This window comes from Triticum aestivum, chromosome 4D (assembly GCF_018294505.1).
Source record: "Triticum aestivum cultivar Chinese Spring chromosome 4D, IWGSC CS RefSeq v2.1, whole genome shotgun sequence".
Taxonomy (NCBI): Eukaryota; Viridiplantae; Streptophyta; class Magnoliopsida; order Poales; family Poaceae; genus Triticum; species Triticum aestivum.
The window spans coordinates 89,158,616-89,230,704 of NC_057805.1; positions in this window are offsets into that span (position 1 = coordinate 89,158,616).

Here is a 72,089-nt window from a genome sequence, read left to right on the forward strand (position 1 = left end):
ACAAGGGGAAAGGACCTCAAAGCAAGGACGACGGTGACTCCCGCCCTCCGAACACAGGGGGACAAAAGAAGTTTCCCCCCGAGGTGAAAATAGTGAACATGATATATATTACACATATCCCAAAGAGGGAGCGCAAGCGCAGACTGAGGGACGTCTACGCCATAGAGCCTGTCGCCCCAAAATTCAACCCATGGTCGGCTTGTTCGGTCACCTTTGATCGCAGGGACCACCCAACCAGTATCCGACATGGAGGTTCGGCGGCCCTGGTACTCGATCCCATCATTGAGGGATACCATCTTACCAGAGTCCTTATGGACGGCGGCAGCAGTCTCAACCTGATTTACCAAGACACTGTCCGTAAGATGGGTATCGTCCGTCAAGAATCAAACCAAGCAACACTACCTTTAAAGGAGTGATACCCGGCGAGGATGCCTGTTATACGGGCTCCTTAACATTGGAAGTAGTCTTCGGTTCTTCGGACAACTTACGAAGCGAAGAATTGAACTTTGATATCGTCCCTTTTCGCAGTGGTTATCATGCACTGCTCGAACGAACTGCTTTCGCCCGCTTTAATGCAGTCCCATATTATGCTTATTTAAAGCTCAAAATGCCCAGACTATGCGGCGTCATCACAGCCAATGGAAATATGGAGCCCTCCCTCCGTACTGAGGAGCACACCACGGCCCTTGCAACATAGTTACATCACGACCTCATCAAGCCGAATAACTCACCAGTCATTAAGACCCATGACACTGCCAAGCGAGTCCGACCCACATTACAGCATGACAACTCGGCGGATCTGGAGCGTGAATAGCAGTTCAGCCTCCGCCGATCGCCCCATAAGGCTGCGACATACGTACCTCGTGTGCATAATTACGCACTTAAAATACCTTGGGCAGCGTCGGAGGCATACTGCGGAAAAGGTCTATAGTGCGGTTTGACCCTATTTGGACCTTAACTTTCTTTCTCCTTTTCCTTTCTTTTTTATTCATTACAGGTTCATTAAAACCTATCTACTTTACGGTTGTATAGGGGCTCCCTTCCGAGCTCCCACTTCTTATAGATGACCACCAAATTCCCCTTTCAAGGGATTTCTCACCAAGGAGAAACGGCGCGGACGTGCAGCAGGGCATCATTAGGATCTTTCAAGCCACCTTTTTTCACACATCCCTGTGTAAAACTTTCCCTTGTGTAAACTCTCTGCATGTAAAATAGCCTTAATATTCATGGCATTATTTGTAATAGCACGTCTTGACGTATTATACAGGATATAAAGGAAACAATTGATCACCACTTTTGTTTGGTACTAATTTCTTTTATCATCTGCATTCCCTCCTTACTTCAAATTGCCATGCGTGCTTTAGTCCGGTCTTAACACCGGCGGCTGTATGCGACTCTGCATGTTTTCCAGTCCGAACACCTATAGGGTACTCTTCGACATCCCGAATATTGCACTATATGCATCAGCTCCGAATCATGTCTTTGGTCTATAGCTGGGTTGCCCGGCTCCTGTGCTTACCACCTTATGGTCCGCCTGTTCGGCTAAGGTGGTAAAGGGAGAACTACTGTGATTGTATTTCTGGTTCGTCCGGTCAAATACCTCAGTAGAGAAAGCCGAAAACTGACTGTCATGATAAAGCGAGAACTGGTTGGCAATTCGGTGACTTACTAAAAAAATCATTAGTGATTTACTCCGTGTTATACGAGGGGCTGGTCCTCATCCAGCCACGTGGGAAAGGCACCCTAGTTCGGATTGCCGCACACGCATAAGGGGCTAGTACTTAGCCCCACCGTCAAACTCCTATTGCTAAGTGAAAGTAATAAATCCGCATAGTCTGATTACCTGGTTCACCTCGCGGACACCTCCTTCACGGACCAAGTCGTTGGATAAAGTGTGGTAACGCGCTATGCCGAACACCCCCGTAGTATCCATGTGGGGGCTGAAGCCGACGACAGGCAAACTTTCAGAATTAAACGGCCGCACAGGGCATGAATATATTACAAGCCTGGGTTCACAAACACAGTTTTTACAACCCAAATACATCTACTCAAATATAACGTCCTTTGAGCATTGGCCCTCTACTATTCGGGCACCCGCCAGGACGTTTTCAAAGTACCTCTCCGGCTTGCGGTGGTCCTTGCCTTCGGGTGGGCCTGCAGTCGCCACGTCGGTGGCCTTCATCTTTGGCCAATGCATCTTGCCATGGGCGAAGGCCATCCGAGCACCCTCTATGCACGCCGAGCGCTTCACAGCTTCAACTCGAGGCAGGCATCGACGAGTCGCCTCACCAAACCGAAGTAGCTGCTAGGAATTGGTTCGGCTGGCCAAAGCCGAACTGTTAGATCCTTCATGGCCAAACCGGCCATCCTATGCAGCTCCATCAACTGCTTCATCTGGTCGTTCAGAGACGTCGGATGCTCTGGCGCAAGAAACTGCGACCATAACAGCTTCTCAGTCGAGTTCCCCTCCTGGGCTCGGAAGAACTGTGCGGCATCAGCGGCACTCCTCGGAAGATCCGCAAACACATCTGGAGAACTCCACAGCCGTGTGAGTAACGCATAACGCTGTCCTCCAAAAATACTCTGCAAAAGAAAGGCCTTACCAACCACTATTCGCTTCGCCTGGTGGATCTCCTCGCGAGCACTTCGGGACTCAACCCGTGCCGCCTCAGCATCTTGGAGAGCTTTGGCAAGTTCAGACGATTGAGCCGAAGCCTTCTCCTGCAAACCCTCGCACTTGAGGATGGCGTCCTTCAGCTCCTGCTTGACCTTGGCCACCTGAGCTTCGTGTTGTCGGCGGGCGGCCTGTTCGGTCTTCAGTTCTGCAGCCGCTTTGTCAGCGGCTGCCTTGTTTGCCTTCGCCTCTTTTTGGGCTTGGGCAAGGGCGCCTTTGAGGGTCTCGACCTCGGCTGCACCAACTATGCCCATAAACAAAATCATTACATAAGTTCATCTCTGAATGTACCTATCGCTTATGATATACAACCAAACTTTTAAACACACATACCTTGCGTTTCATGAAACCACTTGTTAACGCGGTTGATTTCTTCATCGGCCAACTTCAGTTACATTCAGCTCGGAAACTATGGCGGCCTGGGCGGTTACCACCAACAAGGAAGCCTGTTACAAAATAGACAAGTATGTTAGCTCTTCGAATACTATGTGGATCCTCTGTCCGGCTTTTCTCAAAACCAAGCAGAGTCTCAGGGGCTACTATCTATGAACAGGTATATTCCTTTATATGAAAAAGCGTCTAGAGCATTACGTCGCATACCACGAAGCTTGTCAGTAGGCTGGTAAAAGTCGTTCAGTCCGCTCTTGGCGGACTGAACCTTCTCTACTACCGCACCCATCAGGGTACGATGCTCCTCCACAATGGAAGCATGTTGCAGTGCTTCCACTAGAGTGTTCAGCGCCTCCGGATTAGTGGAAGTCGCCGATGGAGCTGATGCTCCCCCTCCTTCGAAGGGGGCTGCTTGCCCGACCCCGGAGCCACATTGGTCTCCAGGAGTGTGTCTGGCTGGGGAACGGATTGCTAATGGTCCCCACTGTCGGTTGTCATAGGGGTGGCTTCCCCTATGTCTTCGGCGACCGAGGTATTACCCTCGGGCACTTTCTCGACGGCCTCGCCCGCCCCTCCGTGGCCAGGAGAGGTCCTTCGGGACAACACCTCAGTGCCATCCGCGGTGATAAGCAAAGGGGCTCGTGCGGCATCTCGCTCTCTGCCATCTCAGGTGGCAGAGAACTCCCCTCCGATAGCGAAGTATTCGGGAGATCACGGGGAGGGCCGAAAGGCATATGGCATAATAACTTACATACTGAAAATAGGAAAACCAAAGATAAAATAGTAAGTGTCTAGATAATTACGTTTCGGCCAGCGGCTTCGCCCTGGGAGGTTTTTTGGAGACCAGTTCGGCATCTGAGCCCGAACTGTCCTGGAGGATCATCTTCTCCCGCTTGGGCGCCTCTCCCTTCAGGTCTTCGGAGGCCGCCCTCTTCTTCTTCCTCCCCTTGCGGGGGGACTCGCTTTCCACCTCCTCCTCCTCTTCTTCTTCCTCGTCTCCCTCATGGGAGGAGGGGGCTTCGGTCTCTCCGGACATAGCGTCCGAAGGACCCTTGTGGCGGGGGCCGCTCTTGATCTCCTTGCCCTTCTTCTTCTTGGCCTTCTTCTCTGACGCCTGATACGGCTCCGGGACAAGCATCTCCGTCAGCTGGGGCGTGGCTGGGTCTTCAGGCAGCGGTGCCGGACAGTCGATCCGCTTCGCCTTCGCCGTCCAGCTCTGCATGAAAGATGTGCAATATGACTTAGGTTATGTTCAAAATACTGACCGAATACATCTTCAGAAAGGATATACTTACCTCTGAGGCTGGATTCTCGATGTCGAGTCTGATGTCCTCGGTCTTCTCCATCCATGTTTTTTGGGCCATGAAAAGCTGCTTCCAGATGTCTTCGTGCGTGGTGCCGAAGAAGCGCTTCAAGGTCCGTGGCCCCTCCAGATTGAACTCCCACATGTGAGAGGCCCGGAGTTCGCAAGGGAGAGTGCGGTGGAAAAGCATCACCTGAATCACGTCTGTGAGACCGGTGTTCTTGCCTATCATGTTGGTGATGCATTTTTGCAGCATCTGCACCTCCGATGTGGATCCCCAGTCTAGGCCCTTAGCGGTCCATGAGGTAAGCCTCGTAGGGGGTCCGGATCTGAACTCAGGAGTGGCCGCCCACTTGGCGTCGCGGGGTTCGGTAATGTAGAACGACCCCTGCTGCCACACCTTGACAGTCTCCCTAAAGGCCCCCTTAGGCCAGACGGTGTTGGGGAGCTTGCTCACCATGGCGCCGCCGCAGTCCGCATGCTGCCCATCGACCACCTTCGGCTTCAGATTGAAGACCTTGAGCCAGAGGCCGAAGTGTGGGGGGATGCGGAGTAGCGCCTTGCACACGACGATAAATGCTGATATGTGGAGGAAAGAATTTGGGGCTAGATCGTGGAAATCTAGCCCATAGTAGAACATGAGGCCCCGGACGAAGGGATGGAGGGGAAACCCTAGTCCTCGGAGGAAGTGAGGAATGAATACGACCCTTTCGTCAGGCTCCGGAGTGGGGATGACTTGATCCTTGGCAGGGAGCCTATGCGCGATATCCGTGGGCAGATACCCCGCCCCTCGGAGCTCCTTGATGTCCTTCTCGGTGAAGGAGGAGGCCTCCCACTTGCCCTTAGAACCGGATCCAGACATGGCTGGAGAGGCTGGTGGCGGTGGGAAAGGTCGAGATTTTGGGCGTCGGAGCTCAAGAAGAAGGGAAGACTGGAGAAGGAAGAAGGCGTGGGGAAAAAGGATGAATCTTTACCCTCTTATATAGGCGGTGAATACCAAACGCCCCCCTCTCAAGCCTTAAAACTCGCCTGTTCCCAAGGGGATCATGCGAATGGCACAGTTGGATTACCTAAACCCGTATTGATCCCGCGATGGGCAGGCACGATCTCTGTTTTGACAAAACATGCCAACGGAGGTTGTGCCTCGAAACGTGAAGTGGGAGGCGTGAAAACGGTTTGAAATGTTAAAGGGCCAGACATGACGTTTCGCCGAAAAGTTGTCAGTAAAAAGACACTGTTTTATTTGGATATCTTGCCTTCGTGGCTAAGGGTAGTGTCAATTATACAGAGCCGGATATAGTCCCTTTGTTCAGGGAATTGTTTTAAAGTGTTCAAGAGAAGGAACCCGCCTTGCAATGCCGAAGACAATCCACATGCCGAACACATCGTCATCGTAGACTAGTTCAGGGGCTACTGAGGGATTCCTGGATTAGGCGGTCCTCAGGTGTCTGGGCTATTTGATATGGGTCGGACTGATGGGCCGTAAAGATACAAGCAGAAGACTTTCTCCCTCTGTCCGGGTAGGACTCCCCTATGCGTGGATGTCAAGATTGGTGTCTGGATATGTTATTTCCTTCCCCCACAAACCGACTCTATAAAACCCTAGGTCCCTCCAGTGTGTATATAAACCGGAGGGTTTAGTCCGTAGAGGCTATCAGAATTCTCATAGGCTAGACAGCTAGGGTTTAGCCATTATGATCTCGAGGTAGATCAACTCTTGTAACCCCTATACTCATCAAATACAATGAAGCAGGACGTAGGGTTTTACCTCCATTAAGAGGACCCAAACCAGGGTAAACATTGTGTCCCACTTGTCCCTTGTTACCCTCGATCCTCAGATGCATAGTTCAGGAACCCCAACCCGAGATCGGCCGGTTTTGACACTGACACCCAGGTTTTCCGCCAAGATTATCACTAACCATGTCGACAATAACTCTTAAAAATTATATTAACTCATATCAATGACATAATCAACTAGCAAGCAATAATAATATATCTCAAACAACAACTCTTTATCAAAACAACCATGATATAATATGACAATAGTGGTATCTCGCTGGCCCTTTCTGAGATCGCAAAACATAAATGCAGAGTGATACGTCTCCAACGTATCTATAACTTTTCATTGTTCCATGCTGTTATAACATCAATCTTGGATGTTCTATAATCATTTTATAGTCATTTTATAACATTTTTTGGTACTAACCTATTGATATAGTGCCAAGTGCCAGTTGTTGTTTTCTGCATGTTTTTTACATCGCAGGAAATCAATACCAAACGGAGTCCAAATGCAACGAAACTTTATGGAGATTTTTTATGGACCAGAAGACACCCAATGGGCCAAGGCAGCACCTGGGGGTGCTCCGAGGGGAGCACAACCTACCAGGGCGCGCCAGGAGGCCCAGGCACGCCCTGGTGGGTTGTACCCACCTCGGGTGCCCCCCGGACTGCCCCTTTGCTCTATAAATACCCCAATATTCTAGAAACCCTAGGAGAGTCGACGAAAATCAATTCCAGCCGCCGCAGAGTCCAGAACCACCAGATCCAATCTAGACACCATCACGAAGGGTTCACCACTTCCATTGGTGCCTCTCTGATGATGCATGAGTAGTTCTTTGTAGACCTTCGAGTCCGTAGTTAGTAGCTAGATGGCTTCCTCCCTCTCATTTGATTCTCAACACAATGGTCTCTTGGAGATCCATATGATGTAACTGTTTTCGGGTCCGTAGTTAGTAGCTAGATGGTTTCATATTTGGGCCGTCTCGATCGGAGGTCATATGGAGGCTCTACGGCCCGCGCAAGGAGGAAGACAGAAGTTGGGCCAGATTCAGATTGAATCCGAGTTGAAATAGAACTAGGACTCTAGGACGTGAAATGATGTAATTTTTTGTAAAGAAAGCGTAGATGAATCCTTTACTTGTACGGGAAGTCCATCCGCCTCTTATATATGTTGGGGTGACGGCCGATTGAACAACACCAATCGAACAAATCAATATACTACTTTTTTGTGTTCATCTACTTTGTATCTCTCCCTTGTATCTTTCTTCTCGTTCTTCGCTAGTTCTTCATGCTAGAGGGCTGCGGATCCACGAGGCTTTAGGGGCGAGCGAATCGACCTGGAGCAGCCCATAGCCGCCGCGAGCCCTGACGGGGTCCCTCCCGGGCAAGCGGGGCTTCGGGTCTACAAAAGCGCCCGCCGACTGTCTTGCGTATCGCGTTGTCGGTCGGGTCTCCTTCGACGTGAGCTGCGGTGCATCACCCCCGACGTCGAGGGTACACGTGACGTGTTCGTGTGTCAACAGGAGTTTTTGGAGCACAACGAGACAAAGATATATCTTAAATATTTCGGGGTAACAAGGCGCGGGTTGAAGAGGTGGGAGTTTCGCAGCACGATAGACGGAGATGCTAGCTTGAAATGTCGGCATAACAAGGCACGGCTTGAAATTTCGGGAGAATAAGCTTAACGTGTACCCAAAAAAAGACAATTCACACCTCATCACTAGAGAGAGCCATGTCCCATTTTACTATATTACTAGAAATGCATTCAAATACAACAAAAAAACTAAAAAAAATCGGGACAACAAACATAACGTGTACAGTACCAAAACAATTTGCACTTCCCTCAACAATAAAAGAACAATATGTGTTGTCTAGCATATGGACTAAATTTGAGTACATTTTCCTTGTTTGAATGGGATTGTACTCGGGTTAGTTATACAACCATCTAAATATTATCTTCACAACACATGACATGAATATAGGAGAAGTAAATTCCTATATAAATATGAACTACATGTACATACAATCTCAAATTCAAATATATGTATCCATTTTATGTGTAATTCAAATCATAGTACATGTATGCTCTAGCTAGATGTTCGGAATCTAAACCATGTATGATACTATGTACAATGTGTTTAACACGCACAACACACACACAAACACAATTTAGACTAGTAAGGTACACGTGCATTGCACGCATGAGATTTGGCAACCAAATTATGAATAAATACCACATTATAGCATGTAAGCTTTGAGTCATATATGCATGATGTAGATGTTCGTTTAATTCTTATAGTTCATTTCATTCAAAATCATCTAGTTTTTATAAGAAAGCTAATCTATTTTAAGATTCATGGAATTGTGCGTTGTAAAGCATAAAGTAGAAACAAATAGTGGCAAATCATGTAGAAAAATATTTGGGCAATTCTGATACGGAAGATTCTAGAACAAAATAGAAGTGCTTGTGTTATGAGGTTTGTGCATTATGCTTAAGTTCAACCATGGAGTCTTCTAGATTGTACATGTGGCAAAATTTGGTGGAATATAGATGATATCCAACGGTCAGTAGTGCTCAAATTTGCCATCTCTGCACCATCGGATTGGCTTCATCCAACGACCATCTTTCAAAGTTAAAGTTATCCACACACTATATAAAAAATATAAAATACAATATATAGGGGTATGGATATAGATATGTGATGCGAAAGCCACCCATCATCTCCAATTAGAATAGTGTGTCCATGCACGGATGCAATGTAGCCAAACGACGTCTGCCATCGGTATCTCAAATTCAAATCAGTCTGACCTTATTCAATGTGTATACAGCACAACATGCTCGTTTCCAAACCACACCGCCCATATCTCAGTTATATTCATGCATGCATGGGTTTCAAACATCATGATCTCTTATTCAAATATTTGAAATCAACTTTACATTGATTATGACCTCACCTAGTCTTTTACACCCACACAGTCGTCTTCTCTTTATAATTGTACCACTAACTTTCTCTCGTGCATGCATGCACACACACTACCAGTCGGCATTATCCATCGCACATATGTAATCTTTTTCTTCTGGTCGGTCTCCCATGCATGCACACACACACACCTCCTCCTCTCCATCATATTGGGCATTCTTTATCTCTCATGTGCATGCGCAACGATCGATGTTCCTCCATGCGTGTGTGTATATATAGCTAGGTCTTTCACAATTTTCCACACAAATCGATCAATCTATGTATCCAGTGAGGTCTCACCCTCATTCCCACGTCCACATCGATAAATCTATACCTCTCTATATAGGATTACATAGCTAATACACCCACATTAATTACATATCCAACGCCCCCCTCTCATCATCCACGCCTTCCGCTTCATCTCTCAGACACGCGCACAGTGGCGAAGACATGGGGTAGCAAGGGCCCTGCCCCCCTAACATCACTATATATCGAGGCTAATATGAATGTGATCATTAGACAATTGCTGGTAGAATGGTTTAAGTTGATGAATTGGCCCTCCTCGTAAAGGATTAGCAATGCTTGGCCCCCTAACACATTTATTTTTCGTGGCTCCGCCACTGCACGCAACAGCGCACGTTCTCGCCCCCTCTCTTTAAATATCGATCTCGCACTTGTGCACTCCTTCGTAGTCTCCCTCCACTTGGCCCCTCACACCATCTTCTAGCCCCCCACCGGATTTTGACACATATAAAATCTAGCAGACTCCATGGTTGAACTTAAGCATAATGCACAAACCTCAAAACACAAGTGCTTCTCCTTTGTTCTAGAATCTTCCGTATCATATAACTGCCCAAACTTTTTTTCTAGTTGAATTGCCATTATTTGTTTTTACTTTATGCTTTACAACGCAAAATTCCATGAATCATAAAATAGATTAAGGGCTTCTTTGATTCAAAGGATTCTCAAAGGAATTTTGGAGGATTCTAATCCTTAGGAATTTTTCCTATCTTGGTTGTTTGATTCGTAGGATTGTAAACCATAGGAATTTTTTCCATAGGATTCTTTTGCACTAGATTTCATATGAAACATCCCATCCACTCAAACCTCTTTGAAAGAATCCTGGGTTTTTTCTATGCACAGTCAAACACTCGTACAATCCTGTAGGATTCAAGACGACATTCGACTCTAATCCCATGTTTTTCCTATTCCCGCGTTTTGGAAATCCTACGAATCAAAGAGGCCCTAGCTTTTTTATAAAAACTAATTGATTTTGAATGAGATGAACTATAAGAATTAAACGAATGTCTATATCAGGCATATATGACTCAAAGCTTACATGCTATAGTGTGGTATTTATTCATAATTTGGTTGCCAAATCTGATGCGCACAATGCACGTGTACCTTACTAGTACTTCGAGTATGTGCAAAACACGTAAATTAGAATTCCAATAGCACGCTACATGGTGTCTATCTTACAGTTCATGAAGCCACGTGCCACATGTGGAGGCGTTGTCACGACCTCCTTGTGTGGATTGATCACAGTGATGTGCTGCTTATTCCAGAAGAATGTACTCGTCCTCTCTGAGGGACACTGGCTGTACATGCATGAAGCAAAGATGTGCACGCACGCCACGCACGCACTCATTCCCTCGCACGCACACGTGGGTAAACGGGGGGACGCATTTTTGTACGAAGATCCACCCCATGTGATAATTTGACACGTGTAAAGTCTTTCACTTCATTGATGGTCAATTAATACAGTGCATGCAAATTGAGTCGACGTGAGGGAGGAAGAAAGACATTACTACTCCACTGCGGGCATGCGAGTAGTTAAATCATGGGTTGCTACTTCCATTGGTCTCGTTCGTATTTTGTGCCAATTTTGACCATATTTTTAAGTAACATAATATTTATGCATGTCATAAAAAGTGCAAAAAAGGGAGCCAATAAACCAGGACGCAGGCAGCATGATCAATTTTTGCCAGGGCTACTCTTGGTGGCCTTTGTATTTAAATATGGATGGAGTGGAGTAGTACTATCTTTATCTTAGCCTCGTAGGGCTCTCCCAGCGCCTAGGCTCGCCTCCCCGCCTCGCCCACCGAATCCCGCCATGGAGGAACCCGCCATGGATGATCCGATAGATCCCAGAATCCCGCGGGCTGCCCTCTCACTGCGGCCCGCAGCACTGCCGCCTTTGAGCGAAACCCACATGTGTTTTCGAGGGGATCCATTGCTCTGGAATCACAGATTGGTGGCGCCGGAGGACATGCCAGGGCTGCGTTTCAGGTGGTGGGCAGCAAGGACTGTCGGATGTGGGGTTCCGGCAAACCCTTAAGGTTCGAACACTGGGGTGCGCGCGAAGTCTTTCCCTCCTACCGATCTACGCCCTAGCTCGCTAAGATCTCGCGGACGAACTCGATGAACTCACGGCACAGAAAGACACGAGATTTATACTGGTTCGGGCCACCGTTGTGGTGTAATACCCTACTCCAATGTGCTGGTGGTGGATTGCCTCTTGGGCTGATGATGAACAGTACAGAGGGAAGAACAGCCTCCTGAGGTTGAGGTGTTCTTGTGCTTGGTGTCTTAGCGGGTGAGAGCTGGATGAACTACTCGATCCCCCTACTGTGGTGGCTAGCTCTACTTATATAGGCCCTGGTCCTCTTCCCAAATATTGAGCGGGAAGGGAGCCAACAATGGTGGGAAAATTTGAAGGGGGACAACTAGTACAAGCTATCCTGATAAAAGTGGTCTTTGCCTGCAAAAGGCTCTGCTGGTGACGCCGTCTTGGGCTCCATGATGACCTCCGTCTTGCCGTCCTCCTGGTCTTGGTCTCGTTGCACCGATATAACAACCTTTGCCTGATGCCTCGGTACTCCTCGCCTGCGCTGGCTTCCTTAGCACCAAAGAGGAAACAAGGACGCTGCGCGCGCTGGCGCCCGCCTGGCATCGATCGTCATGGCTCACGTCACGGGAGCCTTGTGAGGTTTGCCCCGCCTTGATATCTCCGCTCCTCGTGAGCCTGCCTGACTAGGCCACTCCTGAGGAGGTCTTGCGTCGTCCGCCTCGTGAGGGTCTTGGATGCCTTGTTGATGAAGATGGGTCGTACGGCCTGCTAGCTTAGCCACGCCGCGGGCAGCAGGCAGGCAAGTCTGGGGACCCCCATTCCCAGAACGCCGACAGTAGCCCCCGGGCCCAAGGTGCGCTCGGGCTTGGCTTCGCGGCGAAGCCAAGGGTCAAGTACGGAGCACCGCGGGCCCCAAAAGGCTTTGGCCTCGGTTGACACGTGGCGGTTGATTTGACGTGGGCGTCTCCACTTCCCCACGCTGCCTCGGCAACTGCTCGACCTCACAAAAGGCTGGCGCAGGCAGTACTGGCCTTCATTGCTTCTTCCTCGCCTCGCTCCAGATCCCCTTTCTTGCTCCTCGCCACCGCTACCTCCAGATCCGCTCCAATTTCTTCCTGCATCTGCCATCCATGGGGCCGCGCAAAGTCAGGACTTCCTTAGCGCCGGCTTGGTATGAGCCGGCCCTTGAGGCGCCCACTGTCACGGAGAAGAGCCTCGCCTCCGTGCGCCTGATGACGGCGGGTGAGAGCAATGAGTGGGGGGAGACCGAGCTTCGGCTTGCCTCCGACGTGCCGGAGCCTGAGGAAAGCACCTTCTTCCCTTTCTTCCCGAGCAGCGTTGCCGTCGGGTTGGTTCCTCCCTTCTCCGATTTCTTTTATGAAGTCCTCGACCACTACGGGTTGCAGGTGTTGCATCTCCATCCCAACTCTGTCCTCCTCCTGTCCATCTTTGCCTACTACTGTGAGGCGTACCTGGGCGTGATGCCATCCGTGGCGCTCCTGCGCCATTTCTTCTTCCTCCGTGTCAGCGAGGGTCACATCTCCGGATGCGCTAACTTCGTCGCATCCGGCAAGGCCAACTCAATCTTGAGCACCGGGAAGAGGGCTGACAACATTCGATCCAAATGGGTCATGATGTACGCCAAGCGCGCCGATCCGCGTCTAGTGTTGCCTATGGTGGCGCCCTCTTCCAATGGGTTGTGGCCCAAGAAAGAGATTTCCGATGAGCGGGCATCGTTAATGTTGGGGCAGATGATGACCGACTTGAAGCCGGGCAACGCGAGGGCGGCCAAGGTGACGGGGGTCATGCTCCTGAGGGAGTTCTTGATGCTGCGAGTTGCCCCGCTCCAGGCGTGCGCACGCCCCCTATGGGAGCTTGAAGAAGAGGGAAACAAGACCCGCCTGAGCCCGGGGGCCCTGCCTGAGATGAATTGGCCGCTGTTCTGCGCCTCATAGTTGGGGACAACCAGGAGTACCCACCAAGTGCCTTCGTTCCCCAGTTCCAACGCAGGGACCGGGAGGAATTCGTCGCCTCCAGGCCGACCTTTGACGCGCACGGGCTGGTGCCGCCGGTGCTCCCGGGGGCTCCTACGGCGCCGAAACCGGTGGAGGTGTCCTCTGACGAGTCCCGTGGGGAGGGGGAAGAGGAGGTGGACTCAGAGAAGACTCTTGAAGAGGTGGGGGAGACTTCCCCTCTGAGCAAGGCCGAGATCCTTCGCACTCTTCCTGACGATGCCGAGGCTGACGCCCGCCAGGAGGAGAGGGAGCAGCCCCTCATCCCGACAAAGGGTAGATCGTCGCTGGTGCCTCGCGATGCCGCCTCCGTCCCGACACCTTCTGGGGCTGGCTCCTTTTTCCGTGTTTGTACTCGTCATTTCCTGATGCTCACCCTCGGTTGACCAGGCCGACGTCTTCGGCGAAGAAGATGAAAGAGGATGCAGCGGCCGTGCCTCCCTCCGCAGAGAAAGGAGGTAGTAGCGCCCGCACCTCCCCAGCCCGGTCATCCTCGTGGGGCCAAGAGGAACATCGCCGCGTGGAATCACCCCCATGGCCCCACTGGCTCCGGAAGTGCCGGCGCCTGGTGTGGCTGATGAGGTCCCAGCTGCTCTGGAACCCGTGATCTCCCAGGACCTGGTGACGATGTCGCCTCCTCCCACTGCTGCGCCTCCACTCCTTTGTTCTTCCGCTCCTGCTGCTGTTCTGGAATGTGCTCTCTCGAAGATGACCCAGTTGCAGGCAGATTTCCTGGGCGCGGACCCACGCCTGATGGCCGGGCGCCTGGAGCTGGCCTCTGGCTGGCATCACTCCGACCTCGCGGTTCGCGCGGCGCTGGGCCAGGCTGCTGCGGCTTCCGAGAAGGAGAAGCAAGGTGCTGCCAGCGCTGCAGCCGATCATGAGACGACGCTGAAAGACGCCAAGGCCGCCCGTGACCGCTGCCAAGTGCTGGAGGGCGAGTTGCAGAGCCTGCGCGACAAGCACACCGAAGAAGCACGCTGCCGCCAAGTGAAGGAGGAGGAGATGAAGGCTCGGTAGGACGCCGTCAAGAACCGTGATGCTAAGCTGGCGGAGTTGGGGAAGGCGCAGACCGCCGAGCGCAACCGGTTGGAAGAGTTGGAGCGGAAGATGGGGGCGAGGGAAGCCGATCTTGATGCCAAGGCGCGAGTCCTGGCCGAAGACCGCGTGGCCTTCGCCGATCTCGAGAAGAGATCTCGCAAGGCGCTGAAGACGCTCTATGAGCACGGCCTGGAGAAGTCGCTGGCCACCCACGAGGACGGCCCCGCCCGGTTGCTTCCTCTCTTGGTGAAGGCGCTCGAGGAAGTCGTTGACGGCGTCGGTCCTATGGCGGAGGCAGAGGCTCGCGTCCTATCTTCAGCTGCATTGACCCGCGTTTTCAGCCACTTGCACCTTCGCGACCCCAATGCTTGCCTTGACGAGCTGCTGGAGCCTGTGGCTGAAGATGAATGCGAGGCCGCCGCCGCTGCCGTACAAGGTCAAGTGGAGGCCTTGCTGAAGAAGTTTCGCGGCTTTGTCTCCGCTCCTCTGTCCGGCGATGTCGCCGATCCTGCAGCTGGTGGTGAAGGTGAAGACAATGTTGCTCACGAATTAGCACCTTCCGCAGGTGATGGCGGTGCCCGGGGGTGACCTGTGGCTATTCTCCCATTTCGTTCCTGCAACATGCATTAGGCCTCGCGAAGGCGTTTAGACTTTTCATTTGATATCGTGAGGACAATGTGTTTGTAATATTTGCTTCGAGATTTTGCTATTTTCTTCCTATCCGCTTTGTGTTCTGCGTCGGCAGAGCCCGGCCCCGCTCATACCTCAACCGCCATTGGGCTGACCGGAGACCAGGATGGACCAAGGAGTGAGGGGCTACGTGACCACTTAGGCTCCTGAGTCGCGATGCTCGGGAGTCCCCCTTGACGTGCAAAAAATTTCCATACCTGCCCTTGCCGAGGCCTCGGGAGTGGCGCGCGACGCCCAGGTCCGGGAGACCTGGTTGGGTGGCGTGCGCTTGGGCGTGACCCGAGCGTAGCCCCCGTGCCCAGCCACCTCGCGCGGCTCTCCCGAGGGGAGTCGTTGCGGTGAGGCTGGACGCTGAGCTCTGGGCTCCCTGAGGTTGGTACGACCATGGTGGCCGCCCTCAGTTGTTTATCACCAACGCGGAACATAGTGCTTCCGCTTGTGCACGGGCATAGCTGCTCCTCGGCAGTGTCGACGGCCAGCGCAGAGCATGGTGCTTCCACTTGTGCATGGGATGGGGGGCCCCTCCGGGAGGAGCCCCCGGGGCGTGTACAGCCCCACCCTGACACGTGGCTTGCACGGCAGGGCTGCGAGGTGTATCTGGGCACTCGTGAGCCAGCGCGGGACTCACGAGGCCCTACCTCAAGGTGGGTTGCGCCTGGTCTTGAGTCTTGGTGACTGTATGTTCCTGCAAGGCGGTTAGGTGCAAGCACTCTACGTCCTCAGGTCCCGGCCCTCGAGCAAGCTCAGCCGCCGCTGGTATGCCAGGTCGCGATGCCGTGGTCAAGGCCAGGGGGTGAGGGCTGGAGAGCCAGTAAGAGCTCCTGAGTCGCGATGCTCAGGAGCCCCCCTTTTAACGCGCAAGCGAATTGCACGGGGTGAATGGACTCGCGGCGGGTGGCGATCGAGCAGGTGATAACCGTAAGCAGGTTAAGCAGGGAAGGCAAATCAGCTTGGGTAAATGCAGGAAGATACATGCCAGTGGGTCCGGCCCGAGCGGCTTGGGGATGATGCAGCCCGAGGGGCGCCCCCAGCAAGGTAAGCTAAAGACATAAGCAAAAGGGATACATGCCACAGGGACGGACCCATGTGGCCTGGGAATGATGCAGCCCGAGGGGCGCTCCCAGCTAAACGAGCTTGGAAGATGTCACCTAGTTCTATAGACGAAGCAGAGTTGGTGCAGCTGAAGGCGTGCGTCGAAGGAATGACTCTTCACGAGCCACCGGGGCCCTGAGCCTCGGGAGGCTCTGGGGGCTCGGGAGGTTCCCTGAAGACCGTCTCCATCTCTTGCAGGACGTCATGGTACCTGGCCTCCTGAGCCGCCAGGACACGCCGCATGTTGCGTTGATAGGCTGACGCCAAGCTCTGCAAGCCGAAGGGCATGCGAACGTAGCTGTGTGGCGGGCCATCGCAGCGGCCCACACGCGAAGGACAGAAGCGCTCCTGAGATGCGGCCCTGTTGAGCCCTAGGACGTCGATGCAGACACGCAGCCCAGCATCCTCGCCTGGATGGGGAGCATGCGCCTCGTGAGCGGCCGTCGCCGCGCATGGCTCTTGCGTCTTGCAGCTCCTGAGTGGTCTTGGTGATGAACTCCTGAGTGGTGGGCACTCCTTGCCCTGTGCTCTCCTGAGGGACCCGTGCCGCGAAGCACGCCTCCAAGTGGTGCCCAAGCGCCTCCCTCGTGAGGTTGGCAAGGTCTGAGGCCCTCCAGAAGAGAGCCCCCGAGCCTGCCCGAGTAGGGCGCTGGGCGCACCTTCCTATGCGATGGAGGGAGGCGCCCCTGGGACGGACGCTGATCCTGATGAGGCTCCTGCCGCGACGCCATCCTCCTGAGGTCCTGCGCGGCGCAGCTGCTTCTTCTTGAGGATGGCCTCCGAAGGGCCCTCACTTCTGCTGTCGGGATCGTTGATTGCTGCAACCTGGAAGGCGCGCTCGAGGGAGCACACCGCGTCTCTCTCTTCACATGGGACCGTGATGATTCCTCCGCTTCCTGGCATCTTGAGGACATTGTAGCCGTGATGGTTGACTGCCATGAACTTGGCCATGGCCGGATACCCGAGGATGGCGTTATACGGCAGGCGGATGTGCGCGACGTTGAAGTCGATGAGCTCGCTGCGGTAGTTCTTGCGCTCTCCAAAGGTGACACGCAGGCAGACCTACCCTATCGGTGTGGTGGAACCGTCGGTCACCCCTGAGAAAGACTTGGTTGGCTGAAGTTGCTCATATGGCACTTGGAGGTTGTCGAACGTGTCGACGGACAGGACATTGAGCCCTGCGCCGCTGTCGATGAGGGTCTTGGTAACCTGCACATTGCTAATGACTGGGGAGCACAACATCGGGAGGGCGCCAGCGGTGGCCGCGCACTTGAGCTGATCTGCCGAGTTGAAAGTGATGGCGCATTGGGACCACTTGAGCGGGCGCGTGGCCTCGAGCTTGGGGAGCGCCGCGTTCACTTCGCGAGCGAACTGTTTAAAGATGCGCTGAGAGGCCGGGGCCTGCGCGGCTCCTGGAAGCCCCCAGCCCCCTCGTCCTGATGGTGGTCGTCGCTCCTTCTTGGTGGCGGTAGTGGGGGAAGACCGGCGTTGCTTTGGGGGCGATCCTCATGAGGCTGGTCCCTCCAGGCCCCCTCGCGAGGATGGTCCTGCCAGCGGTCCTCACGAGGCCTATCGCGCCACTCCTGGAGTGGGCCACGATCGTCCCAGCATCCGCCCCCACGTCCTCCTCCACGGCCGTAGCCCCGGTCGCTGCGCTCGGGGCGTCGACCGAAGCGTCCTTCTCGTATGGCTCTGAGCTCTTGACAGTCACTGGTGTTGTGGGTGTTCAGGTTGTGGAAGGCACAGAACGGTCGGCTATTCTTGGATGACTCGGGCTGATCTCTGCCCCGCTTGGTGTCGGGCTCCGCTGCGAGCACTGCCGCTTCCTTGCGCTTCACGTCCTTGGCCTTGGCCTTCTTCTCTTCTGCTCCCGCAGCTGGCAGCTCGAGGAGGGAAAGGCGCCCCTGCTCAGCTCTCGCGCACTTGGTCGCCAGGTTGAAGAGCTCCTGAGATGTGCAGAGCTCCTCGTGGATAGCGAGTTCTTCCTTCATCTTGACGTCACGGACGCCGCCGGAGAACGCGGAGATGATGGCCTCATCCGTGACCTTGGGGATCTTGAGGCGAGTGTTGTTGAAGCGCTGGATGTACTTCTGGAGGGTCTCTCCTGGTTGTTGCTTGATGCGGCGCAAGTCACCCACGGCCGGCGGGCGGTCGCGAGTGCCCGGGAAGTTGGCGATGAAGCAGTCACGCATCTCGTCCCAGGAGGAGATCGAGCCGTGCTGCAGGTTCAGGAGCCAGGAGCGGGCTCCATCCTTGAGAGCCATGGGAAACCAGTTCACCATGACTTTCTCATCGCCGTTCGCCGCTTCGATGCTCAGCTCGTAGAGCTGCAGGAACTCTGCGGGGTCGGCGGTGCCGTCGTAGCGAGGAGGCAGATCCGGCTTGAACTTGCCTGGCCAGGCGACGCTACGCGGCTCGGGGGTGTAGGCGCGGCAGCCAGCCATGGTTGCTGGGGCCCGCTTCGGGTGGAGCTTGGTCTTGATGAGGTCCGTGCGGCGCCGCTGCGGGCGGTGCACGGTCTTGACGAGGCGGCGCGGGAAGCGCGGGTGCAGCTTCTTGCGACCGCGGGATTTCTTGGCAGCTTCTCTCTTCGCGCGCGGGCGCCGGGCGTGGCGGATCACGCCACGGGGCCGCGCGCCTTGGTGCCAAGGCACCGTCTTGGGGCAGAGGTGGTGGAGGTGCGCCATGAGCCTCGTCGCCCGTGGCTGGCTGAGGGTGGGGCAGAGAGAGGGACGACGCGGGGGAGCCCCCCGCGGCGCGGACGAGCTCGGCGACGTGATCGAGCCACTCCTCGTAGAGGTCCTCCACCGGGCGGTAGCGCAGGAGCTCGTTTGCGGCGAGGAGTGCGGCCCGCGCGTCCATGGGAGCGCGGCGTGCGTGAGACGAAGAACCGGCCGGGGTCAGCGACGGAGTGGCGGTGCGGCCGTCCTGCCGCACCGAAGGATGAAGTGAGGACGCTTGCTGCCCGTTCCCCGCCGGGCCGGTGGCGGTGGGAGACGGAGAACGACGAGGTGGCCCACCGACGGGAGCTATCTGAGCAACGCGGGCAGTGAGGGCAGCCCGGCGCTCAGCTCGAGCTCGGCGAGCTTCCGCCATGGAGACGACGGAGCGACAGATCGACTGATTGACTAGAGGGAAGCTACGGCGCACCCCTACCCGGTGCACCAAATGTTGGATGTGGGGTTCCGGCAGACCCTTAAGGTTCGAACACTGGGGTGCGCGCGAAGTCTTTCCCTCCTACCGATCTATGCCCTAGCTCGCTAAGATCTCGCGGACGAACTCGACGAACTCACGGCAAAGAAAGACACGAGATTTATACTGGTTCGGGACACCGTTGTGGTGTAATACCCTACTCCACTGTGGTGGTGGTGGATTGCCTCTTGGGCTGATGATGAACAGTACAGAGGGAAGAACAGCCTCCTGAGGTTGAGGTGTTCTTGTGCTTGGTGTCTTAGCGGGTGAGAGCTGGATGAACTGCTCGATCCCCCTACTGTGGTGGCTAGCTCTACTTATATAGGCCCTGGTCCTCTTCCCAAATATTGAGCGGGAAGGGAGCCAACAACGGCGGGCAAATTTGAAGGGGGACAGCTAGTACAAGCTATCCTGATAAAAGTGGTCTTCGCCTGCAAAAGGCTCTGCTGGTGACGCCGTCTTGGGCTCCATGATGACCTCCGTCTTGCCGTCCTCCTGGTCTTGGTCTCGTTGCACCGATATAGCAACCTTTGCCTGATACCTCGGTACTCCTCGCCTGCGCTGGCTTCCTTAGCACCAAACAGGAAACAAGGACGCTGCGCGCGCCCGCCTGGCGTCGATCGTCATGGCTCACGTAACGGGAGCCTCGTGAGGTTTGCCCCGCCTTGATATCTCCGCTCCTCCTGAGCCTGCCTGACTAGGCCACTCCTGAGGAGGTCTTGCGTCGTCCGCCTCACGAGGCTTGGCCCCTCGCGAGGGTCTTGGATGCCTTGTTGATGAAGATGGGCCATACGGCTTGCTGGCTTAGCCACGCCGCGGGCCGCAAGCAGGCAAGTCTGGGGACCCCCGTTCCCAGAACGCCGACAAGGACAAATAGGATCGAGGAAGCGTCGCATCGTTTGGAGAGAAGTTCCAAGGAGCTGCACCTGGCGCAGCACAAGGCGGAGGCGCAAGTCAATCTCAGGGGAGAGATGCTGAGGGATGTGAGCATCTGGCAACGTTGTGTTGATTTTGAGCTAGGGATAATGGCAGATATCATATTCACGGAGTCGACTGCAGGGGAAAGAACGCGCATGCCTGCGTAATGGCATGAGAAGCCGGTGCAACTGTTCAAATGGGCGGTAGGAGAAGCCAAATCCCGGGACTAGTTGCGGCGGCATCACTAGGCATGCATCATAGGCGAGGTGAGATGCCCTCCTTCCCCACCAGCAATGCAGTGACCTAGTCGGTTGCTGCTGCAGTGAACTTGCAATGCCATGTCGGTTTGCAACCTTGACAATCACTCCATGTATATGTATTGTATTCCCGTGAAAATACTTGGTCGTTTGGAAAAAGATGGTAATTGATTTATCACTAGTTTTAGAATGCTTGGTCGTGATAATCAACCGAAGCCACAACCAGAAGTCTCCATCGCGTAATACTTTACGGCCGGTCGGACCAACAGACAGTCGATCGGACCCGCATCTCACCGAAGGGACACGCACCTGCTTGGTCTGACATGTACGACCAGTTACATCACTGACTTGTGCGACCGCATTTGAGCAGTGTAGTACTCCCTCTATCTCAGTTTACAAGTCTTGCATGTGTACCTAGGTCGTTAATTTGACCAACTTAATAAGAGGCATACATTACGAAAAATATATCATTACAAACTTCAAATATTCCTAGTGTTTCTTTATGTTAAACAATTTATTTTATATAAGTTACATTGATGACCTAGATACACGTGCAAGCCTTGTAAACTGAGATGGAGGGAGTACTTGAAATTTATGTTCCACTAAACTCATCGGGAGTCGTTTCGGGCCTTGAAACCAAAACCATCAATTAATCTTTACCTTGTTCCCATCGGAGTCCAAAGTACTAGTGCTACAATTAAATGCAAGCCTGCTCACACCTACTAGTATGTACCAAACCTGAACGTGTTCCAACTATGCAGGTTTTAGTACTAGTGCTAGTACTTAGGTTATAAAAAGGGGAACTACCTAACCGAAAATTACTCTACCTTCCTCCTCATAAGTCCTTCTTCTTCGTCCGTCCTTGTCATGGCCGATGTGCAGAGCTCTAGGTCGAGAACTACTCGTAACAAGGGAGCGGCAACCAAGGCTGCTAAAAAAAGAGGGCTCGCTGCCTCGCAGAGACCTCGAAAGATCTCTCACAGGCAGGCGATGGCTTCCAGGAGCGCCCTAGCCGCGGAGGCGAACATGCCGAGCTGGCGGCGCTAGAGTCGTTATCCCTCGACGGCATGCCCGATCAGCTCAATAAGCACCTCAATAAGCAGAAGGAGTTCATCCACGGCTTGGTGGAGCTGCTGAAGGAGAGCCTCGACGACATGCCCGCTGAGCTCAATGAGCAGGGGGAGTTGACGGCCGGCTTTGTGATGCTGCTGAAGAAGAGCATTGCCTCGGAGAAGAAGGCAACCGGCGAAATCCTGCAACTCAGGAGGACAAGGCGAAGCTCTGCCACGAGCTCGACCTACTGAAGGAGGAGAACGCCGGCTGGAAGAAGCTGCATGAGAATAGTAGTTCCTCAATGAAGATGCTGCAGGCCCTCATCATGGAATAGAAGGAGGAATTGGCGAAGCTCTGCATCAAGCACCCGGCTCCTGTCAAGGTACGTAATGCGGCCGTGGAACAGATGATGAAGGCTCGCGTTGAGAAATCCCGCGTCATGGACAGAATGAAGAAGATGGCGGAGGAGACGTGCAAGGAGATGGAGGTCGTGGAGGCGATGAAGAAGCAGTTACGACTCCGCGGCGAGCAACCCTTCATGTAGTATGGAGCAGCGCCCCAGACTTGTGTGTGCGTCTTCCTTCTTTTTTTGGGGTGATAATCTTCCTTTTTCTTTTGCTCCTCTGTTTCTTCTTTTGCTTTGGGTGTTTCACCGCACGTGTCACTTTCTCTGCGAGGCATCAATAAAACAATGCTAACAATGAGATGGCTAGCAAATTAGATCATTTTTTATTGCCATATGGCACTTGGCTGCCGTGTTTCGTGCCCCTCCGTCGTACTACTCTAGTGAAAAACTTGAGTATACCACACGGTTCTATGCTCCTCCTCAAGTCGTCGACACATTTATAGGAGCAGTCAAATCACAAGGCCCCGCCTTTCAGCAGTAATGAGCCGTCAAATCACAAAGGCCCTCGCCTCTCTTGAAACCGACCAAGCTAGACTGCCCCGCCCTCTAGCCTTTTAAAAAATGTATACTTTTGTACAGTAGTAGTATCGATGGATTGCGCCATGGAGCAGAACTAACAAGATGAAATTAAAGAAAAAAGGTGGTACATATAGAGAGCTCTCATCGCCAAATTATGCATATAGTACTGTCGGAGTAATGGGCCACGGGTAGGCTCACCCGAGACCCAGAACCTTTCAAGACATCGGGGCTGGCTGCGCCCCTCAAGGCATCAAGACGAAGTGCCGCCTCCTGGTGGCCGGCTGGAGGAATAGCCGGCTGCCCATAGATGGCCGAGTTCCTCCAGAAGCCGGCATCAAGACAAGCCGACTCCTAGTAGGCCGCTTCCAGAGAAGCCGGCCCCTAGCAGTCGGCCCATGGCGCCCACAAAGTCTGCACCATCATCAAGAAAGACAAGACAGGGAGTGGCTACAGTGTAGCCCATCCCTCCCAAATCCAGGGCCGGGCGTGGCTACAGTGCCTCGTACAGGCGGAGATCTCCGCACGGCGCGGCACTGTTGCCACTCCCCCCTTGACGTCACTCCTGATAGACGGAGCCTGTTCCCATGATGGCCTATCAGTACGGCCCGCAGGCGGCGGGCCCTGCCAGGCAGTGAGAGCCGAGAAGGCAGAGGAAGCCGGACCAGCCGGACCGGAGGGAAGCCGGGTTCCAGCAGGCGGCCCGTTCCTCCCTCGAGGCCCGCGCACCATTAACCAGATAAGACACGGTGTGGCTACAGTGATCGCCCGCCGGGCGGCGGGACTGTAGCCACGCTCCCCCGACCAAGCCTGCGTCATTAGCATCACGGTTACAGTGATCAGCAACCGGCAAGACCCGCAAGCGGCGGGGGCGGCCTGCCGGCTCCGTACTAGACCAGTCAGCGGGGCCTACCAGGCGGCGGGCCCCAGCAGCCGGCGGAGAAGCCGGAGACCAGAGACATTGGCAGCCGGGCCCTACACCCGACGAGATTACCAATGTACCCCTGGGGCGTAGGCCTATATAAACCCCCCAGGGCACCCATGCAAAGGGTTCCCAACCTGTTAGAACTAGACTCACCCATAGAGAAAGGAGAGAGCTAGCCTTGCTTCCTTCCACCTCTAGCAAACAGCTCAAGGAGCACCATTGCATCACTAGTGCCTTAGTGATCATGCGGAGACCCCGCAGAGCAGGACTAGGGGTGTTATCTCCACGGAGAGCCCCAAACCTGGGTAAAGTTCGCTGGCGTACGTGTCTACGCCTTATCCCGCTTCCAGGCACCGGCGACGTTCTACTCGCTCCCACCATGACAAGCCATCCGTTGGCATATGTCGTACCCAACCCTCGACAAGTACTATTAAAAAAGCTAGTATGTGCTTAAATGGGGTGCTAAATTCTATTAAAGAAATTAGCATACTTATTTAATTCTTGGGTTCTTATTATTTATGCCACAGTTGTGTATCACTACTCATTTTTGCCATTAGAAGTTACAACTACTCAAAAATGCCATCGATCCGTGAGATGCCTGCTCAAAAATGCAATTAGATATCTCAAAAATGCCATCATTAAGTTAGATGTTTGCTCAAAAATGCCATTAGACATTGTTATTTTCACATCAAACCCGTTGACCATGTTATATGACAAAATTAAGCTGATTCTCACGATGATAAGTGTGGCCCCGCTTGTCAGGAGTAACCAAGCGAATAATTTTATAGGAAAATAAGAACTCTGTTGGGATCAAGTAGGCCCCACACTTTATTTTACTGTAGTGAGATAGAGGGAGAGCTGGCATGTTGGTCCATCGGTATTTATGTCATTATAACATGGCAAAAGAGATTTGAGTCACAATAATGGTGTCTATCACGACACACCCCTGAAATAAAACTAAGCACCCTGAAATTCTTTGACAACTAAACTGCTGGCTATATGATGTTGGTCATATATATTGTACGTATATAATGTGAAGAAACGAGTGGTAGTACTATACCAACTAAAAGATGAATAGTAAGAAATACTAGTATGTACGTACTGAAGAGTTAAAGTAACGAGAAGGAACATACCATAGTTCTGCTGGGGGATCAGCACAACACACCCCTCAAATAAAACTAAGCACACCATGAGCAAAGACACTGCCACCTTACTCGGACTCCTCGTCCACGTGCTCGACTTCGTCCTTGTCCCTCTTCCTCTTGGCCGATACTTCTTTTCTTGAACTGCACACTTGGCTCTTGCTCTTCATCCAACCCTTGTAAATATTGAAAAAGGGTAGCCATCCATTGCAGCGTAGTGGATGTGGTCTATATCTAGTACATTCCACTGCCATGCACGATGAAACTTGGGCGGAGGTTTCATCAGTTTACCGTACGAAGGATGAACCATGGCTCCTGCCAAGGTCAGCATTGAAGGCTGATCACGGGAGGGCACTAGCCCATTCTTCTGGAGGTCAAATGGGTTGCCTACAACGAGGCCTATCCGACCCAGGGATGTTTTTCGTTCATAAAGTCTATAGTAATGAATTTGACTAGGCCGCCCTTGAGGAAGTTCTTAAATTCCTCACACTCAACGTCGGCATGGCATATATGGTAGACCAAGCATAAGTCATGCACGCAAACCTGGATCACGGCGGGCTTCACCTTCTCTTCCTCCTTTAGATTCTTCTCTTTGTCCATGGTTGTGGTGTACTCAACATCTAGCCCAGCGACCCACTCATCGTTTGATTTTTCGAACATGCGTCTGAAGCGAGCAAGGCATCCTTTCACCGTCGTGGAACAACGGGTGTAGATGACGTCGAACTCATCGCCGGTGATGGTTCTTACCTTGCACTCACCGCTGATCATGGAGATTTGGGACGCCATGCATTTGGGAGGAGGGTTAGGATTAGTGGAACTGCCGTAATGTGGAAGGACGGGACGACTAGGAGCGAACTGATGTAATGTTAAAGGACGTTCGGGGACGAGTAGGAGCGAACTGCCAATGGTTTTTCGATTGTAAAAATGCTGAGTGGGGCATGCGAACGGCAGGGTAGTGGCTTGCCTGGTGGATAAATGGATTCATGCACAGTACTAGGGGACCCAATTAGATGTCATGTCTAATCGACGCCCAATTAAATGGCTTTCGATGTCATGTCAAGTGTCGGGAAAATTACAGGTGATACGAAGCTTTCCATTCTCCCATGATACGGGCTTCCGAGAGCCCTTGGATATGAGATCGAACGGTTTCATGGCGTGATTCCAGACCTCTGGGTGAATATCCTATCCTAGAGGGTTATTCTGCAAATTTTTAGCAACTTAGCATGCGACCGTTCGATCTGAGATCCAAGGGCTGCGAGCAACCCGTATCATGGTCGCACCCTTGGAGATTTAACACGGTGTGTTAGGCTATCTGATGTTGGCATGTCATACATAGTCATCACTTAGTCACTCATACAACAAGGTTAGCTATAAGGTTGGCTATAAGAGTATTTTTTTACTTCTCTCTATCTCTTTCTTCGTAGTATTTATTACATTTGACAAGGAGTGACCTCTTCCAATGAAATGGTGCTTAGATGAGGTGCTAACGGCATTAAATGGCTTAGCAACTCAAGTCCCCAATGCATAGGTGCTTAGTTTTTTGTTGCTAAGTTTGCTTCATTTAATTAGCTATAGACTCAAAATTGTCTTTTCACCTAGGTAAACGCGCTTAGCACCGTTTCTTCCAGGGGTCACCAAACTAGTCTCTCTCTTCTTACTCCCTCTGTCTAGGTGAATAAGTCATCTTAGGTTGTGCACCGTGATCAAGGAGGAGGGGAAAACGAGAGAACTTAACGTTTATTTGCTAATTAATAGCATTGCATGCAATGAACTAACCACTGCATGTTATGTTTGGTAGTCTCAAGTCATTAAAAGCATGCACACCCCACATCTCTTATTGGTTGATATGTCAAGAAATAAGAAATGATGTAGAAGTTAATGCACCCCGCCTAAGTGTTTTGGGATTATTTGGTTTTCGTAAGATGACTTGCACACCTAGACGGAGGGAGTAATTAACTTGCCACACTAGACTTTATGCCTATGTGGCAGGCTTAGCACCTGTACGAGCAAGTACAATAGTGGGCTATAAGCCCGCTTACATGGCATTTTTGCATATGTGGAGGAAAGAGGCAAGGAAAAAGTGGAGGAGTGGGCTCTCATGCAAGAGCCAGCCTCTACATGGTGGAGCATTGGGAGAGGCACCTGTATACCATGGAGGTGGTCAGGAATCGGGAGACTCACGCCGGTTGTTGCGCCGCGGTTAAAATGATAATGGCAAGTCAAATCACGAGGCCCCACCTGTCCAGCAGTAATTCGCTGTTAAATCACACAGCCCTACGTTTGCAGCAGCCTACTCCCTCATCTTCTCGCGTCTCTGCCAAACTGACTCGGCGGAACTGCCCCGCCTACCGCGCGGGAAAAGCCCCGCCCTCGACTTTTAAATAGTATAGTATACTAATTTTGTATCCGTGGATTGCACCATGGATCAAAGCCTCAAGAAAACGGCGATACACATGTACGGAGTATACAGCACGCCCGTCGCGTTCGTGTTGCACCCTAGACGGTCGGTCGGTCTGGCACGCCGCTCTCTGAATGGAACACGCGTCACATTGCATTTGCACACACATGTGGGACCGCAATCGAGAACTAACCATAGGCACACTCCCCGGCCCCACAAGTTGGGTGAGTTAATAGAAGAGAGAGACGAGCGATAGTACTAGAGAAGTGTTGTACAGATGTTGGTGCCTGGACGATCCCTACATGACACGGAAGATCAGTTCGTCCATGCGTGTGACCAGACTCCAGCAGACACGCCTGGATTGGCTATCGTCTACATATCGTGCAGGCTGTGTTGTACAGGGCTGTAGTTTTGATGAGAAATCTAAAAAAGGTTTCTTGTCATCTCGCAATATTAGGTGTCATGTGCTTCGGATCACTGCGAGGGTTAAGCAGCGACAACTGAGTTCCTCCAAGGCGCTGGTCATTGGGGGCACATGCACGAAGACTACTCGACTGCCATCTAGGTCAAGCCGGCTATGTTAATTAGGACATCTATCGATGGACCCCTTTTCTACGAGTTTATCTTTAATTTGAGCTTTGATCCTCGTCTAGTTTGTCTGTCGGGATTCATGTTGTCTCCTTTGGGCAGTGAGGTTATGGTTTCTTGTCATGTGGCATTTTTTCGTGTTATATGTTATAATCCGGTGCTTCAGATCAAAATGACGACAACTGCGCCTCCAGGGCACGTGCATGAAGACTTCTCGACAGTTATTGACGAGGTCAAGCGGGCTCCGGTAGACAAAAGAAAACTATTACTCCACTATATAGGCAGGAGCCTCCGCGCTTGCTTGCTAGTGTTGCTCTCTTCACACTGTCTCGTCCTCTCCAGATCTAAACAAGACAGCAGTGGCCACACACACTCTCTCTCTACTCACCGCTGGTCACAGATCCAGCCGGACCCTCTCCGCGCGGGGAAGGTGAGAAGGTGCAATGTTCACGCGGTCGTCCTCGGCAATGGCTCTTACCCACTGCCGGCGCGTCCTGATCAGCGTGCCTTGCCGTTCTCTCCCAAGCACCGCTGGCTAGGGAGGGCCTCCGACCCATTCTTCCTCGCTGCCGTAGTGTGGGAAGATCCAGCCTCCCGCCGCCCACCTAGCGACATCCCGGCGACCCTCAGCTTCCTTCGAAACCGGCCTTGCTCTACTTCCCGAGCTCCTGACGTTGCTGCATTTGTATCTTTTACTATTTCTCAGGCCCCCTTGTAGATAGGATCGATCGGCTGTTCGAAAGGCACCTAATTTTTTACTGTTAAGAGGTAAAACTAGTTCATGCACTCGAATCTAGTACTACTTGGTTCAAACAAGGAAGAAAGTGGGGTGGGGGTGGGGGAAGATCTGTTACCTGAATCTAGGACTTGGTCGAAAGAGGAAATAATGGGGGCGAAAAGTATCAGAGACTGGCTATCCAACTGGTCTCTTGGTCTAATAGGGAAATAAAGGGAAACGTAGTACAAACTCAATATAAACCCGATCTATTGGTTGAAAAAGGAAAGAAAGTGGGGACTGGGGGACAAGTCAACAGAGTAAGTCCAGCACTAGATTTGCTAGCCTCACACAATATAAGGTGGCTATACCGATGTAACAGCCTGGTTTTTGGCCCTTTTCTTTTTCTTTTGATTTATTTTGTTTTTGCTCTGTTTTTCTTTTTGGAGTGGTTTTGTGGTCTTGCCATCTGGGAAATCATCCTCATTCCCCCTCCCAAGTGGCCCATCATCCCCAAAACCTTGCTAATATCATGTCATTTCACTCCTTGACCAAACCCTAAAATCTTTTTCTAGGGAATATTCCTTTTTCTATTAAAGGAATAACCCTGTCTGCCCCAGGTTGTGAAGCAACCTATATTTCTGTCCATCCAAAAATTCCCAAATATTTCTCATAATTCCTTTGGGTCATATGTTGCTCAAATATGCCCAAATTTTCCTGTCCTATCCCAAGAATAATTCTCCAAAAATTATTCTTCATTTCTGTCTAGTGTGGCTTTCTGTGAAGGAATTTCCACCTATCCTATCTTGTTTGATCCCAAACCCTTTGGGAATTCTCTTATGTCCAAATCATTGCCTCATGCCAAAATTCAACTTTATTTGCCTAGCCAATCTTCCTCAGCAATTTTTCAAACTTTCTGTCAGACAGAAGGCATTGTGAAGGAAGTACTAGCTAGGGTTATCCAAATGAGTTGAAATTTGGCACACTCCTTCATGTGCTCATATTATGACACTCCTACAAATTGCAGCTCCATCCTTTGATCTATGTGAGCACATGACCAAATCTTTGCTTCTGTCAATATTTTCAGATTGTGAAGCAAGTACATTTTATATTGCTTCATTTTGCCTGAAAATTTACCAGAGCATTCTCATACCCAAATAACTTCTCTCCACCAAATTTGGGATCAATTCATCAAGCAAATATTCCTCTAGAATTTTTGCAAGTTTCTGGATAGAGAGAATAGCTGTGAAGGAAGTACCATTTTGGTGAATCCAATTGGTATGGAACTTCTACAGCGTCTTTATATGATCAAATCATCAAGCCTTGCCAAATTTCAGCCCAAATGGAATCATCATTTGAGTGCATCATATTAATCTATTTTCTGACCAGATTTGGCAGTTGCATAGCAACTATATTAAATCTTGATCCAAATCTTCTCAAAGTTAACAGGATTATAGTCCTTCCTACTTCCTAAGCTAATCACCCTAGACAAATCCATTTGGCCCAATCACTTTCCTGTAGATCACCAGTGCACGTTCAAGTTTACTGCAGTAAACTTCAGACGTTGATTACCATTTAACATAGAGTTGTTCACCGAGCTACCACCTCAGTTGCAACCTCCCCTGGAAGGACTAACCCCTAGACATAATTTTACAGCCTTTGGCACCTTCTCCTCTCCATCTCACGCGGAGACCACCCCTTTTGCATGCCATGGACGCGAGCTGGATGGTTTCTTGCTCGGGCCCCTCCCCCTCTTGTCGTCTTCGCGTGCGTGAGTGTGTCCAGTAGCTAGCCTGCATCGTCGCCATTCCCCTGGACCCCTCTCCCCCTCAGCCCGCTTCCTCACCGATGCAAGCCGCCACGCGCCCACGGACGAGCAGTGGCAGTTTTGGCTCGAAGCTCGCCGTCTTCTTCCTCCCTGCGCTCCCTTGGCCGCCTCTTCCCCATGAGCTCTCCCTCCTGTTCCCTCTCGTCGCCTACCTCCAAGCTCTCGAGCACGCACACGCATCCGTGGCGCCGGACACGTATCCACGACGACGCCAGCTCGGCCTCCTTGCCTTCCACCTATTTAAGCCCTCCACCGAGACCCACGAGCTCACCAACCCCCTCTTCTCACTCCCAGAAGCCTCCCCGATCTCTCCTCCGAGCTCGACATGGTCCAGAGCCCTCCCATGGCCGCCTCAGTCATCGCCGGTCGCCGGCTAAATTGGCACAAGCCCGAGCCCATCCCTCTCTTCCTCCACCACCTCGGCCTTCCCTAGTACTCTAGAGCCACTCCAGCGCTTCCCTTCCTTCCCCGGTGGCTCTGTTCTTCGAGTTCGCCGGAGCTCGAAGGCCTCGTCCGCCGGCGCCCGTGTTGCCATCGCCCTGGTCCACCCCGTTGTCCTTGGATGGGCCCTGGAGATGCGCCGGAGTCCGCTGAGCTCGTCCATGTGTGGAGCCTCACCGGAGATGCCCTATAGCTCCAGCAGGCCTCGTCAGGGCCGACTCTGCCGCGGCCAGGCACGGGCGAGAGGAAGGAGACGAAGGCCCCGACCCCCTCCCTGCCAGCTAGCATGTGGACCCTGCGGTCCCACCCGTCAGCCACACGCGTTGACCCCCGCCGTCCACGTCAGATAAGTGGAAACGCGTTTCGCTGAAATACGTTTTCGTTTAGTGAAAGCGTACTTTGGTCTTAGTTCGGTTGGAAATACGCTTTCTTTAAGAGAAGGCGTATTCCGATTTAACTATGGCTAGAAATACGTTTTCCCTGCTGAGAAGGCGTATTCAACTAAATGCGCTTTCTGTTTTTCAGCTCAGGGCCCTGTTTGGAGAGTTATTTTTACAGATTGGTCCCTGAACTTCGTCGGTCTTTTACTTTTTGCTCAAAACTTCGATTGAGGTGAATCCAACACCCACATCTTCGTTTCGTCGAGCCCGTTTTGTTGGTATCATTTTCGCCATGTGTTAACATTTTGAAAATGACTATTTTGCCCTTGCACTAAATCAGCCCCCTCCGAGAGAGAACGTTTTCCGGCGATTCTTTCTGCGAGCTTCTCGCACTTCTTCCCGGTGAATCCTTCCACCCCAGGCAAGCCACAACAACCACTTGCACGATAGTCATGCAGTAGCCATGGTTTTCAACTTGAATGTTTAATAAATGTTTGCTTGTCGTGATATGGTTATCGTTGTTTCGGTGATGCTTAGGGATCTGTGTTCACTGTCATGCTATGCTCTTCTGCATCTTGTTATCTTGCACTTATTACTAGTATTATTGTTATATGTCATGCTTGGTAGTAGTAGCAGTGTGTTATTTCGGATGCATGTTTAAGATGTATTATCTGGTGCCGTTGTTATGCATGTTACTTTGTATCCAGTCGGTTATATGCTTACTTAGTAGTATTCCGGATGAGTTCTTACATGGTATTTATTTATGATGCTAGTGATCATAGCATGCTCATGTGTAATGTTATGCTCGTCAGTTTGCCATGCTCATTGGGTATATGTTTCACTATGGTTATGCTTGATCATTATGTTGCACTTCCCTGCTTATGTTGATCCGTGCTCATGCATTGAAGTTGCATCATGTTGTTTTAATATGGCTCAGCTTATTGCATTCAAGTTTAACCAGACTTAATTGAACTTGAACAACTGTTGGCTGAGTCATAGTGCCACCATATCGAGCTGACCAGTGCAACCACACTTGCCTTATGGGAGGGTCCTAACTGGGTCTATTGTCGTGCCTCTCGCCGGTGTCTCCCACGAGGGAAGGTTATGGGCGCGCGCTACCCTGATCAGGTAGGCGGACATAAGCCTTGTGTGCCCGTAGTTGTTGTAGCCGGCTTGTCCCCGTTTGGGACCATTTTTGTTTTGCCACGACGGTGGCCATTGGTGCCTTTGGTAGGCACGGGGCCACCCAGGACTTAGCCCAGTGGGGAGTGAGTCAGAGTGGCCGGGAGAGTGTCATGGCAGTAGGACGGTTTTGTCGGAACGCCGTTGGTCCACCCGAATGGGAGTGCGAGGCCATGGGTTCCGTGGTGTGGGTACAGTGTGCTAACCTCTGCAGAGTGTATACTAAATCTATCGATAGCCGTGCCCGCGGATAAGGGCCCAGTTCGTGTCGGTCACACTATGGGTCAACAGTAATAATAATGATGTGCTTAATAACAACCCCGGTTCGATAATTAGATAAGTTGGTTATGTGATCTGTGAATGATCACCGTTTGGTTATGAGGTAACCCATTGAGCCAAGAGTGGTTCCGTTTGTGATCCGTGAATGATCACCGTGGTATCGAGGATACTGAGTTGTTGGATATTCGTGATGTTGTGCGAGAATCGTGGGTAAAGATCAAGCTCCTTGTGGTCATTTAATGATTACTACGGTATTGTTTATACCAAGCTTGATTGGATCCTGAGATGATCGTGTGATGTCCGAGGTTGGTAAGTGATGCATGTGTTGGTTACGAGGTAACCCGAGCAGAATAAGTGGTGCATATAGTGTCATCATGTTGCATGCTAGTATCGTTAGATTTATATGTTCATGACATGTTCATATTGTTCTAGCTGTATCATGTTCATGTTGTTCATGCCATGTTATCCTGATGATCTCATGATAATTCCTGCTTAACCTGTAATTGCCATGTTGTTGTTTGTCTTGAATGCTTCTGGTTATTGTGAGCTTGCAAGTACATTCAATGTACTGACCTGGTGTGTCATGCCAGTTTGCAGGTCATGTCGGATTTGATTGCTTGTTTGCCGTGGATTCCTTGTTTGCGAGCTAGGATAAGCGTTCCAACCAGAGTCCCTGCGGAGTGGAGTTCACCACCGTCATCGTTGTTCCGCTGCTAGAGTTATTCCGCTGCATGTTGTTCTGCTGCTTGCATGGAGCAACCGTGGCAGGCGTAGTGTCGCTGTGCCGATGTAATCCCCTTGTATCATTATAGCTTGTAATAAAGAGCTGAGTTGTTCTATGCTAAGTAGTGTCGTATTCCAGAAGACTTCCCCTCGATCTCTGTGCTGGAATACGGGGCGTTCCAGTTTCTCTGAGCCGGGGTGCCACAACCGAACAAAAATGGGACCAACCCAGATAACCTGTTCTGATGTTTGTTGCCCCGAGCCACTCTTACGTAATGCCACTGGTAAAATGTAGCAGTCGCGCTGTTAAAAGTAAGGACACGTTAAACCAATGTTGTTTTCAATGTAATGCCTCCAGTAATATGAATCAATGGCACTTTTTTCATGTCCTGCTAAATTTACCATTAAGATAAGTTGCTTCTTTTCGTTAGAAATGCAACTGTCCTGGTCCGTCTACTCTCCTTGCCCAAATACCAACTATGTAGCAGCTGTTAATGTAATGTTGCTGGTAAAATGAAGCAATGGCACCACTAAAGTAATGTCATATTTAATGGTTGTCATAGTTAATCCTAATGCCCACACTAATATCTAGCAATGTTGCTGCTTTAGAAATTGCTACTGTCCTTGTAGGATTGCCATTCAGATAAGGAACATTCTTCTTTTCATTTGATGTATGTTTCATCACTTGTTAGTCAGCCTCCTTTCCACCTTTTTTGTGCAAACATAGATATACTTTTCATGCTTGATCTTAGTTGAACTACACAAATGATATCCAAATTATAGTTGAACATTCCAGGAGCTTCACAACCAACCTTGATGTTGCTCAATTTTATTGAAACTAATGAAGAAGAAGCTCTGTGGGTTTCGTTTTCTGATGGAAATGGAAATGGGGCTGGAGCCCTTTTCTTAAAAAAATGAAGAAGCTGCTAGTTCATGGGACATTGCTTCATTTTAGGTGAACCGCACCAAAAGGTCCCATGAATTGAATCATCCATGTTGGTGCCTGGTGTCATCCCTTCTATGATGGTGTTGACTGCAGATATGGTTCCCATCACGAGGTATGTTCCTTTTTGGTCTGACCGTTTTCCAAAGATCCTGCATGTTGATTATTCTCTTGTGCTATTGTTTTGGCACTGCCATGATAAAGCACTAATGTTATTATTTTGCAGCTTAATCTAGTGGCACTTTTAATTTGAGGCAATGTTTTGGCACCGCTAGTGCCACTGATTTTTATATATATCGAAAGAGGTGGTTTCCTCCGATTTCATTAAAGAAACCCTACCATAGAGAACCATTATCCGACAACATCTTAGTGTAAATGGGCAGTTATGCAACTACTACTAGAACGGACTGAGTACTAGCAGGAGACAAGTTCGCCACATAAGCTAGGCAGGTAGGGGGACGCAGCACCAGCTCGACCAAGTTTGGAAATGCTACCACAGAAACATAAGGGGGGAGATAGAGCCAGCTTCAACATCCTAGTCTAAGCACCCCCGGCCTCCATCCTTGCGATGCACGGTACACCTCATTTGCCACCTGCTCGACCCTAGTGCCACTGATAAAATGAAGTAATAATATAGTTAAAATAGAGCGAGTGTCCTCTCTATCATTTCATTTCCAATGTAGATAAAGAAAGTGCTTCTCTTTGTTAGTATATGTTTCGTCAACTAGTCCCATTGTTAATGTTTAAGCGTTTCTGCAAACTGGGGTGCTTAATTTTAGTTGATCTGCACAAAAATAGAGATTGGAATCTCTCAAGGCCCCTCCTTGTACTACCGTTGTACACTGATGTTCATCACTGGCAGAAGGTGTATCGGGGAGACTTGGGTTGATTTCCAGTATGGGGCGTACCCGTATGAGGCGTCGCATGGCCCATCTCGCCCTCGTAGCATGGCATACTATGATACTATCACAATATTTTCTTCTATTTATTAGTGTATGTTTCATCAACTAGTGCCACTATAATGTAATCACGCTTTTTCATTATCTGTGCAAACAGGGTTATTCAGCTGCATTTTGGTGGAACTGCACAAATGTACGGATGTAACCGGCATATATACAGAGTGCGAGGTGTACCAAGTAAAAATTACCGACACCAACCATTCTCCATGCACGCATTGGCATCCACCACCACCAGTGGGATGTGTGGCACTCTCTGTCGACGGATCTTTCTCGGCAGCAAATCCTCTAACCAAATACTAGTAGCTTATATTGGGAGTTTTCTAGGGAGTACTCTTTTCTGAAAGAAGCACCAATCTATTTTTCTTTATTTGTACACAGTGTCACAACTTTGACCCAAAGGTCTAGAGGTATTTTAGGGTGATTGGCGTAGTACTCCGTGACTGATTGTAAGCATGATTTTCATTAGTTGTCAAATTATTGTAAGCATGAGCAGATGGAAGATTATGTTAGTGCGAAGCTTACCTTAAACTCTGCCGCCCTCGTTGAAACAAGGCGAGCGTCGAGGGAACCGTGGAGAACGGTGGGGAAGCGATGTCGCGCCATCCGGCCTCCTCTTGCGGTGGGAGAACGAATACTCCTGTGGCCCCGGCTGGCTCTGCACCCTCATGAACGGCACACAGTACTCGATTGATTCGCTATCCTCTGGGTGCTCGACCTTCGACCTGTACGCCCACCACCTCCACTTGACTTTCACCTCGGGCGAATCTGTCTGGTCCATCGCCCAGAGGAGATACTCAAGGAACTCGAAGGACTACGGCGTGACTGCCGCCGAGGAGTACATCGCCGCCCTCATCACCGTCGTCTCGCTCTTTCGCATACATTGGCACATGGCCCTCACCATCCTCGAAATCCCCCACTCATTGTCAAACCAAGTAAGGATCTCCCACTCATCTGCCTAATTCGCTGCTACATCTTCTCCATAGATGTCCTTCTGAGTGGTCCGGTGCTAGCTTTGGAAGATGGGAGGAGAGACGGTGGTCTTGCACTAGAGAAGAGGGAGAGGTGATACGGTGGTTTTGGAATGGAGATGATGGAGAGGAGAGGGGGTGGTTTTGCATTTGAGAAGAGGGAGAGGCAAGACGATGGTTTTGGAATGGAGATGAAGGAGAGGAGGTGGTTTTGCAATGGACAAGAGGGAGAGGCGACACGGTGGTTCTGGAATGGAGATGATGGAGAGGAGAGGAGGTGGTTTTGCAATGGAGAAGAGGGAGAGGAGCTTGCGGCAGTGATTTAAGATTGGACGAGAGGGCCGGCGCGCTGTGACTGGATCAAAATCAAAATCAATTTACCCTTCAATTGAGAAAGCGACCCCACATTAACTAGTCTCCCTTTTATTCTGGGTCATAATTGACCATGATTTTCACAAATAAAATATATGTTATACGTTGCAAACATAATATAATTTGAAAGTACATTCAGATACGAACCAAACGATACAATTTTTGGTGACATGCATTCACATTTTGCTTGTCAAATACAGTACGTGGTCAAACTTTGACCCAAAATATGCAAAACAAAAAAATACTTCCAAGACCAGCGCCGCTCCTGTCCTTTTAAACCACCGCCGCTCCTCTCCTGTTCCAATCTAAATCCAGCGCCGCTCCTCTCCTCTTCCATTTCAAAACAAACGCCCCTCCTCTCCTGTTCCAATCCAAAACCAGCGTCGCTCCTCTCCCGTTCTAATCCAAAACCAGCGCTGCTCCTCTCCTCTTCCATTCAAAAACTACTGCCGGCGAGTGAAGGTGCTATGGAGAAGTAGATCGATGGAGGAGTACAACCGATACGTGAGGATCGCAGACGGCAACCCTGTGAAGCTAGCTAGGATGTTGGAGATACAGTCTTGGTTTGACAACAAGGACCAACTAGCGGCGACGGCGACATCCATGGCCAAATATCTGCAACAGAGCGAAAAGGCGGCGATACTCCCGAAGGGAGTCGCACGGGAGTAGATAGAGCTTCCTCTGGGCCATGGAGCAAACAGATTCACCGAATCCGATCGTGAGGGAGCGGTGGTGGGAGTATCGATCCCAGATGGAGCATCCACCAGAGATTGAAGGATCGAGCATCTACAGGGTGCCGTTTGTGAGGGTGTCGTGCCAGAGCGAGCCGGTGGAGTCTTCGTCGATCGAACCCAACTGCAAGAGAAGAAAAGCAGTTGGCCCGACGACGCTTCCCCGCCATCCTCTCCCTCGCCATTCACATTGTCTCACGGGGTGGCTGTCTGCCGCCGAGGAATAGGAGGGGACTGTCCCCCCAGCCCAATAGTCGGGCAGGTTGTGAATTGTCAGGAGGAGCTTAGGGTTGTCAGTATTTGCAGGTTGCGAATTGTGTTTTGTGTTGTGTATTTTGAGAGTACTTTCAGATATGAATGTCTTTTGAATTTCAGATTTGCAGTATTGAGAATATGAAGTATTTTATGAATTCTAGAGATCTACTTTTAGCACTTAAAAAATGTAGTTTCATAGGAGTATAAAAGTGCAGACAATGTGATTCTCAGAGAAGGAACTACAAGTTTCAGTTTCAGATAAGAAACTGCAACTTTTAGAGGCAGAGCGTTTATATTAACACCGCGTTTTCAAACAGGGATAACATCATGTTGGAAGTTTTATTCATGGTCGAAAATGGAACTACCAGCCAGTTAACATCATGCTGATCAACATTCATGCATAGCACATCTTCATATGATGCACATTCAAAAAGATATGCTATTTTCAAAATGCCCACACAATGTCGAGTTTGCAAAAAATAGAGAAAACGAGGGACGCAGTTTTGGCAAGTGTTGGACGTGGTGTGCGTAGATGATAATGGGGACCCACATGTCAATAATGGCAGAGGCAAAAAATTTGGAGATATTTTCCCTGCATCAGGTGAAATCGAACCCGGGCGGAACAGGTGTCGGTAGTGTCACTTGGCCACTGGGCTAGTTCAGTACTTTCGTTACAAATAAGGCACTGCCTCAGGTGGTCCGATCTCCTCCTGCGCCTTTGTGCGCTCGCCGCGGCGCCGCTGTCTGCCTTTGTGAACATGCTGAACAAACGAGAGGAACCTAGAGAGGACTGTACGTGGAGAGGCGGACCGTCGGGACCCACCAGGTCTATGGCCGTACGCAAGCAAGTGCCTCATTGAAAAAATACTTCCTCCTAATGCTATATTGACGTTGGGGCCCACGGGTTTGTCAACATAGTTACATTTTTTAGGTGCTTCAACGTAGTTACTAAAGGAGATAAATTCACAACGAAGCTGGGGAGCTGGCAGGTATCATTTATTATCACTAGGCCAGCAAGTATCAGCTGGGTTGTGGGCTGCCCCGTCTAGGCTTTCTTTTTTAACATCCGTAGCCCACGACATGCCGGTTTGTATTTTCTTGAGGGCCGTCATGTATCGACCGGCGTATGGACCTCCCATCCGAGGTTTTATTTTTCCTGAAACATCGGCAGCCCAATTTATGTATTTTTTTGAAGAAAACGTAGAGGTCTGTTCTATTTTTCTATATAAGAATAGGAATGTCTGGTCCAACTTATGTTTCCCTTCTAACTATATTATATATATATTTAAATTATTTTATATGTTATGATATATTATTGTTATTGTCATCATATATTTAACAAATACTTACATATGTAAGAAAACAATATCCCACACATTATTAACTTATAAAAACAATTTCTTAACAATAAAATCCTTGATTTTTTTGGCAACGAAAACCCTGGTGATTGTGTACAAAAGCTTGGTAAGATTTAAGGACCAATGTAATAATAAATCACTTATTATTTAAATATATTTATAACAAAATGCTCAGCCCCTGTTTATTTTTTGATAACATTGTCACGCCCAACCCAACATTATAATTAGAATCAGCCCAGCAAAATCGTGTATTTCAAGAAAGTGCAAATGGCCTGTAATTTTTTAGGAAAAAAATAAATGGAAAGCATGGACGCTACATTATTTGTTCATCCAGCCTAGCAAATGGACTGTAATTCTAAAAAAAGATCAAATTGACTGTAAATTCTGAAAAATGGGTTGAATACGTGCCACATTTTTGGAGGCTGAAATGTGGGCCAATAGGTCGAAGCCAACGTAAGTCGTTGTCAACTTAGTCAACAAATGATTCTAACATCGTTAGCCATTGGATTTACATCCAACGACCGGCATCCATCTTCAATCTCTCGTCTTCCTCCTCTAGCGCCGCCGAGACCACCTGCTCCCGCCTCCTGCTGCTAGCAGCTCTGCTTAGAACGCTTCGCTGTGAAGCGCTACCCCACCACCGGCCAGGCCATTCCTCCACCCCTCCACACCTCTTGTTCTTCTCCACCGACTGCCGAACCACACCGCACCAGAACCAGTTAACCCTCGTACACCTCTCCGTCTTCGACTCCACTCCCGCGTCTTCCCATCTCTGGCTCGTTGATGTCCGGGGCGTCGCCATCATCCACCACCTTGGATGCGCTCAGCGCGGAGTGGTCAACGTGGTCAATGAACGACATCCATCGGAAGTGGACTGTACGTGGAGAGGCTGACAGCTAGGTCCACGGCCGCACATAAGGAAATGCCTCCTTATTACGCGCAAAATAATGATTCCTCAACCTGACATCTGGGACCCACCGGAAGGGCCTCTGTATTTCACAAAAAAATGTTCCCGCCACTGAGAGCTCGGACCCACCAACTATATATTCGCACGCAAGGAAGTGCTTCCTTATTACGCACGAAAAAATGAATACTCCCCCTGCTAGCTGGGACCCACCATATGGGAGGCTGACTTGTGGGCCTACTAAGTTGACGCGGACGGAGGGCTTTGTAAACTTAATCAATACGAATGATTCTAGCTCTAGTGACCGTACGATGTCCATCCAACGGTCGTAGTGCTTCTTCAACCTCTGGTCTTCTTGCTCCAGCCGCCCAAAGCAGCGCCGGTCGTGCCGCTTCTCCTGCCTCCCATGGCCGGCTGTGCTGCCACGGAGGCCTCACCGCCCCCTACTACTCCCACCACTGGCCAGACCATCCCTCTACTCACCCACACCCCCTGTTATTCTGCGGCGACGGCAGCCTCACACCGCAGCCGAACTAGTGAACCCTCATACTCCTCTCCACGTGGGCATCCACTGCCGCGTCTTCCCTGGCTCCGCGTCGTCCCCTTCCTAGGCCTCACCGTCGTCCACCGCCCTGGTGCTCTCGGCGCGGCGTGGTCAACGCGGTCAAGGAACAACTTCCATCGGAAGAGTACTGTACGTGGAGAGTGAAGGAAATATGCCCTAGAGGCAATAATAAAGTTATTATTTATTTCCTTATATCACGATAAATGTTTATTATTCATGCTATAATTGTATTAACCGGAAACATGATACATGTGTGAATACATAGACAAACAGAGTGTCACTAGTATGCCTCTACTTGACTAGCTCATTGATCAAAGATGGTTAAGTTTCCTAACCATAGACATGAGTTGTCATTTGATTAATGGGATCACATCATTAGGAGAATGATGTGATTGACTTGACCCATTCCGTTAGCTTAGCACTCGATCGTTTAGTATGTTGCTATTGCTTTCTCCATGACTTATACATGTTCCTATGACTATGAGATTATGCAACTCCCGTTTACCGGAGGAACACTTTGTGTGCTACCAAACGTCACAACGTAACTGGGTGATTATAAAGGTGATGTACAGGTGTCTCCGAAGGTACTTGTTGGGTTGGCGTATTTCGAGATTAGGATTTTTCACTCCGATTGTCGGAGAGGTATCTCTGGGCCCACTCGGTAATGCACATCACTTAAGCCTTGCAAGCATTGCAACTAATGAGTTAGTTGCGGGATGATGTATTACGGAACGAGTAAAGAGACTTGCCGGTAACGAGATTGAACTAGGTATTGAGATACCGACGATCGAATCTCGGGCATGTAACATATCGATGACAAAGGGAACAACGTATGTTGTTATGCGGTCTGACCGATAAAGATCTTCGTAGAATATGTGGGAGCCAATATGAGCATCCAGGTTCCGCTATTGGTTATTGACCGGAGACGTTTCTCGGTCATGTCTACATAGTTCTCGAACCTGTAGGGTCCGCACGCTTAAAGTTTCAATGGCAGTTATATTATGAGTTTATGAGTTTTGATGTACCGAAGGTTGTTCAGAGTCCCAGATGTGATCACGGACATAACGAGGAGTCTCGAAATGGTCGAGACATGAAGATTGATATATTGGATGACTATATTCGGACACCGGAATGGTTCCGGGGGTTATCGGATATATACCGGAGTACCGGAGGGTTACCGGAACCCCCCGGAGGCTATTGGGCCTCATGGGCCCAATTGGTGGAAGAGGAGAGGCGGCCAAGGGGCAGCCGCGCGCCCCTCCCCCCTAGTCCGTATTGGATAAGGAGGGGGGCGCCCCCCTTTCCTTTCCCCCTCTCTCCTTCCCTCTCCTCTCCTACTCCAACAAGGAAAAGGGAGGGAGTCCTGGCGTGCCTCCTCCTGGCCGGCCACACCTCCCCCCTTGCTCCTTTATATACGGGGGCAGGGGACACCCTAGAGACACAACAATTGATTTGATCTTTTAGCCATGTGCGGTGCCCCCTCCACCATAGTCCACCTCGATAATAATGTAGCGGTGCTTAGGCGAAGCCCTGCGTCAGTAGAACATCATCATCGTCACCATGCCGTCGTGCTGACGAAACTCTCCCTCAACACTCGGCTGGATCGAAGTTCGAGGGACGTCATCGGGCTGAACGTGTGCTGAACTCGGAGGTGTCGTGCATTCGGTACTTGATCGGTCGGATCGTGAAGACGTACGATTACATCAACCGCGTTGTGCTAATGATTCCGCTTTCGGTCTACGAGGGTACATGGACAACACTCTCCCCTCTCGTTGCTATGCATCACCATGATATTGCGTGTGCGTAGGAATTTTTTTGAAATTACTACGTTCCCCAACAGAGGTATCAGAGCCAGGTTTTATGCGTAGATGTCATATGCACGAGTAGAACACAAGTGAGTTGTGGGCGATATAAGTCATACTGCTTACCAGCATGTCATACTTTGGTTCGGCGGTATTGTTGGATGAAGCGGCCCGGACCGACATTACGCGTACGCTTACGCGAGACTGGTTCTACCGACGTGCTTTGCACACATGTGGCTGGCGGGTGTCAGTTTCTAAAAGTTTAGTTAAACCGAGTGTGGCTACGCCCGGTCCTTGCGAAGGTTAAAATAGCACCAACTTGACAAACTATCGTTGTGGTTTTGATGCGTAGGTAAGAACGGTTCTTGCTAAGCCCGTAGCAGCCACGTAAAATTTGCAACAACAAAGTAGAGGACGTCTAACTTGTTTTTGCAGGGCATGTTGTGATGTGATATGGTCAAGACATGATGCTAAATTTTATTGGATGAGATGATCATGTTTTGTAACCGAGTTATCGGCAACTGGCAGGAGCCATATGGTTGTCGCTTTATTGTATGCAATGCAATCGCCCTGTAACTTTACTTTATCACTAAGCGGTAGCGATAGTCATAGAAGCATAAGATTGGCGAGACGACAACGATGCTACGATGGAGATCAAGGTGTCGCACCGGTGACGATGGTGATCATGACGGTGCTTCAGAGATGGAGATCACAAGCACAAGATGATGATGGCTATATCATATCACTTATATTTTGATTGCGTGTGATGTTTCTTTTTTTGCATCTTATTTTGCTTTGAATGACAGTAGCATTATAAGATGATCTCTCACTAAATTTCAGGATAGAAGTGTTCTCCCTAAGTATGCACCGTTGCCAAAGTTCGTCGTGCCCAGACACCACATGATGATCGGGTGTGATAAGCTCTACGTCCATCTACAACGGGTGCAAGCCAGTTTTGCACACGCAGAATACTCGGGTTAAACTTGACGAGCCTAGCATATGCAGATATGGCCTCGGAACACTAAGACCGAAAGGTCGAGCATGAATCATATAGTAGATATGATCAACATAGTGATGTTCACCATTGAAAACTACTCCATTTCACGTGATGATCGATTATGGTTTAGTTGATTTGGATCACGTGATCACTTAAATGATTAGAGAGATGTCTATCTAAGTGGGAGTTCTTAAGTAATATGATTAATTGAACTTTAATTTATCATGAACTTAGTCCTGGTAGTATTAGCATATCTATGTTGTAGATCAATAGCTCGCGTTTAGCTCCTCTGTTTTATTTTGATATGTTCCTAGAGAAAACTAAGTTGAAAGATGTTAGTAGCAATGATGAGGATTGGATTAGTGATCTGAGGATTTTCCTCATTGGTGCACAGAAGAATTATGTCCTTGATGCACCGCTAGGTGACAGAACTATTGCAGGAGCAGATGCAAACGTTATGAACGTTTTGACAAAAGCTCTATATGATGACTACTTGATAGTTTATTGCACCATGCTTTACAGCTTAGAACCGGGACTTCAAAGACGTTTTGAATGTCATGGACCATATGAGATGTTCCAGGAGTTGAAGTTAATATTTCAAGCAAATACCCGAGTTGAGAGATATGAAGTCTCCAACAAGTTCTATAGCTAAAAGATGGAGGAGAATAGCTCAAGCTGTGAGCATGTGCTCAGATTGTCTGGGTACTACAATCGCTTGAATCAAGTGGGAGTTAATCTTACAAATAAAATAGTGATTGACAGAATTCTCTAGTCACCATCACCAAGTTAGTAGAACTTTGTGATGAACTATAGTATGCAAGGGATGACGAAAACGATTCCCAAGTTTTTCATGATGATGAAATCGATGAAGGTAGAATTCAAGAAAGAGCATCAAGTGTTGATGGTTGACAAGACCACTAGTTTCAAGGAAAAGGCCAAAGGGAAGAAGGGGAACTTCAAGAAGAACGGCAAGCAAGTTGTTGCTCAAGTGAAGATGCCCAAGTCTGGACCTAAGCCTGAAACTGTGTGCTTCTACTGCAAAGGACTGGTCACTGGAAGCGGAACCGCCCCAAGTATTTGGTGGATAAGAAGGATGGCAAAGTGAACAAAGCTATATTTGATATACATGTTATTGATGTGTACTTTACTAGTGTTTATAGCAACCCCTCGGTATTTGATACTGGTTCAGTTGCTAAGAGTAGTAACTCGAAACGGGAGTTGCAGAATGAACAGAGACGAGTTAAGGGTGAAGTGACAATGTGTATTGGAAGTGGTTCCAAGATTGATATGATCATCATCACTCCCTATACTTTTGGTATTAGTGTTGAAATAAGTGTTATTTGGTGTTTGCGTTGAGCATGAATATGATTTGATCATGTTTATTGCAATACTGTTATTCATTTAAGTTAAAGAACAATTGTTGTTCTGTTTACATGAATAAGACCTTCTATGGTCATACACACCAACGAAAATGGTTTGTTGGATCTCGATCGTAGTGATACACATATTCATAATATTGAAACCAAAAGATGCAAAGTTAATAATGATAGTGCAACTTATTATTGGCACTGCCGTTTAGGTCATATTGGTGAAAAGCGCATGAAGAAACTCCATGCTGATGGGCTTTTGGAATCACTTGATGCTTGCGAACCATGCCTCTTGGGCAAGATGACTAAAACGTCGTTCTCCGGAACAATGGAGCGAGCAACAGATTTGTTGGAAATCATACATACTGATGTATGTGGTCCGATGAATATTGAGGCTCGCGGCGGGTATCGTTATTTTCTAACCTTCACAGATGATTTGAGCAGATATGGGTATATCTACTTGATGAAACATAAGTCTGAAACATTTGAAAAGTTCATAGAATTTCAGAGTGAAGTGGAGAATCATCGTAACAAGAAAATAAAAGTTTCTACGATATGATCGCAGAGGTAAAACATTTGAGTTACAAGTTTGGCTTTCAGTTAAAACAATGTGAAATAGTTTCACTACTCACGCCACCTGGAACACCACAGTGTAATGGTGTGTCCGAACGTTGTAACCGTACTTTATTAGATATGGTGCGATCTATGATGTCTCTTACCGATCTACCACTATCGTTTTGGGGTTATGCATTAGAGACAGCTACATTCACGTTAAATAGGGCACCATCTAAATCCGTGGAGATGACACCGTATGAACTTTGGTTTGGCAAGAAACCAAAAGTTGTCATTTCTTAAAATTTGGGGTTGTGATGCTTATGTGAAAAAGTTTCATCCTAATAAGCTCAAAACCCAAATCGGAGAAATGTGTCTTCATAGGATACCCAAAGGAGACGGTTGGGTACACCTTCTATCACAGATCCGAAGGCAAGATATTCGTTGCTTATAATGGATCCTTTCTAGAGAAGGAGTTTCTCGCGAAAGAAGTGAGTGGGAGGAAAGTAGAACTTGATGAGGTAACCGTACCTGCTCCCTTAATGGAAAGTAGTTCATCACAGAAATTTGTTCATGTGACTCCTACACCAATTAGTGAGGAAGCTAATGATGATGATCATATAACTTCAGATCAAGTTACTACCGAACCTCGTAGGTCAACCAGAGTGAGATCCGCACCAGAGTGGTACGGTAATCCTGTTCTGGAGGCCATCTTACTTGACCATGACGAACCTACGAACTATGAGGAAGCGATGATGAGCCCAGATTCAGCGAAATGGTTTGAGGCCATGAAATCTGAGATGGGATCCATGTATGAGAACAAAGTATGGACTTTGATTGACTTGCCCAATGATCGGCGAGCCATTGAGATTAAATGGATCTTCAAGAGGAAGACGGACGCTGATAATAGTGTTACTATCTACAAAGCTAGAATTGTCGCAAAAGGTTTTCGACAAGTTCTAGGTGTTGACTACGATGAGAGTTTCTCACTCGTATCTATGCTTAAGTCTGTCCGAATCATGTTAGCAATTGCCGCATTTTATGAAATCTGGCAAATGGATAAACAAAACTGCATTCCTTAATGGATTTATTAAAGATGAGTTGTATATGATGCAACCAGAAGGTTTTGTCAATCCTAAAGGTGCTAACAAAATATGCAAGCTCCAGGGATCCATCTATGGGCTGGTGCAAGCATCTCGGAGTTGGAATATACGTTTTGATAAGTTGATCAAAGCATATTGTTTTATACAGACTTGCGGTAAAGCCTGTATTGACAAGAAAGTGAGTGGGAGCACTACAACATTTCTGATAAGTATATGTGAATGACATATTGTTGATCGGAAATAATGTAGAATTATTCTGCAAAGCATAAAGGAGTGTTTGAAAGGAGTTTTTCAAAGAAAGACCTCGGTGAAGCTGCTTACATATTGAGCATCAAGATCTATAGACATAGATCAAGACGCTTGATAAGTTTTTTTCAATAAGTACATACCTTGACAAGATTTTGAAGTAGTTCAAAATGGAACAGTCAAAGAAAGAGTTCTTTCCTGTGTTACAAGGTGTGAAATTGAGTAAGACTCAAAGCCCGACCACGGCAGAAGATAGAAAGAGAATGAAAGTCATTCCCTATGCCTCAGCCATAGGTTCTATAAAGTATGCCATGTTGTGTACCAGATCTATTGTATACCCTACACTAAGTTTGGCAAGGGAGTACAATAGTGATCTAGGAGTAGATCGCTGAACATCGGTCAAAATTATCCTTAGTGGAATAAGGATATGTTTCTCGATTATGGAGGTGACAAAAGGTTCGTCGTAAATGGTTACGTTGATGCAAGCTTTGACACCGATCTGGATGACTCCAAGTCTCGATCTAGATACATATTGAAAGAGGGAGCTATTAGCTAGAGTAGCTCCGTGCAGAGCATTGTAAACATAGAAATTTGCAAAATACTTACGGATCTGAATGTGACAGACCCGTTGACTAAATTATCTCACAAGCAAAACATGATCACACCTTAGTACTCTTTGGGTGTTAATCACATAGCGATGTGAACTAGATTATTGACTCTAGTAAACCCTTTGGGTGTTGGTCACATATCGATGTGAACTATGGGTGTTAACCACATAAAGATGTGAACTATTGATGTTAAATCACATGGCGATGTGAACTAGATTATTGACTCTAGTGCAAGTGGGAGACTGAAGGAAATATGCCCTAGAGGCAATAATAAAGTTATTATTTATTTCCTTATATCATGATAAATGTTTATTATTCATGCTAGAATTGTATTAACCGGAAACATAATACATGTGTGAATACATAGACAAACAGAGTGTCACTAGTATGCCTCTACTTGACTAGCTCGTTGATCAAAGATGGTTATGTTTCCTAGCCATAGACATGAGTTGTCATTTGATTAACGGGATCACATCATTAGGAGAATGATGTGATTGACTTGACCCATTCCGTTAGCTTAGCACTCGATCGTTTAGTATGTTGCTATTGCTTTCTTCATGACTTATACATGTTCCTATGACTATGAGATTATGCAACTCCCGTTTACCGGAGGAACACTTTGTGTGCTACCAAACGTCACAACGTAACTGGGTGATTATAAAGGTGCTCTACAGGTGTCTCCGAAGGTACTTGTTGGGTTGGCGTATTTCGAGATTAGGATTTGTCACTCCGATTGTCGGAGAGGTATCTCTGGGCCCACTCGGTAATGCACATCACTATAAGCCTTGCAAGCATTGCAACTAATGAGTTAGTTGCGGGATGATGTATTACGGAACGAGTAAAGAGACTTGCCGGTAACGAGATTGAACTAGGTATTGAGATACCGACGATCGAATCTCGGGCAAGTAACATACCGATGACAAAGGGAACAACGTATGTTGTTATGCGGTCTAACCGATAAAGATCTTCGTAGAATATGTGGGAGCCAATATGAGCATCCAGGTTCCGCTATTGGTTATTGACCGGAGACGTGTCTCGGTCATGTCTACATAGTTCTCGAACCCGTAGGGTCCGCACGCTTAAAGTTTCGATGACAGTTATATTATGAGTTTATGAGTATTGATGTACCGAAGGTTGTTCGGAGTCCCGGATGTGATCACGGACATAACGAGGAGTCTCGAAATGGTCAAGACATGAAGATTGATATATTGGATGACTATATTCGGACACCGGAATGGTTCCGGGGGTTATCCGATATATACCGGAGTACCGGAGGGTTACCGGACCCCCCCCCGGAGGCTATTGGGCCTCATGGGCCTGATTGGTGGAAGAGGAGAGGCGGCCAAGGGGCAGCCGCGCGCCCCTCCCCCCAAGTCCGTATTGGACAAGGAGGGGGGTCGGCGCCCCCCTTTCCTTTCCCCCTCTCTCCTTCCCTCTCCTCTCCTACTCCAACAAGGAAAAGGGAGGGAGTCCTACTCCCGGTGGGAGTAGGACTCCTCCTGGCGCGCCTCCTCCTGGCCGGTCGCACTTCCCCCCTTGCTCCTTTATATACGGGGGCAGGGGGGCACCCTAGAGACACAACAATTGATTTGATCTTTTAGCCGTGTGCGGTGCCCCCCTCCACCATAGTCCACCTCGATAACACTGTAGCAGTGCTTAGGCGAAGCCCTGTGTCGGTAGAACATCATCATCGTCACCACGCCGTCGTGCTGACGAAACTCTCCCTCAACACTCGGCTGGATCGGAGTTCGAGGGACGTCATCGGGCTGAACGTGTGCTGAACTCGGAGGTGCCGTGCGTTCGGTACTTGATCGGTCGGATCGTGAAGACGTACGACTACATTAACCGCGTTGTGCTAACGCTTCCGCTTTAGGTCTACGAGGGTACGTTGACAACACTCTCCCCTCTCGTTGCTATGCATCACCATGATCTTGCGTGTGCATACGAATTTTTTTGAAATTACTACGTTCCCCAACAGAGAGGCTGACAGCTGGGTCCACGGCCGCAGCAAGGAAGTGCCTCCTTATTACGCGGAAAATAATGATTCCTCCACCTGACAGCAGGGACCCACGGGACGGGCCACCGTATTTCGCAAAAAAACATTTCCCCTGACTGCTGGGACCCACCAGCTACATCTTCGCACGCAAGGAAGTACGTCCATATTACGGGCAAAAAAAATGATTCGCCCCCTGACTGCTAGGACCCACTAGCTACATCTTCGCACGCAAGGAAGTGCCTGACAGTCGGGACCCACCTGGTCGAAGTATACGTAGCATTGTCATTCTGGTCGCGAACGTGTACGTACATAGATCGGTCTGTCTACAGGCTGCAGCGATGAACCGTGGCCGTGTAAGGAAAGGCACGTGTCGTAGTAGAGGCGCGCACGTAGCATGTACACGTACATGCAGCCAGGGTGCAAGAAAGTAAATACGACCACGTACGTACATACGGGCGGGGTCTCGAATGCCTACTTGCGCATACGTACGGCCAGGGCTCGTGTACATGGCTTGGTCGGAACGGAGAAACTGCATCGTCGTCGTGTTCATGGGGAGGCAACGGAATGCGTCGTGTTCATCGGGAGTCAACGGAATACGTCGTGTTCATCGGGAGCCAACCGTCTTGGATGGAACAGCCGATCGAAATGAGGTCTGGCGTACCGCAAAACGAAGGAAACGGCCTTGTTCGACCGGTCGCGATCGAAACGGGATCCTGTTCATTGGGAGGGGTCTGGCGTACCGCAAAACGGAGGAAACGGACTTCTCTTGGACCTCCTACAGTCGATACGGGGTCCTGTTGATCGGGAGGGGTGTGGCGTACCGCAAAACGGAGGAAACGGACTTGTGTTGGAGCGCTACGGTCGAAACGGGGGTCCTGTTCATCGAGAGATGTGTGGTGTACCGCAAAACGGGACTCCACGGGATACTGTTCATCTCCACCATCGACCTCCTCCAGCCTCCACGGGCTACTATTCATCCACCGTCGACCTCCTCCAGCCTCCACCTGCGACTATTCATCCAGCCTCCACTGCTCCTCCACCAGCTACTGTTCAACCAGCCCTCTCCACGGGGTCCTATTCAACCACCCCTCCATGGGCTACTGTTCATCCAGCCCTCCACCAGCTACTGTTGAACCAGCCCTCCATGGGGTCGTCCTGTTCATCCAGCCCTCCACGGGGTCCTGTTCATCCACCCCCAACCGGCTTGATCGATCGGGGTCCTGTTGATCCAACGGCAACGGCCTCTACTACCACGGGGTCCTGTTCATCCAACCCCCACCGGGAACTATTCATCCAACCCCCCCCCCCAACAATGCTCACTATTCATCAAGGGAAGGAGGCAGCAGGGTTCGATCGGCTTCAGTTAGCAACAGTAGCGAAGGAATCACTCGGGTTCAGTTAACAACAAGGGATCGATTGCTCGGGTTCAGTAACATAGCTAGTGCAATCGCTCGGGTTCAGTTAGAGCCCAACGCCTCGCTCGGGTTCAGTTAGAGCGCAACGCCTCACACACACGCGCGTACATGTACGAGAGAAACGCGCATCGCTCGGCCCCCGACCACCCACCGTAACCGGGAACTCCCCGATATTTTCCTCGCCCTCGCTTCTACCACGGTTTTTCCGTCATGCACGGCCCAAAGAATGTCATGCAGCTGCGTCTCCGGCACGCCCAGGACGAAAAGCCCATTTTCTGTCATGATTTTTTGTCATAGAGGTAGGAGCCCACCACATCTATGATGATACTGGGTTTTGTCACAATTATCATCATAGAAGTGTCATAAGCATGACATAATTTTTTTCGTTCAGCCCAAAATGTCACGGATGTGTCTTTTTTTTGTAGTGATATGATCCAACTATATTAACAAAGCCTATGATAAATCAAGATCATGACATCAAGAACACGAGAGAGAGAGAGAGGGAGAGAGAGATTAAACACATAGCTACTGGTACAAACCCTCAGCCCCGAGGGTGGACTACTCCCTGCTCATCATGGTGGCTGCCGGGATGATGAAGATGGCCACCGAAGATGATTCCCCCTCCAGCAGGGTGCCGAAACAGGGTCTAGATTGGTTTTCGGTGGCTACAGAGGCCTGCGACGGTGGAACTTCTGATCTAGGGTTATTTCTGATGGTTTCTCTATTTATAGGATTTTTTGTCGTCGGTTTCACGCGAAGATGGGCCTCGAGGTGAGCACAACCCACCGGGATGTGCCTGGGCCCCCGGCGTGCCTCGGCGTCTTGTGCCCTACTCCTTCACCTTCTGGTCCTTCCACGAAGCTTCGGGGGTCTCTTTTGTTCCAAAAAAATCATCAAAAAGTTTCAAATCATTTGGAGAACTTTCATTTTTGGACAAAAAACAACACCACGGTAGTTCTGCTGAAACCAGCATCAGTCCCGGTTAGTTCCATGCAAATCATACCAAAACCATATAAAATTATTGTAAACATGGCATGAATACTTCATAAATTATAGATACGTTGGAGATGTATCAGCATCCCCAAGCTTAATTCCTACTCGTCCTCGAGTAGGTAAATGATATAAGAAATAATTTATGAAGTGTGAATGCTAGCAAAGTGCGTAAGTTTGATCAATGATAATTTCAATCACTTTCCCTAGCATCACAACATCAATTCTTTCTCATAAAACTCATCATGGTAAAGTAGCAACCAATTCACATGTAAGGTTCAAACAACGAATTCTCTTGAAACTCAACAACCTATATTCTTAGTCCCCAAACAATTATGATTCAACTTATTCAACAGAGTCTAAGTAAGAGCTCCACATACTCAATCATCGTATCGTCTTCCATGATTGCTACTACTCAAATCATATTCTTAGAACAAATGGCATCCATTGAACATAGAGAAATATAGGGCTTAATGTTTCGCCTCCCAACTCATTTATCATAGAGATAATTGTCAAGAATAATAAATCATGATCAAATATATTTGACTGGTCATATGTCCCCAGATCTTTCCCCACCACATGATGCTTGCCAACTAGAGAATAATTGAGTTTGAGATGAGAATTCATACTATTGACTCTTTGCATAAAAGTAAATACTGAAAAGTAAAAGATAGGCCCTTCGCAGAGGGAAGCAGAGGTTGCCATGCGCTTTTTATTTGGATGCCCAAGCTCTTAATGCAAAGGAACATCATGTTATATTGCCCCTTATGATAGAAACCTTTATTATGCAATCTGTTGCTTTTATTACTTTGCCATCACAAGTTCGTACAACGCATAATTTTCCCTTACAATAAAAGATCAAACATATTTAGGAGCAATTTTTATTGCTTTATGCACCGATGACAACTTACTTGAAGGATCTTATTCAATCCATAGGTAGGTATGGTGGAAACTATGGCAAGAAACTGGGTTTAAGGGTTTTTGGATGCACAAGTAGTGTCTCTACGTAGTACGAATATTTGTCTAGCAAAAGATCCTAAGCAAATACCACTTGTTGGAGGATCCATGACAATATAACTTCTATGCAAATATACACAACCATAACTCATTACATTGTCTTCCTTGTCCAACTTAAACAAATTTTCTCGAGTTTGAAAATAATTAATGGGTATTCACAATCATAGAAGATGTCCAAGATAATATATTTGTATGTGAAAGTTCTCTTCCTTATACTAATCATTCATGAATTGCTTGTATGACCAATATTGTGATTGTCAAGCTTCAAAAGATTTCACTTTCTAAACCCAATGTGAAGCTACCACTAGGCAAGATATAATTTCAACTTCATGATATTCAATTCATTCAACATTTTACTCATAGGATATAAGTGAAGCACAAGAGTAAATGACAAGCTACTCCAAACAGATATAAGTGAACATCAAGCAAGTAGTTAAGTAAATGGGTAGCTCTTGAGGACTCTCTCTTATTTAAAACTTTCAGATCTAAGTATTTTATTAAAACAGCAAGCAAAACAAAACAAAACAAAATGACCTTCCAAGAATACCACAACTCATGTGAAGAAGCAAAAAACTTAGGCTCAACCAATACTAACCGATAATTGTTGATGAAGAAAGGTGGGATGCCTACCGGGGCATCCCCAAGCTTAGATGCATGAGACCTCTTGAAATATTATCTTGGGATGCCTTGGGCATCCCCAAGCTTGAGCTTTTGTGTCTCCTTAATTCCTTTGATACCACGGTTTCCCTAAATCTTAAAAAACTTCATCCACACAAAACTCAACAAGAGCTCATGAGATAAGTTAGTATAAATCAATGCAATAACCTTATCATTATATACTGTAGAAAATCACTAAAATTATTATTTAACATTGCATACTAAATGCCTCTGCATATTTAATACTCCTATCCTCAAATAGAATCATTAAACAAGCAAACATATGTAAACAATGCAAACATAACAGCAACCTGTCAAAACAGTACAGTCTGTAAAGAATGCAAGAATATCAATACTTATTTAACTCCAAAAATTCTAAAAATTTAGCACAATGTAGAAATTTCTCAGAGCTTATTTTGCAAAAAGTTTCAACATTTTATCATATTCTGACTTTTCTAGAGAATTTTTTCGACAGCAATAAACTTTCTGTTTTGAAACAGCAACATGTAGACTTGGAAAATAAGCATGGCAAAGGCTATCATTGCCACTTTAATTAAAATAAAATATGCAAAACATTATTCTAAATAACATAAAGCAAATCCTAACAAAATAAATTGATGCTCCAAGTAAAACACATATCATGTGACGAATGCAAATATAGCTCCAAGTGAGGTTACCGATAATGTTGGAGACGAAAGAGGGGATGCCTTCCGGGGCATCCCCAAGCTTAGTTGCTTGGATCTTACTTGAATATTACCTTGGGGTGCCTTGGGCATCCCCAAGCTTAGGGTCTTGTCACACCTTATTCTCCTCATATCGACATCTCACCCAAAACTCGAAAACTTCAATCACACAAAACTTAACAGATTTTGTAGGATCGAAAGTATGTCTAGAGGGGGGTGATTAGACTACTTGACCAAATAAAAATGTAGCCTTTTCCCAATTTTAAGTCTTGGCATATTTTAGCAACATATCACAAGTCAAGCAATCAACCTACACATGCAAATCTAAGAGTATAGTAGCGGAAATGTAAATCATTGCATATGAAGGTAAAGGGGAGGAGTTTGGAGGGAGGAAACACAATGTAGACACGGAGATTTTTGGCGTGGTTCCGATAGGTGGTGCTATCGTACATCCACGTTGATGGAGACTTCAAACCACGAAGGGTAAGGGTAGCGCGAGTCCACGGAGGGCTCCACTCACGAAGGGTCCACGAAGAAGCAACCTTGTCTATCCCACCATGGTCGTCGCCCACGAAGGACTTGCCTCACTTGGGTAGATCTTCACGAAGTAGGCGATCTCCTTGCCCTTACAAATTCCTCTGTTCAACTCCACAATCTTGACGGAGGCTCCCAAGTGACACCTAACCAATCTAAGAGACACCAGTCTCCAAAAGGTAATAGATGGTGTGTTGATGATGAACTCCTTGCTCTTGTGCTTCAAATGATAGTCTTCCCAACACTCAACTCTCTCTCACAGATTTGGATTTGGTGGAAAGATGATTTGAGTGTAAAGCAACTTGGGGAAGGCTAGACATCAAGATTCTTGTGGTTGGATTGGAATATCTTGGTCTCAACACATGAGTAGGTGGTTCTCTCTCAGAAAATGAATGCTGGAAGTGTAGGCATGTTCTGATGGCTCTCCCACGAATGGAGGAAGGGTGGAGGGACATATATAGCCTCCACACAAAATCTAACCGTTACACACAATTAACCAAAATCTGTGAGGCCGAATAGTCAAACTCGGTCAGACCGATTTAATGCAAAATGTGAACATTAGGATTTTCGGTGGGACCGACATGTCAACTCGGTGGGACCGATTTCATTAGGGTTAGGGCAGAGCGTTATCTTGGTGAGACCGATCACATGAATCGGTGAGACCGATTTCTGTAATAGGCAAACAAAGAGTTGGTTAGGAAAACTCGGTGGGATCGATCGCTCATTTCGGTGAGACCGAAACGCTACGTAAAGGAAACAGAGAGTTTGCATTGCGAACTCAGTGGGACCGATCGCTCATCTCGGTTTGACCGGAATGTTACGAAGGGAACCAGCGAGTTTGCAATCTCATCTCGGTGAGACCGAGATCCCTATCAGTGAGACCGAACTGATTAGGCTTTCTGGCTATGGCTATGTCAAATGAACTCGGTGGCGCTGGATAGATCAAATCGGTGGGGCCAAGTTTGACTTTTGGTTTGGGACATATGTGGATATGAGAAAGTGGTTGAGGGATTTTAGAGCATATCACTAAGCATTTTGAGCAAGCAAGCCATTAAGCAACACCTCATCCCCTTTTAATAGTATTGGCTTTTCCTATGGACTCAATGTGATCTTGGATCACTAAAATTAAAAAGTAGAGTCTTGAGCTTGAGCCTATATGTGTCCTTAGTATTTTGAGGGGTCCACATCTCTAGTCCATGCCATGCCAATCATTGAACTTTCTGAAATGATCATCTTGAAAGAGTATTAGTTCGATGAGCTATATGTTGTTAAGAATTACCAAAACCACCCAGGGATTAATTGCATTTTCAATCTCCCCCTTTTTGGTAATTGATGACAACATATAGATAAAAAGCTTTGAAAAATGATAATAAGAATGAAATACATCGTCGCTTTGTGAAGTATGTGATAAGCAAGAGCTCCCCCTAAATTTGTGCATTATTTAAAATTTGCTTTTGAATGCAAATGCACAGTCGATTAGGATCATGGGTTACTCTTCCATGTCACATACATCTTGGTGGAGCGCTCAAAATGATAGAATATGAAATATGCACTCATTACCAAGGCAAAGTGAATGATCATACATGAGAGATAGATAATATCATCATTCAAGCATAAGCATTAAAGTATGGTATGATCAAACACATGACCATACAAGTATCTCTCACACACATAAAGTATCATCCAAGCAAGCAAACAAATAAGTATTAAACAAGTAGCAAAAGAGATAGCAAAAATAAGCAAATCTCTCTCTCTCTCTCTTCCTCTACCTCTCTCGAAGCCTATGATCTATACACTTTCTCCCCCTTTGGAAACAAGCTACCAAAAAGATCGAAAATGCATAGTGTTATGCGCTCTCTAGGCTTGATCTTCGGGAGGTGGTGTGGAGAGGACTCCTAGAATGAATGCATCTGTTGAGGTTGTTGGAGCTGGTGGAGTTGCAACCAGAGGGGCTATGATGTCTACTACACAACCTTCTTCTTGTAGACGTTGTTGGGCCTCCAAGTGCAGAGGTTTGTAGGACAGTAGCAAATTTCCCTCAAGTGGATGACCTAAGGTTTATCAATCCGTGGGAGGCGTAGGATGAAGATGGTCTATCTCAAGCAACCCTGCAACCAAATAACAAAGAGTCTCTTGTGTCCCCAACACACCCAATACAACGGTAAATTGTATAGGTGCACTAGTTCGGCAAAGAGATGGTGATACAAGTGCAATATGGATGGTAGATATAGGTTTTTGTAATCTGAAAATATAAAAACAGCAAGGTAACTAATGATAAAAGTGAGCGTAAACGGTATTGCAATGCTAGGAAACAAGGCCTAGGGTTCATACTTTCACTAGTGCAAGTTCTCTCAACAATAATAACATACTTGGATCATATAACTATCCCTCAAGATGCAACAAAGATTCACTCCAAAGCCACTAATAGCGGACAACAAATGAAGAGATTATGGTAGGGTACGAAACCACCTCAAAGTTATTCTTTCGGATCGATCTATTCAAGAGTTCGTACTAGAATAACACCTTAAGACACATATCAACCAAAACCCTAATGTCACCTAGATACTCCAATGTCACCTCAAGTATCCGTGGGTATGATTATACGATATGCATCACACAATCTCAGATTCATCTATTCAAACCAACACAAAGTACTTCAAAGAGTGCCCCAAAGTTTCTACCGGAGAGTCAAGACGAAAACGTGTGCCAACCCCTATGCATAGGTTCATGGGCGGAACCCGCAAGTTGATCACCAAAACATACATCAAGTGGATCACGTGATATCCCATTGTCACCACAGATACGCACATGCAAGACATACATCAAGTGTTCTCAAATCCTTAAAGACTCAATCCGATAAGATAACTTCAAAGGGAAAACTCAATCCATTACAAGAGAGTAGAGGGGGAGAAACATCATAAGATCCAACTATAATAGCAAAGCTCGTGATACATCAAGATCGTACCACCTCAAGAACACGAGAGAGTGAGAGATCAAACACATAGCTACTGGTACATACCCTCAGCCCCGAGGGTGAACTACTGCCTCCTCATCATGGAGAGCGCCGGGATGATGAAGATGACCACCGGTGAGGAATCCCCGGGCTTAATTCCTGCTCGTCCTCGAGTAGGTAAATGATAAAAGAAATAATTTATGAAGTGTGAATGCTAGCAGGTGCACAAGTTTGATCAATGATAATTTCAATCACCTTTTCTAGCATCATTATATGTCATAACAGTAGCTCAACTCATAGAACTTTGCATGATCAAGTAACAAACTATTCACATGTTAAAGTATAGATCATAAACTTTCTTGAAAACTAACAAACCATGTTATTAGTCATCAAACAATTACAATTCATCTTATTTTCAGGAAGAGTCTATGTCAGAGCTTTGATTCAGCAAACTTCACATACTCAACTATCTTCCATGATTGCTACCACTCAAAGCATATTTTTAAAACAAATAGTATTCATCGAACACAGAGAAAGATAGGGGCTTAATGTTTCGCCTCCCAACCTTTTACCTCAAGGGTAATGTCAACAGTAATAATTCATGCTCAAATATATTTGAATGGCCATATATGCTTAGACCTTTCCATCACATGATGCTTGCCAACTAAAGAGTGGGTTGGAATGAGAAGGAATACTACTGACTCTTGCATAAAAGTAAAAGATAGGCCCTTCGCAGAGGGAAGCAGGGATTTGCAGAGGTGCGAGAGCTCGAAGCTAAAACAGAGATGAAAATAATTTTGAGAGGTATGCTTTCATTGTCAACATAACGACCAAGAGTTCCCAATATCTTCCATACTAAATACATCATAGGCGGTTCCCACGCGGAAAGGTAAAAATTTTACTCCCCCTCCACCAACATTCACACTCCACGGCTTGCCCGAAACAACGGGTGCCATCCAACTATCAACCTTCCTGGGGGAGTTTTGTTTAAATTATTTGCGATTATTTTTGATCTTTTGATCATAGGACTGGGCATCCCAGTTACCAGCCATTTTCTCGTGAATGATGAGCGGAGTCCACTCATCGTGAGAATAACCCACCTAGCATGGAAGATACTGACAGCCCCTAGTCGCTACATGAGCGATTCGGGCATACAAAACAGATTATTATTTGAAGGTTTAGAGTTTGGCACATGCATATTTACTTGGAACGGCAGGTAAATACCGCATATAGGTAGATATGGTGGACACTCATGGAATAAACTTGGTTCAAGGAATTTGAATGCATAAGCAGTATTCCCGCTTAGTACAGATATTTTGGCTAGCAAAGGATTCTAAATAGCAAGCACCACATGTTAGAGGATCCATAACAATATAACTTCTATACAAATATACCCAAGCATAACTCATTATGTTGTCTTCCTTGTCCAACTTCAACTAATTTGCTCAGGTTTGAAAATAATTAATGGGGCTCACAATCATAGAAGATGTCAAAGATAGTATATTTATATGTGAAATCTCTCTTCCTTCAATATTCTTTCATGAATTGTTCAAGTGACCAATACAATGTTTCCTAACCTTCAAAAAAATTGCCACCTCTACTTCTTATATGTAAAGTCATTACTCCCCATGGGATAAGCATATGAAACATATATAATTTCAGATTTATGATATTCAATTCATTCAACCATTTACTCATAGGATATAAGTGAAGAACACGAGTAAATGACAAACTACTCCAAAAAGATATAAGTGAAGATTAATGAGTAGCTAAATAATTATGTAGCTATGTGAAGACTCTCTCTCATCTAAGAATTTAAGATCTTGGTATTTTATTCAAACAGCAAGCAAATCTAAAGAAAATAAAATGACGCTCCAAGCAAAACACATATCATGTGGTGAATAAAAATATAGCTCCAAGTAAAGTTACCGATGAATGAAGACGAAAGAGGGGATGCCTTCCGGGGCATCCCCAAGCTTAGACGCTTGGTTATCCTTGAATATTACCTTGGGGTGCCTTGGGCATCCCCAAGCTTCGGCTCTTTCCACTCCTTATTCCATAGTCCATCGAATCTTTACCCAAAACTTGAAAACTTCACAACACAAAACTTAACAGAAAACTCATAAGCTCCGTTAGTATAAGAAAATAAATCACCACTTAGGTACTGTTGTGAACTCATTCTAAATTAATATTGGTGTTAAACCTACTGTATCCCAACTTCTCTATGGTTTATAAACTATTTTACTAGCCATAGATTCATCAAAATATGCAAACAACACATAGAAAACAGAATCTGTCAAAAACAGAACAGTCAGTAGTAATCTGTATCAAACGCAAACTTCTGGAACTCAAAAAATTCTACCAAAATAGGAAGACCTAGATAATTTGATTATTGATCTGATGCAATTGGAATCAGTATTTTATCACATTCTTGTGATTTTAAACAATTTTTTTTGTGAGCAGAAAGTTTCTGTCTTCTTCAGCAAGATCAAATAATTATCATCCAAGAAGATCCTATAGGTCTTACTTGGCACAAACACTAATTAAAACATAAAACCACATCTAACCAGAGGCTATATGATTTATTTATTACTAAACAGGAACAAAAAGCAAGGAACAAAAATAAAATTGGGTTGCCTCCCAACAAGCGCTAATGTTTAACGCCCCTAGCTAGGCATGATGATTTCAACGATGCTCGTATAAAAGATAAGAATTGAAACACAAAGAAAGCATCATGAAGAATATGACTAGCACATTTAAGTCTAACCCACTTCCTATGTATAGGGATTTTGTGAGCAAACAACTTATGGGAACAATAATCAACTAGCATAGGAAGGCAAAACAAGCATAACTTTAAAACTTTAAGCACATAGAGAGGAAACTTGATATTATTGAAATTCCTACAAGCATATATTCCTCCCTCATAATAATTTTCAGTAGCATAATGAATGAATTCAACAATATAACCAGCACCTAAAGCATTCTTTTCAGGATCTACAAGCATAGAATTTTTACTACTCTCCACATAAGCAAATTTCTTCTCATGAATAGTATAGTAGGAGCAAACTTAACAAAATAACTATCATGTGAAGCATAATCCAATTGAAAATTAAAATCATGATGACAATTTTCATGGTTATCTTTATTCTTTATAGCATACGTGTCATCACAATAATCATCATAAATAGGAGGCATGCTTTATAATAAATTTGCTCATCAAAACTTGGGGGACAAAAAATATCATCTTCATCAAACATAGCTTCCCCAAGCTTGTGGCTTTGCATATTATTAGCATCATGGGTATTCAAGGAATTCATACTAACAACATTGCAATCATGCTCATCATTCAAAAATTTAGTGCCAAACATTTTAATGCATTCTTCCTCTAGCAATTGAGCACAATTATCGGAATCCTTATTTTCACGGAAGACATTAAAAAGATGAAGCATATGAGGCACCCTCAATTCCATTTTTTTAGTTTTCTTTTATAAACTAAACTAGTGATAAAACACGAAACTAAAAGATTCGATTGCAAGATCTAAAGATATACCTTCAAGCACTCACCTCCCCGGCAACGATGCCAAAAGAGCTTAGTTGACGGGGTGTGAGTGCCGCTTACCTAGCCTCCCCGACAACGGCGCCAGAAAAGAGCTTGATGTCTACTACACAACCTTCTTCTTGTATACATTGTTGGGCCTCCAAGTGCGAGGTTTGTAGGACAGTAGCAAATTTCCCTCAAGTGGATGACCTAAGGTTTATCAATTCGTGGGAGGCGTAGGATGAAGATGGTCTCTCTCAAGCAACCCTGCAACCAAATAACAAAGAGTCTCTTGTGTCCCCAACACACCCAATACAACGGTAAATTGTATAGGTGCACTAGTTCGGCAAAGAGATGGTGATACAAGTGCAATATGGATGGTAGATATAGGTTTTTGTAATCTGAAAATATAAAAACAGCAAGGTAACTAATGATAAAAGTGAGCATAAATGGTATTGCAATGCTAGGAACCAAGGCCTAGGGTTCATACTTTCACTAGTGCAAGTTCTCTCAACAATAATAACATACTTGGATCATATAACTATCCCTCAACATGCAACAAAGAGTCACTCAGCCACTAATAGCGGAGAACAAACGAAGAGATTATGGTAGGGTACGAAACCACCTCAAAGTTATTCTTTCGGATCGATCTATTCAAGAGTTCGTTCTAGAATAACACCTTAAGACACATATCAACCAAAACCCTAATGTCACCTAGATACTCCAATGTCACCTCAAGTATCCGTGGGTATGATTATACGATATGCATCACACAATCTCAGATTCATCTATTCAAACCAACACAAAGTACTTCAAAGAGTGCCCCAAAGTTTCTACCGGAGAGTCAAGACGAAAACGTGTGCCAACCCCTATGCATAGGTTCATGGGTGGAACCCGCAAGTTGATCACCAAAACATACATCAAGTGGATCATGTGATATCCCATTGTCACCACAGATACGCACATGCAAGACATACATCAAGTGTTCTCAAATCCTTAAAGACTCAATCCGATAAGATAACTTCAAAGGGAAAACTCAATCCATTACAAGAAAGTAGAGGGGGAGAAACATCATAAGATCCAACTATAATAGCAAAGCTCACGATACATCAAGATCGTACCACCTCAAGAACACGAGAGAGAGAGAGAGAGAGATCAAACACATAGCTACCTGTACATACCCTCAGCCCCGAGGGTGAACTACTCCCTCCTCGTCATGGAGAGCGCCAGGATGATGAAGATGGCCACCGGTGAGGGATCCCCCCTCCGGCAGGGTGCCGGAACAGGGTCCCGATTGGTTTTTGGTGGCTACAGAGGCTTGCGACGGCGGAACTCCCGATCTATTCTGTTTTTCGATGGTTTTAGGGTATATTGATATATATATATATAGGCGAAAGAAGTCGGTCAGGGGAGCCACGAGGGGCCCACGAGGGTGGAGGGCGCGCCCGGGGGGTAGGCACGCCCCCTACCTCGTGCCTTCCTTGTTGCTTCCCTTACATGCACTCCAAGTCCCCTGGATTGCTTCCGTTCCAAAAATAACTCTCCCGAAGGTTTCATTCCGTTTGGACTCCGTTTGATATTCCTTTTCTGCGAAACACTGAAACAAGGGAAAAAACAGAAACTGGCACTGGGCTCTGGGTTAATAAGTTAGTCCCAAAAATAATATAAAAGTGCATAGTAAAGCCCATTAAACATCCAAGATGAATAATATAATAGCATGAATACTTCATAAATTATAGATACGTTGGAGACGTATCAGGCTACTGAAGCTGTGGCTGCAGGTGCTGACGTAGTAGCTCTTGTGTCTGTCACAGGCACTGCTGTAGATCTCTGTGCCCTAGGCACTCTGTGAAAAGCGTCAGTGGTAGCTTTCCGTTTCCTCTCTTCAGCTTCTTCCTGGAGTGCTCAACAGCTGTTTGCATTTCTGTCACCTTCAAGTCTATATCATAGAACTTTGTCTCAATGATCCTTTCAAGACTCTCTTGATTCTGAGTCAGGGTGGCCAATCCTTTCTCAATCCTCAAAGTGGCTTGAATAAGATATCCAAGTTTATCTTTCTTTGACTTGAGAAAACTTGTGAAGCCTCTTCAACACTTGGCATCTTGGCTGCCTTCTCTGCCTTTGCTTTTCTCCCTCTTCTCTTGAGCCTCTACTGATGTAGGATCTTCATCATCCATGACAACTGTGTTTTCCTCAAAGTCAGGCCTCAAGGTAAGGTGTTCTTTATCCAACAAGTATGTGCCTGTGCCCATCTTGGAGTTGATGAGCATCTGGATGTGTGCAGCATGCCCACATGATCTCTTTCGGTCAGCAGCTGTTCTCTTGATGGTCTCAACAATCAAACTCATCACCTTGAATTTCTGGGGCACATCAAACAACTGAAGCAAATTGATTGAGCGGCCTCTGATCATCCTGTGATCTCCTGATTTGGGCAACAAGGTGTGCCTCAAAATGGTGTTAATAGTGGACAGTCTAGACAACAGATAGTATACAGAGCCTAGCTTGTGTGTCTCCAAGGCTTTGTCAGGAATTTCCTTGTACATGTTGGACATGGAGTTGTGATCTTTCTTTCTCTTGGCATAGGCATCTATGTCATCCTCAAGCTCTGCATGGGCATTGATCAGCTTGGCCCACTTAGCAACTGTTGACTGGTACCTTGTACCTTCAGACATCCAAACAATCCTTCCATCTGGATAGAAATGAGCTATAGAATAGAATTGCATATGAGATCATCATTCCACTTGGTTAATTTCTGACCCACAAAAGTGTCTACTCCATTCAATCTGAAACTTTCATGCACTCCAGGGAAGTGGTCTTCATTGTTGTCGATGTACTTCCAATCAACACACTTCATGTCACACACTATGGGCTTATTATCCAAAAGAATTGTCTCATAGAAGTCCTGCTGCTCCTTGGTGAAATCTATAGTCCACATCAGTCCTTCTCCTCACAGCATAAGGATCTGATTGTCTCCACAATCTGAGACTTGCATCCTTTCTGACTTTCATGTTTTCAGCCACTGGGTGATTGTCATCATGATCAGGGATCTTGGGCTTTAATTTTCCGAGCACTTGGGCTTCATCATCTTCTTTTTCTTCTTCAATTTCAGGCACACTTCAATTTCAGGCACTGGGGCCTTGTTCTTCTCAGCAGCTGGTATGTTTCTTGTGCTTCTATTTGGTGCAAACTTGGAGGCTGGAGCAGTAGCTTTGGGGGCAGTCTTGGGATTTGAAGGAGCAGCCCCAGACTTGATGGCATCCCCCATCAGCTTTTGAGCTTTAGGTGCTGGTGCAACATCCTCTTCTTCATCTTCTTCCTCATCTTCGGCTGGGTCTCTCATCATAGAGGATCTGCCAATTACTTTGGCCATGGTCTTCTTGACCCTTTCCTTTCTCTTCTTGCCCTCACCAGCCTCTTTTAGTTCAAGAGTGAACTCAATGGTTTCCTGTGTTGAGGCTTTGGCCTTAGACATGGGCACTCTCTTTGCAGGAGCCTTCCTGTTCAAACCAGGCTTTGTTGAAGCACCTGTGCCAAATTACTTCTTGACAACCTTCTTCTTGGAGCTGACCTCCTCCTCAGTAGCAACATAGTCTTCATCCTCAGAATCAGAATTTCTCTTTCTCCTCTGCCTAGTAGAAGCCTTAGGCAGGTTGCTAGGAGTACTTCTGCTGCCTTCATCATAACTGCCAGAGGTACTAGTGCCCTCACTCAGGTTAACTTGCTCCTCAGACCTGTTCTGGCTATCACTTTGATCAGATATGGTTGTCACTACAAACTGAAAGCTGACCCTGTGAATAGTTATAGATGAGATAGAGTGGATGAGCATCACAAAGTGCAGAGATTTTGCAAAACAATTGAGTCAAAAACTTAGTTTTAGTTTTCCACAGAAAGCATTTCGGAGCTACCAATTTGTTAAACCCGGCGACACTGAAGCAACTTTGGAATCTAAACTAGTGAAATCGGTCAGACCGAGACACAGTTCGGTGACTCCGAGATTGCTAGGGTTTCACTGAGAGTTGAACTCGGTCACACCGATTTGCAGGTTTCGGTCAGACCGAAAGTTACAAGTGCAATGGCCTAAGCCAAATCGGTGAGACCGATTTCCACAACTCGGTCTGTCTGAGATGAGTTCGGCGGAAACCTAACCCTTAATTTTCGAATCAAAACTAATCTAAAGGAAGTTTTTGCTCGATAGGATGATCTCATACGTGGTAAGAATCATGGCATTGACTTTGTGCTAAGAATCGGAGGTAAAGACTGCACAAAGGATCGAACTCATACCCTAACTTGGCGATGAGCTCGCTACGGCGGCAACGGCGGTGAAGATTTCCGTTGATAGCGGCAGAGACTAGCAGCAGGAAGTCGCTGGCAATGAGAGGACGATCCGGAGACCCGAGTTGGCAGAGCAGGACACGCGCGGGTGAAAAGGTTTCGGAGAAATTTCCAAAATTTGACCCATCGGTATATACATCCTGACCCTGTCGGTGTGACCGAGTGGAACAACTCGGTGGCGCCGAGATGCAAAATCGCAAGCGGTTACTGCAGCTCGGTGTGACCGAACGGTTCTAATCGGTTGCACTGAGATTGAAAACCTAGATCAACTCAGTGAACTCGGAATCGGTCAGACCGAAATGCACAGAGAGGTTTTGGAAGTTTAAGTCTATGACGAATTGGTGACTCCGAGTGCTCCTCACCCAGAGGGTTCGAATATGACTTGATCAAAATTTGTGATGTAGCATGAATAGAGTTTGAGACGAGAAAAGCATAGATAGCTAGAGGAAGTTCTTGGGCATTCTTGTCCATCCATTTGGCAAAATAAGAAGAACCAAACAATCAGAGCAACAAATGGATGTCCTCGAATGAGAAAAAATATGCAATCAACATGCTCACACAATAAAATGGCAAATGAAATATGTGGAGAAGCATGCACAAACACTCTAGCATCTATCAAGCAATTGGCGATGACTAGGTCATCTATATATGAGTATATTGACTTAGGAGTCAAATGAGAACATTTGATCATAGGTCATACTCATCGTTTAAGCACAAGTGGGGTTACCACTTTTACATAAAGCATTGTTGTGTTCACACTATTAGAGTTGCTTTAGCTCAATTCTTAGAGTAAAGCCCCCCCTAGATGTGATATCCCCCCTAAGAGGGATGAACTAACTTTTGGTTTTGTCAATGATGACTTCATGTAGATGTTGAAGATGTGGATGCTCAATGTTGATGTAGATCATTTGGAGAAATCCATTGGAGTGATTTGCACTTTCAATACCTACACGGTTTAGTCCCACAAGGAACAAACAAGGATATCCATAGACATAGAGTGAAGTACACACAAGATGATGTCAATGAAAGCATTAGGTTACCTTGTCCCTTGTCTTACCAACAAGAGGGTTTGTGACTCCTTCAACTAGTGCAAGATGTGGGAGTTGTCTGCACTTTTTCTCGCCAAAATGATATGAGTGAAGTACGTTGGCGGAGTCACCCTCAAGAACTCTCTAGTTCTTCTTCTTCGGGATCCACATCAACTTGATGGGAATCCTTGGAGTTGTAGTCGTACTTGATGTAGTCTTGGGAACCAACTTGACCAAGGCCTTGGGAGCTTCTTCAAATGCATCAACATCCTCTTGAAGCTTGTCCTTGCCTTTTTGCTTATGGTCTTGTGGTGAAAGATCATCTTGAGCTTGTGTTCCCTTGAAAGAAGTAGGATCATACTTCTCTTGTTGAGGAACAAACTTCGTCTTGGGGTATTGATCTTCTTCCCACTCAACTCCATTGGCATTGAACTTTCGTTCAAAACCAACACCTTGATTCTTCCGGTGCCTTCCTTGCTTGCGTACAATTTCCTCAAATTGCTTACTTCCGGCAAGGCTCTTGTAAACACCTTTCTCTATAATTCCCTTCAATAAGCTATTTTCTTTCTCAAGTGTAACTTGGCTAAGAGAATCATTAGTGGAATCAAGAGAACTACTAGAAGCAGCAACACTGGATTTAGCATGATTATTGTCACTACTAGAAGAAGAATCTTTCTTACTCTTGTTGCTAGATTCTACTTGTGGCATGTAAGTAGACAAGAGTAAGCGCTTGGCAATGTAAGAAGAACTTTTCTTACGAAGATCATCATTGATTGCCTTTAAGAACCCATGCTCTTGCTCTAGGTTGAGCTTTTCAAAGCGTAGCTTCTCATGGGTATTTAAAAGCTCTCGATGATCTTCTAAGGTAGTTTCATGAGCTAACTTAAGAGTGTTTAGTTCTTTAGTTAGACGCTCAATCTCCTTCTTATCATGGTCATTCGTTTTATCTTGATTAGCATGATTAATAGCAAGTTCATCATAGTTTTCAACACTAGAGTTGTCAACAAGTAAATCATCATCGCCTAGCAAATCATCTTCATCACTATTGAAATCAACATACTCAGGGTTTGATACCTTTGGGCCTTTAGGCATGAAGCATCTTCCAATTCCTTCATTTGGTGAGTCAAATATGTCATAGGAGTTGGTTGACACAAGTGCTAGACCGGCAACACCTTCATCTTGAGTATATTCTGAGTCGGAGTGATAACTTCTCTCGGAGTGATGTTTGGAGTCAGAGCCGGAAACCCATTCACCAACGTGTGCTTGGTGTCTTCTTTTTGTGTAGTTCCTTGATGACTTGTCCTTCCTTTCCGGATCCTTGCTTCTGCGAGAGGTTCTTCGTTCATAACGATCATCTCTACTCCTTCTCTCGCTTGGAGGTGATTCTTCTCTTCTAATACTTCTCCTTTTACGTGAGTCTTCTCTTCTTTTGTAGGGAGCCGTACACTCATTGGAGTAGTGTCCGGGTCTTCCACAATTGTAGCAATTATGCTCACGACTAGAAGATCTTTATCATTGTAGGACCTTGACTTGGAACTTCTTTTCTTGCTTATTCTCTTGTAGAACTTGTTGAAGTTCTTCACCATTAGGCTCAATTCCTCATTGAAGGCTTGTTTATCACTTCATGATGTAGGAGCATCACATGAAGCTTTGTAAGCAACACTAGACTTGTTGTGAAGCTCTTCTTTATCCTTGAGTGACATCTCATGAGCAACAATTCTACCAATGACTTCCGTTGGCTTGAGATCTTTGTAGTTGGGCATCATTTGGATCAATGTGCACACGGTATCATATTTTCCATCCAAGGCTCTTAGGATCTTCTTCATGATGAATCTTTCGGTCATCTCTTCACTTCCTAAGCCGGCAATCTCATTTGTGATGAGAGCAAGCCTAGAGTGCATTTCAGCGACACCTTCACCATCCTTCATTTTGAACTTGTCAAGCTGACTTTGAAACACATCCAATTTGGATTCCTTGACGGAGTCGGTACCTTCGTGCATATCAGTCAAAGTATCCCAAATTTCATTTGCATGCTCAAGACGGCTGATTTTGTTGAATTCTTTGGGGCACAATCCGTTGAAGAGGCACAAGCTCGAGCATTGTATTGCAACATCTACAATTCTTCCGCGGTAGCTTCACGATTCGGTTCTCTCCCATCAAAGAATTCACCTTGCAAGCCAATACACACAATAGCCCAAACGGCAGGGTTATATCCAAGAATATGCATTTTCATCTTATGCTTCCAACTAGCAAAATTAATACCATCAAAGTACGGACCTCTACGGTGGTAATTTCCCTCGCTAGACGCCATACTCTCCTAGGTTGTGAAACCAAGGCTATGATCACCAAAGCTATGGAAATCAAGCCAAATGGAGACCAAAGCTCTGATACCACTTGTAGGATCGAAAGTATGTCTAGAGGGGGTGATTAGACTATTTGACCAAATAAAAACCTAGCCTTTTCCCAATTTTAAGTCTTGGCAGATTTTAGCAACATATCACAAGTCAAGCAATCAACCTACACATGCAAATCTAAGAGTATAGTAGCGGAAATGTAAATCATTGCATATGAAGGTAAAGGGGAGGAGTTTGGAGGGAGCAAACACAATGTAGACACGGAGATTTTTGGCGTGGTTCCGATAGGTGGTGCTATCGTACATCCACGTTGATGGAGACTTCAACCCACGAAGGGTAACGGTTACGCGAGTCCACGGAGGGCTCCACCCACGAAGGGTCCACGAAGAAGCAACCTTGTCTATCCCACCATGGCCGTCACCCATGAAGGACTTGCCTCACTTGGGTAGATCTTCACAAAGTAGGTGATCTCCTTTTCCTTAAAAACTCCTTGGTTCAACCCCACAATCTTGACGGAGGCTCCAAAGTAATAGATGGTGTGTTGATGATAAACTCCTTGCTCTTGTTCTTCAAATGATGGTCTTCCCAACACTCAACTCTCTCTCACAGATTTGGATTTGGTGGAAAGATGATTTGAGTGGAAAGCAACTTGGGGAAGGCTAGAGATCAAGATTCTTGTGGTTCGATTGGAATATCTTGGTCTCAACATATGAGTAGGTGGTTCTCTCTCAGAAAATGAATGCTGGAAGTGTAGGCACGTTCTGATGGCCCTCTCCACGAATGGAGGAAGGGTGGAGGGGTATATATAGCCTCCACACAAAATCTAACCATTACACACAATTTATCAAACTCGGTGAGACCGAATGGTCAAACTCGGTCAGACCGATTTAGTTCAAAATGTGAACGTTAGGATTTTTGATGGGACTGACATGTCAACTCGGTGGGACCGATTTTATTAGGGTTAGGGCATAACGTAATCTCGGTGAGACCGATCACATAAACTCGGCGAGACCGATTTCTGTAATAGGCAAACAGAGAGTTGGTCAGGCAAACTCGTGGGACTAATCGCTCATTTCGGTGAGACCGAAACATTACGAAAAGGAAACAGAGAGTTTGCATTGCGAACTCGGTGGGGCCGATCGCTCATCTCGATTTGACCAAAATGTTACAAAGGGAACCAGAGAGTTTGCAATCCCATCTCGGTGAGATCGAGATCCCTATCGGTGAGACCGAACTGATTAGGGTTTCTGGCTATGGCTATGTCAAATGAACTCGGTGGCGCCGGATAGATCAAATCGGTGGGGCCGAGTTTGACTTTTGGTTTGGGACATATGTGGATATGAGAAAGTGGTTGAGGGCTTTTGGAGCATATCACTAAGCATTTTGAGCAAGCAAGCCATTAAGCAACACCTCATCCCCTTTTAATAGTATTGGCTTTTCCTATGGACTCAATGTGATCTTGCGTCACTAAAAAGAAAAAGTAGAGTCTTGAGCTTGAGCCAATATGTGTCCTTAGCATTTTTAGGGGTCCACATATCTAGTCCATGCTATGCCAATCATTGAACTTTCTGAAACGATCATCTTGAAAGAGTATATGTTGTTAAGAATTACCAAAACCACCCAGGGATTAGTTGCACTTTCAGAATTTCGTGAGATAGGTTAGTATGATAAAGAGTAAACCATTTCACTTTGGTACTGTCAAAGACAAAATTCATAATTGTTTTCACACAATTCCTACTGTAGCATATCATTTCCACAATTTATATTGAGAAATATAAGTCACAGACACTAGAAAACAAGCAAACTATGCATCGAAAACAGAATCTGTCAAAAACAGAACAGTCTGTAGTAATCTGTACTCCTACCATACTTATGCTACTCCAAAAATTCTGAAAAATTAGGAGAACGTAGGGAATTTGTATATCTATCACCTGTAAAAAAATTCAGATCCAAATCACATTCCAGTGAATTTTAGAAATTCCTGGATTGGGCACAAAACTTTCTATTTTTGCACAGAATCAAGTCAACTATCACCCACACTATCCCAAAGGCTCTACTTGGCACTTTATTGAAACAAAAGCAAAAAAAATGATTACTACAGTAGCATAATCATGTGAACACACAAAAACAGTAGGTAAAAGTGTTGGGTTGTCTCCCAACAAGCACTTTTCTTTAATGCCTTTTAGCTAGGCATGAAGAGTTAAATGATGCTCGCATAAAAGATAAGATTGAAACATAACAAGAGCATCATGAATCACATGGCAAGCAATTTTAAGTATAACCCACTTCCTATGCATAGGGATTATGTGAGCAAACAATTTATGAGAGCAAGAATACACTAGCATAGGAAGGCAAAACAAGCATAACTTCAATATTTTCAACATATAGAGAGGAAACTCGATATTATTGCAATACCTACAAGCAAATGTTCCTCTCTCATAATAATTTTCAGTAGCATCATGAATGAATTCAACAATATAGATATCACATAAATCATTCCTTTTCATGATGCATAAGCATAGAAAACTTATTACTCTCCACATAAGCAAATTTCTTCTCATCAATAGTAGTGGGAGCAAACTCAACAAAATAACTATCATGAGAGTGAAAATTAAAATCATGATGACAAGTTTCATGGTTATCATTATTCTCTATAGCATACATGTCATCACCATAATCATCATAGATAACAACTTTGTTATCATAGTCAATTGAAGCCTCATCCAAAATGGTGGATTCATCATTAAATAAAGTCATGACCTCTCCAAATCTACTTTCATCATTATAATCATCATAAATAGGAGGCATGCAATCATTATAACAAATTTCCACATCAAATATTGGGGGACTAAAAATATCATCTTCACCAAACATAGCATCCCCAAGCTTATGGCTTTGCACATCATTAGCATCATGGATATTCAAAGAATTCATATCAACAACATTGCAATCATGCTCATCATTCAAAGATTTTTTGTCAAACATTTTATAGAATTCTTCTTCTATCAATTGAGAACAATTTTCCTTTCCATCATTTTCAAGAAAGACATGATAAAGATGAATAATATGAGACCACCTCAATTCCATTTTTTGTAATTATATATATAAACCAAACTAGTGATAAAACAAGAAACTAAAAGATTCAATTGCAAGATCTAAAGATATACCTTCAAGCACTCACCTCCCCGGCAACGGCGCCAGAAAAGAGCTTCGTTGACGGGATGTGAGTGCCGCTTACCTAACTTCCTCGGAATGGTGCCAGAAAAGAGCTTGATGTCTACTATGCAACTTTATTCTTGTAGACACGTGTTGGGCCTCCAAACGCAGAGTTTTGTAGGACAGTAGAAATTTTCCGTCAAGTGGATGACCTAAGGTTTATCAATCCGTGGGAGGCGTAGGATGAAGATGGTCTCTCTTAAACAACCCTGCAACCAAATAATAAAAAGTCTCTTGTGTCCCCAACATGCCAAATACAATGGTAATTTGTATAGTCGCACTAGTTCGGCGAAGAGAGGGTGATACAAGTGTAGTAATGATAGTAGATATTGATTTTTGTAATAGGAACAATAAAAACAGCAAGGTAGCAATTGATAAAATGGAGCAAAAATGGTATTACAATGCTTGAAAA